This window comes from Peromyscus californicus, unplaced genomic scaffold (assembly GCF_007827085.1).
Source record: "Peromyscus californicus insignis strain IS unplaced genomic scaffold, ASM782708v3 Scaffold_14__1_contigs__length_90479793_seg_1, whole genome shotgun sequence".
Classification (NCBI taxonomy): Eukaryota; Metazoa; Chordata; class Mammalia; order Rodentia; family Cricetidae; genus Peromyscus; species Peromyscus californicus.
In genome coordinates, this window is record NW_026294435.1 from 5,285,896 (window position 1) to 5,357,984 (window position 72,089).

The 72,089-nt window shown below is 40.5% G+C and overlaps 3 protein-coding genes across 4 annotated transcripts in view; all 3 read right to left on the bottom strand.

Annotated features, from left to right (window-relative positions):
* The window catches only part of LOC128109284 (serpin B8), an 18,700-nt gene extending 18,194 nt beyond the window's left edge, over positions 1-506 (bottom strand). The window contains exon 1 of one of the 2 annotated variants that reach the window (XM_052736457.1): positions 272-506. The gene's annotated coding sequence lies outside the window, so the exon portion shown is untranslated. The remainder of the gene's footprint in view (positions 1-271) is intronic. The other variant, XM_052736458.1, reaches the window with a different exon arrangement.
* Positions 507-28,834: 28,328 nt separating this feature from the next.
* On the bottom strand, positions 28,835-47,028 carry Serpinb10 (serpin family B member 10). Its single transcript, XM_052736424.1, has 8 exons — positions 46,929-47,028; positions 42,973-43,147; positions 39,746-39,811; positions 39,181-39,318; positions 36,365-36,482; positions 34,360-34,502; positions 32,264-32,419; positions 28,835-29,247 (listed from the first exon to the last, which is right to left on the bottom strand). The coding sequence occupies exons 2-8, from the start codon at positions 43,138-43,140 to the stop codon at positions 28,843-28,845; spliced, it is 1,194 nt and encodes a 397-aa protein (XP_052592384.1). The 5' UTR covers positions 43,141-43,147; positions 46,929-47,028; the 3' UTR covers positions 28,835-28,842.
* A 3,422-nt stretch (positions 47,029-50,450) lies between these two features.
* Serpinb2 (serpin family B member 2) lies at positions 50,451-59,809 on the bottom strand. Its single transcript, XM_052736425.1, has 7 exons — positions 59,642-59,809; positions 56,123-56,242; positions 54,062-54,190; positions 53,492-53,609; positions 53,069-53,211; positions 52,290-52,454; positions 50,451-50,855 (listed from the first exon to the last, which is right to left on the bottom strand). Exons 1-7 carry the CDS (start codon positions 59,807-59,809, stop codon positions 50,451-50,453), a joined length of 1,248 nt encoding a protein of 415 aa, XP_052592385.1.
* Positions 59,810-72,089: the final 12,280 nt, after the last annotated feature.

Consider the following 72,089-nt stretch of genomic DNA (forward strand, 5'->3'; position numbering starts at 1 on the left):
TTTTCCATTCGCAGGTGAAAGAGCTCCAGCACGTCCTTCCAGCTATCGAAACCCAGGGCTTGGGGTAGCAACAGCGTCAGGGCCCGCAAACCCCTGGAAGCCAGCCTGACCGTGGGAAACACGCCCACCCGGAAGCAGGCTCGGGACCCGGGGCGCGCCTGCGCTCTGCGGGCCTCGGCTCCCCGCCTGGCGGCCCAGGCTTAGACCCACGTGACCCGCGCAGCTCCCCCCCCCCCCCCCCCCCCCCCCCCCCCCCCCCAGGCCTCCTTACCTGCTGGCTCTGGCGTCTTCTGCCAGCTCCGTGCTGTTACTTCTACTTTGGTGGGATCCGGCCTTCTCCCGCCTGGCTTCTCCCTCCCCGCTCTTCGGAGCAGTGTCTGCCCCGGGAACCTGGGGATCCCAGAGCCTCTCCACAGCTCCTACCCTGGAGATTTCCTGCTGCTGAGGCTGCTGCTTCTCTTCCTTCTTTGTGGACAATTCAAGTCCGCTTTGATCCTGGGCAAACCCCCGACGGGTGACTCAGAACATAATGCACAGGCCTGAACAGTCTGTGACTCACACTATCCAGAGTGGGACCTGGGAGGAGCTGGAGCCTGGCCAAGCAGCCTCCTACAGGGGTGGAGGGCAGTCTGCTGACATCTGTACCTGGGTTTGAGGACAGAACTAGGGTTTAGTGCCCCAGGACAGTGTGGAGGGCTTCACTCCCTTACAGGACTAGTTTGTTTTCCCAGGTCAATATGTGCTGCCTTTGTGTTTTTATGTGGATGCTAGAGCAGTTATGCAGTTGGAATTTAACTTTGAAAATTAACCAAAGGCAAAAACCAGGAATTGCAACTGCTGTCAGGGCGTCCACGACTGTTTTACTTAGCAAACCTAGCTTTTGGCTTGCAGCCTCAAAATTGATCACGTGATACTGATTGTTAATCCTGTATAAATGCCACAACACACACACACACACACACACACACACACACACACACACACACACACACACATTTTTTTAAAAGACTTTAAAACTAGGAATAAACATGTTTGTACTGCAAAACTTCATGTACTTTTTTTCTGGAGAGCAGAGTGATTATGTGTTTGTGTGTGTTTTGGTTTGATGTTTTGACAGTGATTTGAAGACTTGGTTTAATTTTGATTCATTACTAATTGGATTGTTGGCCATCCTAAAGAAAAGACATCTCAGGAAATGAGCTGATTAAAATATAATACAAGCTTTCTTTATTAAATCTTTACCCTCGATTTTTAACTTGTATGCTAGCTCATCTGTTTTGATATAAAATATTCAAAATTTTAACACTTTGAAGTGCACTGGACTTCTGTTTGCAAGACCCAGTATGGAGCTTAGAAAGCCACATTTCCAAGCCTCTGAGACTTGTCTTTTCTAGCCTTCAAAGCATGTGACATCATGTTAGAGTCCAAGGATCTGGGAATAATCCACCACGTAAGACCGAGCTCAAGTAAGCCAAGAATTTATTTAGAAAAACTGATATTAGGGAGGTGGAAGGGTTGGGGCTCCAGACCACATCCCCGAGGCAGGGGCAGCAGCCAGGTTTAAAGGGAAAACCACAAAGAGCTCCAGAGTCCCATAATGTAATATGGGGAGAAGTTGTTAGGGGCTTTCCACAGTGACACACGCAGTCTATTGGGAGTTCTGTGGTTTGGTGGTTCAACTGGCTCTGGGACGACCAATCAGAAGAGGGTGGAACACTTGTGGCTTACACCTGTGTGAGGAGTTTGGGGGCTGCAGCCTAGCCTCAGGAAATTGTGGGTAGCAGCTCAGGGCAGAAAGGTAGACTGGGACAAAATGGAGTTTCTGCTGCTAGGAAGATCTAACAAGGCATATAACAAAGAATAGTATCGTGTGAAGACAGGGTAAGTTACTCACAGGATGATCACTATAGTTTCTAAGAGCAGTTCATCTCTCATTCACGGAATGAGAGAGCCTTTATCTGCCCACGGATCAATTGTACTTTTTTACAAAGGTATTCGCTAGATATTCTTCTGGAAGGCACTTCCCAAGACAGAAAACTTCAGCATACTTAAAATGTTGGCCCTTAAAAAAACAAGAACTGAACAAGGGTAACAATAGACATGCCAAAGTAGATGGGGGCTTCAACCCTACACAAAGAACTACAGGCAACTAATGAGTACTGAGTGGGAGACATAGTCTTCTCTGGGGAAGAACACACCAACTGTTGTTCAATAACAAGTAGCCCTGAAAACATACAAATGAATAACATACAGACAGAGCAGGTTACTTACGTATTTAGGCTTATATATGTATACACATATGCACATGGTAGTGATAGCAATGAATGGAAAAAGAGATCACGAATCTGAAAGAGAGCAAGGAGGGATGTATAGGAGGGTTTGGATGGACAAAAGACAAGTAATGGGAAAATGTCTAATACCTGAAAAAATAAGTAATTTTTAAAAATTGTAAATATGTGGTTACTTTCCCTTTGAAACACCCTTAAGATGTACTTTGTGACACGCCACAGTTTCCACTGCCACTACAACAACGAACAAACGTGATGGAGAGGCAGGAAAGACGGAGCAGCCAAGTGTACATGTGCAGCAGAACTGGGGACATGGCAACTCTGACTGCTACGAGAGAAGGCAGCAATTTTATAGAGGAGCAGGTTGTTGCCCAGAGGGGTCGGCGAGAAGGTTTTTCTGTCGTTGTGTTTTGTTTCTTTGGGTGAGGGAAGGATGGTATGGAAGGGATGGGAAATGAGTGGGATGGAGACACATGATATGTAATCCCCTCCCCCCCAAAAAAACAGTAAAAAATTAGTTAGCATACAAAAAATAAACATTATTATGAGCTTTGGTGTTTACCAAAATAGATAGGTAGTAATTGGGCTGCTTATTACAACACATAATCACTCCTAATCATTGCTTTTGAATCACAGCGCTAACACCCAGTGTCAGTCATCTCTCGCAATGCTTTGCTGAGAGCACACCGGAAGCTGCTCCTCAACCTTATTCATCATAAAGCAGCGCTGCTCCCTCTATACACATGCAGAGGTCCCAAGCACCGAGCTGCAGTGCAGAAACATGTCTCTTGATTCTAAAGTCTTTGTGGCTGTCATGCTCTGCTTCTAGGGAGGAACCAGAAAGGCTAAATATGCATTAAACCAAGACACAGACAGTAAGGTTCAGAGTGACAGTCATTTTGGAAGAAATGCAATCCTTGCCAATGGGATAGATATATATATATATATCCTGCCACTACTATTTAAGGGGTTATTCATCTGGAATATCATAAAGGAACTTCAGCCCTTCTTGCCTTTAAACCTGAGTAGAACAGACGGTCCCAAAGCAGGTGGTTGTGCCAGGAAGGCCTTACCCTGGAGCATGCATATCTAAACTTAACTCTTTTCCCCTTTATACAGTTATGGCCAGCTATCCCTCCTCTCTTCCTGCAATATCTTTACCTCTTTTCTTTTCTCTTCTTTTCTTTGGTTGAATTTTGCAGTTGTTTTGTTTTGAGACAGGGTTTCATTCACCCTAGGTTGCCTCAAGCTTCCTATGTTGCTGAGGATGACCATGAACTTCCTATCCTCCTACATCTGCCCTTTGAGTGCTGAGTGCTAGGATTACAGACATCTGTCACATCATTGCATTTTATGCAGTGCTGTGGACAAAACCCAGAGCTTCCTACCTGCTAGGGTACCATCATTGAGTTGTATTTCCAGCCACGACTCCCTCACTCCTGTATCTTTTGTTGGCATTCACGCATGCCTAGCCTGCCCCTTGGGACCTGACAGAATGCCTCATCCCTGTAGGGATGTGCTGGCCAGTGCACAGGCAGTACTTTGGCCTGCTTGGGGTCCTGACAACGTCATATGCACATTGCTATGTGGTCTCTGTGCACAAGGGCTGACCCCCCTTTAAAAGGCCGGGGGGGGGGGGAGGCAGGGGCTGGCCTTCTCTCTCTCTTCCCATGCAGCCACATCTGCATCTCCTTCCCTTCCCCCTTTCTACCTCTTCCTCTCTCATCCTTTCTCATCCCTCCACTCTGGGTCCCTTCTCCCCTTCCCCCAGTAAAATCCTCTACATGAATGCTGTCTGCATGGTGAGTGTGTCTCACCCTCCGTGTGACCCACTCCAACCCGCCAAGGCTGGGGCCTGCTGTTTTTAAATTATAACATCTGTAATCTCCTCACTCCTTGGGAGTCTTATCTGAAACATACTCAGTGTTTCCCCTATTAAAACAAATAAGCACTTGGTTAAAAAAATGAAAATACTAAAAGAATAACCAGACTTCCTTCCTAGTACCTTGGACCACAACTCTAAATTTTCTTCCAGAGCAGTGTTACAGTGTTTACAGTCAAGTTTCTAAAAGTGGGAAAGTATTCATTGGCTGTTGCAGTTTCCCACCTTTGCTTCACAGTTTCTGAAGATTGACTTCCACACTAGTCTTCTGTGAAAGTGCCCCTGCTGAGGTCTCCAAGCTCTTCTACTGCTGTAGCCAAAGATATGGCCCTGGTCCCCTTCATTCTGCTTATCCCTTTGTTTGAGGCCTTCTCAGAATCTCCTCCTTTCTTGACTTTTTCTCCAGATTCCTTTTACATCATTGGAAGTGCACTTTTAATCATGATGATGTCATTTTTATATGAATGTGGCTGTATTCGTAAGTTCAAGTTTCAAGTTTTTGTTTATTTCGTTGTTGAGTGTCACTATTCCTGGGGAGATATGAACGACCCTGTCCTTGCTCCAGATAGGAAACTTAGGACAGACCAAAGCACAGACACACCGAAGACACCCTGTGAACCCACGAGTTTCATTGGAAACACTTACAGAAATATTGGTGTGCTGGCTAGTTTTATGTCGACAGGACACAAGCTACAGTCACTGGAGTGAAGAGAGCTTCAGGAAAACGCCTCCAGAAGGTAAGGCTGGAGTCAAGCCTGTGGGACACTTTCTGAAGTAGTGATTGAAGGGGGAGGGGTCAGCCCATGTTGGGTAGAGCCACCCTGGTAGTCTTAGTAGCCCTGTGTTCTGTATGAGAGCCAGCTGAGGAAGTCAGTGGGAGCAAGCCAGTAGGCAGCAGCCCTCCATGGCCTCTGCATCTGCTCCTACCTCCAGGTTCCATCCCTGCTTGAGTTCCTGTCCTGACTTCCTTTAGTGACGGACACCAATGTGGATGTGTAAGCCAATAAACCCTTTCCTTCCCAACTTATTTTTGGTCATAGTGTTTCATCACAGCAGTAGTAACCCTGTCAGGACAGTGGGTGACAGATTACTCACAGGAGCAGAGGTGAGCCAGACAGCTGCATCACCAAAGCTCCGCCAATGTGGTGACAGCTCATGAAAACTGGAAACCTGGAGCACATTGCTCAATTTTCAGGCAACTCAACAGGTTCCGAAGTGTCCTTTCCAGGCGGCTCAGTTTGTAGGAGCCTTTTCCAAACAGCTTACCTGGTCTCTGCTTCCAGGTCATTCTATTTGTCTGAGAGGTCTCCCAGAAGTCCTTATTGCTTATATACTTGGGGAGGGAGAAGTCTAGTGAAAAGGGTCAGTTTTAGGGGCTTCCTGAAGCTATTTTGAGGTGTGTGCTTCCTGAGCTTAATGAGCTTTCATGAAGGATGGAAAATCTCACCTCCTCATGGAACAACCTGTCACTTTACCTCATGCCAGCACCTTACAGTGTCTTTCCCATCTCCATATGTCAAAGCTGTATCAGATGATCAAATAGTACTTCCAGGGTCCACTCTTAGTATCACAGAGAACACACACAGGGATAGACCTAGAGCTGAGGGCAGTGACATCACATCCCTCAGCAGTGAACCCAGGTCTCGGTTGGACCTGAACTGAAGCCTGTGCATGTGTGTACACACATTGTAGGGTACGTCCTGTGAAACACGCACTGCTGTCAGCTGCTGCTCCTGGACCTTCCTCATTTCCCGAAGAAGGCCTTGTACATGACCATGGACAAATACATGACTTTCTTAGATGGTATTTTAGAGAAGTCATCCCTGACTGTTTCAAAGGTGTCTACTACCCCAAATCACAAAGGATATCCTCCAGGCCATAATTCTCAGAATTAGAGGTGGCTAAGCTGTGTCGTCCTGTGTGGGTCCTTTTGCTCATTTGTTTTAAAGGAAACATTTATCTTCATTTGTTGTTTTTCACAAGAAGACTGAACATTGACACTGTTCTTTGAGCACAAGCACATGGCATGTATTGTAATCGTTTCCTGCTCTCAAATAGGGATAGAGAGATAAAAGAGACAACTTCAGCAACACCACTGAGATGGAGGTCACCATGGCACCTTGGAAAAGGAGTGTCAAAATGGGACAGGGACAAAGGATAGTGAAAGAAAGCTTCCTAAGGGGAACATGGGTCATAGGAAAGGTATAGGTGGTGCTTATGAGAAATGAAGATAAAGAAATAAGTATGCACAATCTAAATTATGAAGAACTTCACACCCCATGCAATTGAGTTTGAACTTTTGAAATCTCCATGATCAGATTTGTGATATAGATCATACTTGGGATAGGTTATCGAGGGCCCTGGGGTAGAGAGACCTACGAGTACGTAAACACCTTTGCTGAGACACTAAAAGGGCAATAGAAAGGCCCACAGGTTTGGAGGGGAACCCAACTGTTCAGTTGCCCAGGATCATGTTCATTCAAGTTAAGATTGTTTGATTTATTTTATATTTTGTTAACTTATTTATTTTATATGTATGTATGCTTTGTCTGATGTATGTCTATGCATATGTGTTGCATGGTATTTGGGAGGCCAGAAAGGGCTGTCAGATATCCTGGGACTAGAGTTACAGATTATTGTGAGCCACCATGTAGGGGCTGGGAATTGAACCAGAGTCTTCTTGAAGAACAGCAGATGCTCTTAGTAAAAGTATTTTCTGCCAAGTCTGACAACCTGAGTTCAATCCCCAGAACCCACATTGTGGGAGGAAATAACTGACTCATGCAAGTTGTCCTCTGACTGCCATATATGCAATATGATAGGCAGAGATGGGGGGAGAGCGAGGGAGAGAGAGAGAGAGAGAGAGAGAGAGAGAGAGAGAGAGAGAGAGAGAGAGAGAGAGAGAGAGGTTTCAGAATATTTGCTCACATTGTGACACTCCAAGACTGTTAATAAAGTTAGCCTTAGCCTTGAATCCGGGGACAGAGTTGATGACTAGCTGGCCAGAATTAGCCATAGAGATTGTGGAGGACCCAGGATATGATAGAGAGGCACAGAAAGGACTGTAGGGAGGGTCTTAGAAAGATTCAAAGGACTTTTTGATCTATGAAGTGCAGAGAGAGGGTCAGCTGGTCGTTCCTCCACCGCTTTCTAGAGCTATCAGGTTTTACTCCAATATCTGACTCTTGAGTTTTTATTAATAATAGAACAATTTAGATAAACATTTCAGAGAGGGGGGCAAAAGTAAAATAAAACTGCTCTTAATTTAATGAATGTAATTGACGTCTGTTGATAACTTTATCCTAAGAGCTACTATTCTTCCCACGTTTGTATTCATGTTCACCCAGACAGATCACATTCTTCATGAAACATACATTAGCAAATTAAAATAACAAATACCATATGATGTCCACTTTCAGACTATAGTGCAATGCAACCAGAAATCAGTAAGGGGAAGATAAAGAGCAGTGAAATTCCTCCTCTGGATACAACACAGTCAATGTGATTGTCACCTTACAGAAGCTGTGACTACTCACATCAAGCCTGATAAAATAAGCCCTCTCACCTCCAAGGTATGTTGTCCCAAAAAATATATAGGAAAATGCATACTTCAGACAGAAATTTCTACTATGGGACTGTCTGTCATAAATGGTGTCATGTAGAACTATTGAGCACTAAACTGTAACTAGTGGGCTGAGGAACTAAACAGTTCATTTAAACTTATTTACATTTTAATTAAGTATACTGAAGTTGTAATCAACACATGCAGTCAGTGGCTATTTTTTTTTTTAATGTAGACATTGACCAACTCTGTAAAAAGTTCAAATATATCTACTCACTATATTCTGGGAAATTATGATACTAATGAACACCTACATTATGTCATATAAAAGAAGAAAAACTAGTGGAAATTGCCTGAATTGAAATGATTAATTTGTTGCACATTGCCATTTGAAATACCCCTATGGGTCCATATGTTTGGATCCTTTGGTGCTGCTTTGGAAGACTGTGGGACCTTCAGGAAGTGGACTTTGTCTACCCAGAGAATGTGGGCCACTAGGGGGCAAGCTTTGAAGGTGATAGCCAGGTCTTCTGTTCCTGACCCATGGAGACATGAACAAGCAGCCTTGTTCCACTGCTGTTATGCTTTCCCCGCCATGATAGACAGTACCCTTCAAAATGGCAGCCAAGATAAACCTGTTCTTAAAGCTGTGTCTTGTCAGATCACAAGAAAAATGACACTATCATGCAATGCACTATGGAACACCCTTTAATCTTTCTCTCAAACCCTTTATGGCTAAACATTTGATTCCTTTTTTCAGAATTTTTTTTTATACCATGGGATTTTATATTTCTCTTCTGTATAGTATTCGAGGGAAACAAAGTGTTATCATTATTCCTGTTTCAGAGAGCATGACTGAATTCTCAGTGTGGTTCATGCACCATTTAGCTAATCAACATAAATCATTTTTTTTTTCTGTCAACATTTAGTTCATGCTTGCCATTTTTTGTTTCTCTCTGCTTGTTTACCAATGATTTGGACCTTTTGAAATCCCAATTTCAGAAAATAATTTGAAAGCACACTGACTATCCACATTCTGATGACTCCATGTACCCTTCTGTGATTTTCTCAATTTGTTAATACATTTTAATACAGATATCTGTACTTTTACATTACTGTTCTATGAATACTGGCCTGTCAAACTAAATTGACAATTGTATCCATTGATAAAAATAAATTATAAAAGCATACTATCTTGTATATCTTACCATTTATTTGACCTCTATCTATTAACCTTCACTCAATATCCATTTGTTTAAAAATAATTATAAGTTGATATATATTAAAAGGAATATATAAATAATTATATTAATATCTCAAATATAAAAATAATTATTACAAATCAACAAGAAAACTGTACGCAAATCCCTTGAAAAACATGTAGCAGATATATGTGTATAAAACAGAGATTCACAGCAACATAAGATAAACACCAGAAAAACTGTCAATCCCACTAACAATATTCAGATGAATAATAGTAGCTAGAGTTGAGGATAGTAGATGGAAATAAACAATTCATTGTGCCCTGGGTATTGCATTGTAAAAAACAATTACCATGCTTATTAAAAATTCAAAGCTTCATTTCCCACTTCCTCTATCCTAAAATCCACCTTAAAACTGGCTGAGGTTCAGAGAATAAAATTTTGTACAATGTTCACCACAGGGTTCAGGGAACATAGAGGACAAGGAAGTGGAAAGATAAAAAAATCCAGAGGCAGTGAATGACTTCAAGGAAACAGGGTTTTCAGACAAGAGAGGGCAGTAGATATGCACTTGCAATGATTGTGACACCGTGACTTGCACATGCACAAGCTAAACAAAATCCTAGCATGGAGGGAGGAGGAGGCATGAAATCCCACTCCTAGCTGAGGAACTATGGGTATTTAAAAGCTGCTGTGAGATGTCTGTTTTCTTTAATGATGTGAGATCTGGTAGGTTGACCCCACCCCACAAATAGTACTCTGGCAACAGACACTGGATTTGATGTGGAACAATAAAAAGAAGAAAATTCAAACTTGGGTGGATAGTTTGCTGAGGGTGGGAGCTGGGGAAGGGGAGTGGGTACAGTCAAAATACATTGAGTGAAATTCTTAATGAATAATCATTTTTTTTCTGGAAAGAAGTTAACAAAAGCAGTGCCAAGGAAATACAATCAGCCAAAAGAAAACGAAATAGTTGCAATGCCTGGAAATCAATTAAAATATTTATGCATGTAAAAAAGTATGTAAACGGTACAAGTCACAAAATAATTAGCATTATCTACAAAGTGATGACTAAAAATATTGGTTCTGACCACTTCCTTGTTTGTGCTGATTCATATGCAACTATTCTAACTCTGTGTTCTTCCAGAAATAGCCTTCTGGACAGTATTTGCTACAAGTCCGATTTGGCAGAGGAGAGAACTGAACTGGGAGCTTCATGAGATCCTTAAAGGCCTACCTGAGTGGAAGCCCATTTGTTGTGACTGATTGCTCACATTCCTCCCACTCCCCACCACATTGCTTTCAATGATCCCTCGGTGAAAATCAAATGTGACTAACAGAGAGGAAGTCATAAGACTTTTCTCCAAAGAGACTGTTGGCAATTCTAAACAAGCCCTAAGTTCCCCTTTTGTTCATGTCAGCAAGAAGCAAATGGAAACCTCCATGAACTTCAATGAGCCTATTATGTTCAAACATGAAGGAGAACCCTTTGCAGTATGAAAACTTTTAATAGCATCATATTTAATATTGGCATCATCAAAATTTTAGAAGGGCCACATCCAAACCTTAACAACCACCCCATCTCCATTCTTAGAAGTCTCCCTGAGGTTTCCTGCAATTGATCATGAAGGAAACCAAAATCCTGTAAGTATTAATACAAATGGGAATGATTTTCCCAGCCCCAGACTAAATAAATTGGGTCATTAATGCTTGTTGTTGGTAGAAGTTTCCTTGCAGACATGGCTCTTAACCATAACTCTCATATCTTCCTATATATTGTGTGTTGAGAAATGTTTTTGGTAAATTGACACAATCTAAAGTCATTTTGGAAGAGAAAAGGCCAATTTATAAAATGCCCCCATCAGACTGGTCTGCAAGGCAAGCCTCTAGGACATTTTCTTAATTAGTGATTGATGTGGGAAGACTCAACCCATTACATGTGTGGTGCCATCTGTGAGCAGTGGGTGCTGAGTTATATGAGAAAGCAGGCTGAGAAAACCAGTAGGAACAAGCCAGGAAGCAGTTTGCCTACTCCATAGCTCCTCTGTAGCTTCTGCTTCAGTTCCTGGATCAAGGTTCCTTCCCTGCTTGAGCTCCTGTCTTGATATCCCTCAGTAACAGAATATTATTTGAGAGCTGTAAGCTGTAATAAACTATTCCCTCCTTGGTCGTGGTGTTTTAACACAGCAATAGAATCCCAAGCCAAGACACATGATGTTCCTAATATCAACACCTAGTTTCTCTCTCCTCCCCTGGAGATCTCACCAGCTTTGTAACTGGCTCTGAGCTACAGGATGCAGGAGAAGTGACACTTGAATAGATATAGTCTTTACAAAACAGAAGAGTTTCCAATTCAATGACTCATAATTCAGCTACCAAAGTATATGGAAGTCCAAACTGTCCTAGGAAATGTAGGCAGAAGTTTCTTTCCCACCAGCAACTCCCAAATACCTGGCAGCTGCTTCCCAAATAGTTGACTCAGAGGCTTAATATAAATTATAAATGCTCAGCCTGTAGCTCAGGCCTATTACTAACTAGCTCTTACACTTAAATTAACCCATAATTCTTATCTATGTTTAGCCACGTGGCTTGGTACCTTTTCTCAGTACAAATGTCTCATCTTGCTTCCTCTGCATCTGGATGGCAACTCCTTGACTTTACCCTCCTTCTTCCCAGAATTCTTAGTTTGGTCACCCTGCCTATACTTCCTGCCTGGCTACTGGCCAATCAGCATTTTATTAAACCAATTCGAGTGACAAATCTTTACAGTGTACACGAGGATTATCCCACAGCAAGGAAAGCCCACATAAGAAGGGTCCTAGTGAAATGGAAAGGCTTCTTTGCTCCTTATAGTAGAGCTGAAATGCCCCTGTCAGCCAGCACTTCAGCTTTCTTGGACCTCGCATCCCAGCTTCTAGCTAAACCACCCACATGAGTGAGCTTTGGGCCACCAAGAATGGCCAAGCAGTGGTATCATGCTCTAGTTTGTCCTCTTCCAATCCTAAGCCCTCTGACACTAGCAAATATACAAAGGTAAGTCCCTTGGGAAATGTAAAGGATTGTCTTAATCAGTAAATTCACAGCAGCATTGATTGCATGGAAATATCTTTAGACATCTGGGACATGTGGGCAATAGTGTTTTACTTCACCCCCATGAGGACCATTATCAATGCAAAGGAGATGCTCAGGGGTAAAGAAAACATGTTTTTGATTTGTCTCCACCCAGCTTTTTCAAAACCTTCAAAGCAAAAGTATGATTTACTTCTAGCAAAACATCCATGATGGTAAGCCTGAAACCACAAATTTTAAGAAAATATAGGCTTATAAATTAGGTTTACATTTCCACTGAAATTTTGTTCTGCATTTTAATAGTTATGGTTGATACTTTCGTTCATTGAATAAATAAATATACATGAAAAATTACATGTTTCTTCATTGACACCTGGAATTTATATGTCATTTTTTAATATTAATTCTGAAAAATTAATACTGTTTCTGGCATAATCCATTTTTAAACAAAGGGAATAGAAGGACCCATATCTAAATATTTATTTGTATATACAATCTATGAAGATTATTCATACGATTATTTCTTCAGAGTGGAATTAGAATGAAATATTAGTTTTTCTTATTTCACTATATCATATCCTTTTGACATAAAATTATACTCATTACTTTATAATTTGGAAACAATCCAGTATGACAAATTAAAGCACAAGATTAAACAAAAGAATCAAAGATTTTTATGATCTTGAAAACATAAAGCATTACCATAAAACATGATAAATCAAACCACAGAACAACGTATATAAAAAAACTTGCTATTAACTTCAATTCTCCCTCAAGGAAATGTATGCACATAGCTATGCACAAACCAGAGAATGTGTTCCTGAGAAACCACTGCCTCCTTCATACCCAGACTTCCTCCTTGTCCATGACTGCAACAATCTAAGGCACTTACTCTCAGAGGGTGTGCTAACTAATGTGGATTATCAGCTTTATTGGATTGACAACCACCTGTAGGTTTAGTAAAGCACACCTCTGAGTGTATCCAAGAGGGAATTTCCAGAGATGATTAATTAGGAGGGAAAAGTTTGTCATTATCCCAGATGAATTAAGAAGGGGAATAGGGAGGAAGCCAGGATGGGAAAAAGGTAGTTTAGTCTTATATTCACATTCTCTCTCCCTCCCTCCTTTCTGCCTACTATACTGTTTATTGTTTTACTCTACCATACTCTTCTCCTCACCACAATGGACCGAAATCTCTGAAGTCCTTCTGCCCCAAATATATCTCCCTTGCCTTTCCATGGTTTCTTGTAGGTGTTCGTCATAGAGATGAGAAACTAACACACAATTGCACATATTACCCCCAACATTATATATTCATTTCAAGGGGGCCATGCCCAAATATCACTTAATGAAGGGTTAAAAAGATAGATTTCTTTCTCACAGCACAGGAAGCCAGACATAAGACCCAGCATATTAACAAGAAAGATAGATTTGTTTCTCACAGCTCAGGGAGCCAGACATCAGAACCAGCATGTTAACAAGCTTGCTTCCTTCTTGAGACTTTGAGACTTGATCCTGGCTTCCTGTGGGTATGTGAAATCAATGGCATTTCATGACTGATAGAGGGATCACTCTAGCCTCAGAATGCTCCCTCACCTTCTTCTTTGTATGTCCCCTTACCTTAAAAGGGCATTTGTCATTGGATAAAGACTTCACACTAAATCCAGAGCAACCTCAAGCTCCTTAACTAGTGAAATCTGCAAACTCTCTTTCCAGATGCAGTGGCATTGTTCATGTGAACATGAGTTCTGGAGAACATATGCAGACCAGCAGACATGGACTAAGTGCACAACTAGTTCTTCTTCTAGACTACAAATCTCTAAAGGTCAGGGGCTCACATATCTCAATAGACCCCGCCATGCTGGTCATTTGACAGTAGACCTGGCTGCCAAAATGGAATCCAGGTCAGTAATACAACTAAACCATCCACTATAGAACGAGGCTACAGTGTCTTGATGCCAGGAGGAATAATCATAAGTGTTAGCATTCAGACCCATGGGGAACTGACCAACATGCAGACAGTACCTTGGTCCACTCCGGATCCTGACAACATGCGCTCATTGCTATGTGGTATCTTCATACATGTGCAACGCCCCCTCATAAAAGGGCAGGGGCCCACCTGGTTTCTCTCTCTTTCTCTCTCTCTCTCTCTCTCTCTCTCTCTCTCTCTCTCTCTCTCTCTCTCCTCACTAGGTCACATCTGCAACTCCTTTCTCCCTCTTTCCCATCTCTTTTTTTCCATCTCTTCTCCTTCCTCTTCTCTCCCTCACCACCACACCCCCCCCAATAAAACTCTCCATGTGAGTGCGGTGTGCATGGTGTATCTTTCTCCATGGCTCCCACCCGCCATGACTGCCACGTACCATTTTTAAAATACAACAATATGACATTGAGGGGAAAACAAGTCTTTAAATATAACTGCCATAGGCTGGGGAACTGGCTTAGTTGTTTAAGAACTTGCCTTGCATGTATAAGAACCTAAGTTTTGACCCCAGAACTGATATAAAAGCCAGTCACAGTGGCAAGTGTATGCAGGCACAGAGATAACTGGGTGAGAGGCAGAGACAGTCAGTCAGATCCCTGGCATACTTGGTAAATCCCTGGTCAGCCAATAAGAGACTGTATTTCAAACAAAAGGTAGAAGATATCTGATGGCATCTTGACCTCCATGTATATGCTGTACACCCCCCCCCCCACCACACACACAACACATACATGAGAGGGGGAGAAGGGAGGGATTTGAGGAAGAGAGAGACAGAGACAGAGACAGAGACACACAGAGAGATTGAGAGATAACTGTTCTAAATTTCGAACTCTATTTATTGAGAATCTTTGAAGTTAAAAGTCCACAGTCATTAATGCCCCCTCTCCCCATGACTACACAAGAAATTCTCCCTTTGGAAGGAGGGTCATTTCAGAAGAATCTGAATGAGAGAACAGTGGAGAAGTCAAGCCTAATAGTTTAAAAGCCTGCAACCACAACAGAGCAGATCTTGGAAATGGGTGAGTGAGTTCTTGTGGATAAGAACCTGTTATCTTTCTGTCTGCCATCTTTCATAAATATTAGAAAGTTGATACTTCACCAGATCATCTTGAACCTTGTGACATTTCAAGTGATTAATCTAAAAAGATTCACAGAAGTTAAAACACATTTGGTCAAAATATTTTATAAGGCTAACTGGAGAGATGGCTCAGCAGTTAAGAGCACTAGCTGTATATCTGAATATCCCTTCAATTTTTCCTTGATGTTTACTCCCTTGCTTTGACAGAGCAGTAACATCTAGACAGAAACCACATATTTTGATGTCTTGAACATCTGTGAATATATTTGTTGTAGTGTTCTTATTGCTGTGCATTTGGCTGGTCTATAATCTAGCTTTCGAGCTATTGGACCCTCAGCCCGAAGCGTTACTCCACTGCTTTCCATCCTTCAGTGCTGCCCCTTAAGTCTAAAGACATTCAGTTTCAAGCTCCATCCACCTTTCACCTTCCCCCACTCTCTGTAAGCTCAAGAGACCCTACCATTATCCATAATATCCTTCAATGTCACAAAGAATATGTCCTTCTGTGGGTCTGATTCACCACCCTCCTAAGACCTTGCAGAGCCCTTTCATCCTAGGGGTTTAACATGTCCTCTGACACTTATTTGCTAACTTCCCACAGGTTCATTCTGTTTTGCTTTTCTGTGTTTCATGTGTGTGACACTTGGATTGATTGTTCTATCTGGGACTTTCCAACTCTCTTAACATTATGTGCTTTTAAGAAACTGATCACTGCTGTAATCATCATCTGGCATCTTCCCCAGCCAGCTAAGCCCCACCCCAGCAGCAGCATACAGGTCAGAAACTTTAATCTTTCATCTGTCTATCAACTGCTATAGGAAGAAACACTAATAGGCCACCCCATGAAGTGGTTGATTGGTAGAATCAGTTAACTAAGCATTCTGTGGTGGGACTTTAGGTTGAGTGCCCCCTTTCGCACGCATTGTTTGACTCCTGACGTCTGGGTCCTGTGTTTTCTGTGACCAAGCACAGAGGATAGATCTCCCACCTGGTCTACAGCTCTACCTGTTCCCATCAAACTGCAGAAATCTCGTGTCTGTTTCATCTTAATCACAGCGCACACTTTCAGGCTCACTGCCCTTCCTAAAATGTTACTTACCATGTCATCAGTCTTCTACACCACAATAGGAAGATACTTCTGAGTCACACTTTTGTCATTAGACACAGCCTAGTCTCAAAAACAAACTCCCCAACGCCTGACCCAGCTTTCCAACATCAAAATACCAATTTCTCACAACTTTTGTTTTCCAAAACTGAGTTTTAATGTGAGGAGATGGGTGGTGAGAGAGAAGAAATGAAACTAATGCCCGTTTGCCTAACAACCAAATCCAAATATTATCAAAATGTCACCACCCTTTCTTAGCTTATGGGAAACAAGTCTTGAAATTGTTGACACAGTGATTTTAAGAATAACAAGATAGTTGTACAATCATGGGATTAACTTTATCAATTGGAAGATCTCAAACGTACTGTGAAATGCCAAATTCAGGAGACCAGGGCACACTATGAAAACCCTTAGCTCTCCTTGAAAAAACTGGGGGCAGGGATGCCATCTGTGGAGCTCCTGTTCCCCTAAGGAATTTGCAAGGCTCAGCTGCCTGCATGGTCACCTGTGGCTAAAAGGCCTGGAACTGCAACACCTGAGATTCAGACTGCCACCCAGGTTAGCCACCTCCTCCTGGGGTGACCGGTGGGTGTGTCCAATTCCTAGTGGTACTGAGTATCACTGACTGGCCACAGGCATTGGGGGACAAGGGACTCACCTTCCTCTGGTGGTTCCAGCCTAGAAGCCCAGCCAGAAGCATGTCCAGCTGCATTCCTAGCCTCTGTTGCAGGACCACTTTCATATTCAAACCTTCAGGGAACCAAGGGACCTAGAGAAGCTTTTCCTGAGGCTCCCACTTCCTGATACTCTTCTGCTTCTCTAGGCCACTTCCTGGTCACTCTGTAGACCAGGCTAACCTCAAACTCACAGAGATATGCCTGCTCTGCCTCCTAAGTGGTGTGTTTCTCTTTTATGCTTATTTTTAATCTACCTGGTACAGAATCTAGTACAGAGAAACAACACATTAATTATCACATTTATTTCAACTTTATTCCTTCTTATGGTGCTTTGGAAACAGTCATTTAATTTTAAGGAAATGATGTTTGTTTGTTTAAGATTTATTAATATGCATGTGGGCACACAAATGGATGTACACAGGTATGTCTCTATGAGTGTATTGACAAAAATCTTATGAACAGCCAATAGTTCAGTAGTAAAGGGTAGGGCCCTATGAGCTCCTCCCCTGTCCCTGAATGATTGCTGTTCAGGCCAGTCTTGTGGGGGTGGGGGAGTGCAGGGAACCACAGATGTTGTGAGCTAATGATTACAATGGCTGCATCAAGTCTAGACAATGGCATTTTTCAGTCTTTCACTCTGTCTTCTGGCTCTCACACTTCCCATCCCTTCCTCTGCAATGCTCCCCGAGCCTTAGAGAGGGTGCTATAAATATCCTGGTTAAGGCTGAGGTTACAAAAGTTTCTTCTTCATAGCCTCTTGGGTAACTGTGAGTCTCTGCATCCAGCACCATTCACACTGTAAGATCCTTCTATGAATAAGGCAGGGAACCTCTTTTGTCTCTGTGATTGATGCTTTGTCCGTTTATTTAAACACATGCTCCCCACCTGGGCCTGTGATCACTTGGTAGTCACTCAGGTTCATTGTACCAGCCATGAGTCTCTCCTCCACCAAGGCATGGAGTAGGACTAAAATCCATTAAGTGGGCAGTTGCCTATGTGAACAACAATCCGGCCCCATTTTCACAGGCGGACATTTCTTGTCCAGCACACTGCCTTTTCTTTCTTAGCCTTCACAGCCGCACAAGTCGAATGGTACCTTTCCTTCCCCAGCAACTGCTGAGAACCGGCCAGTGGTTTGAACACTGGACACAGGGAGTTTCCAGCTCATCTCTAGCCTCTTTCTCTATATCCTCTAACAGATGTGTGTTTTGTCTTCTGAAACATCTTCTAGCTCTGGTGAGCAACGGAGAAGATGGGTGTGAGCATATATTAATTTGGGGCCCCTTTGGACCTCCCTAGGCAGACCCTGTGGAGGTATCTCCCCCCCCCAGGAGTGGGAATTATGGTAAGTAACTCATTGCTTCTGGAAGCTGTCCATCCAACCATACAAGTAGCCCCTTTCAGGCGTTCTTTTGCATTTTTATTTGTTTTACAAGACAGCGGCTACTCTACAGCTTCCACATACTCCCTTTATCTTGAATGCTTCTTCTCCTCACCATCTGCCAACTCCAGCATCTTACCTCTCTCTCCCTCTGCCTTCTCCCTGCTTAAAGCACTCCACACATAGTACCCCCCCTTTCCTCCCTCTTACTATGTTTTACTCTACCCTTGTTTAAGGCAACCCCATCTCCTGCCTAGTCCCTTTCCTAGCTTCCTGTTTTCCCAAAGTACTCCACGTTAAACATCCAGAACTAAAGAGTCAGAATCAGGATTCATAGATGACAGAGACCACATGGCACTTGTATGGGCCTGGGAAACTTTACTCAGTATTATCATTTTATTCCAGTTCCATTCATTTCTCTGAAAATTTTATTTTATTTTTCTTTGCATCTGAATAAAATTCCCTCATGTGTATGTCCCATATTTGTGTTATCCATTCATCAGTTGATGGACTTTTAGGCTTCTTCCATGTCCTAGTTAATGCTAATAAATCAGCAACAAATATAGATATCTCTGTACTATGGTATAGAGGCCTTTGGGTGTTGGTTCAGAAGTGACATAGTTGGATCATATGATTTTTTGAGAAACCTCCATACAGATTTCCAAAGTGGCGTCACTAGTTTATACTCCCCAAAATAGGATTTCTCTTTCCCTGCGTCCACATGTGCATTTGTAGGTATTGGTATTCTTTTTAAAATGTTACATTAATTCTTTGAGAATTTCATACAATGTATTTTGATCACATTCATCTTTCTCTTCCAACTCCTCCCTGATCCTCTTCCACCTCCCTACCCATCCAACTTCATTCTCTCTCTCTCTCTCTCTCTCTCTCTCTCTCTCTCTCTCTCTCTCTCTCTCTCTCTCTCTCTCACCTGTCTTTCTCCACATCAAGTCCACATTGTATTGATCAACTACTCCTGGGCATGGGGTCTGTTCTGAAGTGTGGTCAGTATACCACATATCATACCATTGAAGACCCCCCACCCCCCAGCTCTGATCAAATGGCAAAAGCTCCTTAGCTACTGGCAGAATTCCATGTCTACCTTCCCTTCTCCATGCTAGTATTTTATCATGGCTTTATCTTACGTAGGTCTTATGCACGCTGTCACAATCACTGTGACTACTTCTCCACTCCAGTAGTGCATGCATAGCACTTTCCAGCACTATGAATACTAACCAGTAGAGATGAAGCTTTCAGTTGAGTGCCAGGAGATGTCTCCTTGTACTTTGACTCAAGTATGCATTGTTTTTAGCAGTAGGGTCTTACTAACAAGTTCTGTGGGAGACCAAGAGTACTGGCAATGTCTGTGGGTATCTCTTGGAACTTGTAATGTTCGGGGATGTCTATGGCAACTGATTGGCCAAAATTCCAAAAAAGGGCAAATAATTACTGGTATTGAGGTTTTATTTGGTAGTATTTGGTGTCTAGTTGAGGTATTTTCCCCTCCATTATAGAATAAATCAGTTTAAACTCTTTTTATATATGTATATATTTTGGAAAGCTTCTACAGAAATAGCTTTTTATATGGCTTTTTCAAAAGACCCTCCATCTGTTGCCCTATTGAATCCTTCTTGATTCATTTCTCCCCTTTATCCCTTCATAGCATTATATTTCATATATTCTTCCTTGAAAGATTCCTTCCTCCCCATGGCATTTTCCTAGTTACCTCACCTCTGTGGGTTTTCCAAATGGAACATACATACCTGAAGCTCAAAAGCTAAGATCCACATATGAGAGAAAATATGCAATATTCATATGTCTCTCTTTTCATTCTGTATTTATTTTATGTATTTAGTCATTCCAGTGTTGTGTGAGTATACACACAGTTGTTAATCCTCCCATTATTCAATGTATTTTGTTATCATTTATGGTTTTCTTAGCTACTGTTCTATGCTGCGAAGAGACACTATGAGGAGTTCAATGGTTACCATGGTCTTTGCCATCTAGCTTGCTTTGTGTTTGTTTTGTAAAAATGTTGGATTCTTAACTCAGAGTCAATGCTTCTTTGTGCCACCAGATGGCAACCTAAGCCCAGGTTGCTTCAGGTATTGGCATAGTTTGTTTCTCAAGATATTCCAGTTTGAGCCACACAGAAGAGGGGGAGCAGGAATTGTGGGAGCCAGAGGGGTCAAAAACATCTGGAGATCATGGCCCGTAAAATTAGGTAAAGAGGGATCATGGGGGCTCACAGAGACTGAAGTTGCAATCACAGTCCATGCATGGGTCTGTGCTAGGTCCTGTGCATATATGGTATGGTTTTCGGCTTTGTGTTTTAGGGGGATTCCTGACAGGGGGAGTGGGGTTGTCTCTAAATCTTTTGTCTACTCTTGGGACCCTTTCCTCCTACTGAGTTGCCTCGCCCAGCCTTGATGTGAGTTTTTGTGCTTGATCTTATTTTATCCTGTTGTGCAGTGTTCAGTTTATGTCCCTGGGAGGCCTGCTCTTTTCTAGGGGGACAGAGGGGATATAGATCTGTGGGAGAGGGGAGCCATGGAGTAAAGGGAAGCTGTGGTCAGGATGTATTCTATGTAAGAATAATAAATATAAATTTTTAAAATAAAAGGGGATTCTCAACCTGTGGGTCATTTGACTTTTGGGAAATCAAATGACCCTTTCACAGAGGTAGTCTAAGACCATCAGAAAACACATATTTTATTATTAGATTATTAATTCTTGTTATTTTTGTGGTAGTGGTTGTGTGTGTGTGTGTGTGTGTGTGTGTGTGTGTGTGTGTGATTCTCTTCTTTTGGTTTTGTTGGTGTAAGATTATTTCTTGTTTTCATGGGTATAGTTAACCATCTTGGGTTAGAGTTTTCCTTCTAATATCTTCTGTCAGGCTGTTTGTGGATAGATATTGTTTAAATTTGACTTTGTCATGGGATATCTTGTTTTCTCCATCTATGATAATGGAAAGTTTTACTGGGTACAGTAGTCTGGGCTGGCATCTGTGATTTCTTAGAATCTGCAAGACTTCTGTCCAGACCCTTCTGGCTTTTAGAGTCTTCATTGGCAAGGCAGGTGAAATTCTAATAGGTCTGCCTTTATATATTACTTGGTTCTTTTTCTTCTCAGCTTTTAATATTCCTTCTTTGTTCTGTATGTTTAGTGTTTTGAATATTATATGGTGGGGTGACTTTCTTTTCTGGTCCAATTTATTTGGTATTCTGAAAGCTTCTTTGCCACACCAACTCCAATGTCGTCCATGTGACATGAACAATTATGTCAATAATAGCAGACGGGAGATACGTGTCCCAAGGGACTAAGCTCCCTGGAGGTCCCTGGCAGAGTGCTTGTGTTATGCTTCCTTCTCAAAGAAGATGTACTTCACAGATCATGAGCTCCCTGGGCTATGGGTTCTGTATAACTGCTTTTCTGATAATGTTCTAATTAATCTATGAAGCACAGCCAAAATTAATGAATGCTTGGGTTGTGAACTATGGAGGAAAGGGGAAGCTGGACACAGATTTTAATCAGATATAGCAGAATGAGCTATTTCTTAAAGACCCCAAGCCGCTAGATAAAGGAAGTATAAAGGTTCAGGCACTTCTAGGGAATGAACACTCACCCACTAGGAATCCTTTAGGAATCCCAACTAAAGTGATTTATGACAGAAAACGTTATCTCATAGGAGGCAGATGGTGGGCCCCTCCATTGAGGAAGTTCAGCATGGGAAACTTAAGGACTACAACAGAACCCCTTCCCCATACAGGCGAAAAAGTACGAGTCCATATTCCAGCAGCTAAAAAGGTTTTATATTAAAAGAGTTACATAGTAAAAGAACTAAAGAAAGACTTAGAGAGGGTCTACAGCATCCAAATGGCTAAGTGGGTCATGAGAACCAGAAAAGTAGAAATGTATAATAAATTAGATAAGATGAAGGACACAGCCGCAACCGCGAAGAAACCTACACAAGTCTAGGGACTGTATTAAGTTTAGAAATCACAGACTGCTCTTTGGGTCATAAAGTTCTTGTGGGTGAAGGGATATGTCTAGCGCTGATTAATAATTGTGTGCTTGTTGTTTTTTAAAGATGATGTAATTGAATTATTGACAAGCTCTTCTTGTTCCTTGTATGACTTGATAGTTTTCTTTTCTGTATATAAACTACTGATTTGCAGAAGTAAAATTGCAGCAGATTCAAACCACTTCTGAGTGTGTTGTCTGTCTGTCATTTGCTGAATCCTTGCCTTCCTGACCACCCAAGTCCTGGTTCTCCTACGGTCATGGTACTCCCGATGGGCCAGTCCGTGGCACTTCTTGTATATCTATAGGCATGTCTTCTTCTTCTTCTTCTTCTTCTTCTTCTTCTTCTTCTTCTTCTTCTTCTTCTTCTTCTTCTTCTTCTTCCTTTTTTTTTGTTTTTTTTGAGACAGAGTTTCTCTTTGTAGCTTTGTGCCTTTCCTGGATCTCGCTCTGTAGACCAGGCTGGCCTCAAACTCACAAAGATCCGCCTGCCTCTGCCTCCCAAGTGCTGGGATTAAAGGCATGCAACACCACCCCCTGGCATGTCTTCTTAAGGTTAGAAAATTTTTCTTCAATGATTTTGCTAAAAAATATTTTCTGGGGCTTTGATCTGGTATCCTTCTATTCCTGGTATTCTTAGATTTGGTCTTTTCATAGTGTCCCAGATTTCCTGGATGTTTTGTGTCAGGAATTTTTTAAGTTTACCATTTTTGTTGACTGATATATCAGTTTCTTCTATCATACCTTCAATGCCTGAGATTCTCTCTTCCATCTCTTGTATTCTGTTGGTAATCCTTGCAAGTGTAGTTTATGTTTATTTACCTAGATTTTCCATCTCCAGGATTCCCTCAGTTTGTGTTTTCCTTATTGCTTTCATTTCCATTTTCAGATCTTGGACAGTTTTATTCATTTCCTTCACCTGTTTGTTTTTTCTTGGCTTTCTTTAAGGGATCTATTCATTTCCTCCAATTGATAATTTGTATTTTCTTTAAATGATTTATTTATTTCCTCCCAATTTTGTTTGTGTTTCCTGGGTTTCTTTAAGGAATTTCTTCAAGAACATCTATCACCTTCATAAAGTTGGTTTTAAGGTCATTTTCTAGTGCTTCACCTGTGATAGAAAATTCAGGGGTTGCTGTAGTAGGATAGCTGGTCTCTGGTGGTGCTGTGTTGCCCTGGCTCTTGTTGATTGTGTTCTTACACTGGCATCTCTACATCTAACTGTGGGATGAATACAGGTCTAGGTGCTGATCTCTGATTTTTTCTTTGTTGTATGGGTGTTTTGTTTCTTCATTTGTGTTTCCTCTCTGGGCTTCTGGGCTTTGTGGTCTGTATTTCTGGAAGCCAGTGTGACCTCTATTCCAGCAGGAAGCCTCTGTTCTTCTTCCTGGAGTGGCCTGCAACTGTTCTTCTGCTTGGCATGTCTTGCACCTGAGCAGCAGTTATCTGACTATGTAGGGGCTGGTGTGGTAGCAAGGGGAGTGGTGGTGACAGATGGAGGGGAAGGGGTGTCAGTAATTTGGTCTTTTGGATCTGAAAGGAGGGTATGAGAGTGTTCAAGGGCAGGCAGGTCTCTTTGCACACTGTCTTTTAACAGTGTCTCTTTTCCTAGGAACTAACCACCTAAAGGAAACACAAGACTCTCCTTCAGCATTAAAAAATGGCTTTCATTAACTAAAGAGCAGGTTTACTTGATAGTTGAGTGCTGTGGGATAATGCTTTTGTACACTGGTTTAATAAAGCACTGATTGGCCAGTAGCCAGGCAGGAAGTATAGACAGAATAAGCAGACAAGGAGAATTCTGGGAAGAGGAAGGCTGAGTCAGGAGATGCCAGCCTACCATCCAGGGAGCAGCATGTAATGGCACACAGGTAAAGCCATGGAACATGGGCTGAGTTTTAGTGTAAGAGCTAATCAGTAGTTAGCTTGAGCTAATGGTCAAGCAGTTTTAATTAATATAAGCCTCTGTGTGTTAACTTGGGTCTGAGCAGCTGTAGACCAGGTGGGACACAGGAAAACTTCAGCTACAAATGGTACCCAAACATGGGGCAAGAATTTCCACCCAAAACCTGAGAAAGCTTAAAAAAGGGTTCTAAAATGGAGCCAAGAGCAGCTTCCTAGTTGTGTCTTTCAGGAAAGCTGTGATATAGAGACACTGCAGCCTGTGGACTTGAGTGCAGTATGGTGGATTCCTGCCACTGTACACAGTGGCATCTGCGAGCCATGCAGCACACTGTGTGGTGGATTTAACTTTTACTAGTACAAAAAGAAAAAGAGAAAAAAAAGAAGAGGTTTTGGGGCTACACGCTGCTGGATGGAAGCATAGACCCACTGCCTCCCAGAGTTGGTGGAGAGCATGGTTTCTCCATAGCTGGTGGCAAACATAGTTTGCCATGTTGGAAAGCTGAGATGGGTGGAGCCAGCAGCCAAAGCTGCCATTTCAGTCCTAGTAATCCTGCAGTTTAAAGCAATAGATTCACAATAAGACAGATTCAGATGGGGAAAACCCTGAACAGTTTACAATGTGTGTAAAAATATATGTAGGCTTGGAAGAGAGAGGAAAAGGAATATAAACAATTATATAAAGAAATAGAAAGTTTTAAAAGTTAAAGTCTTTAAAAAGACAGTAAAGGTAATATAAAAAATAAACCATGTAAAGATGGAAATCACACAGAGTCTGGATTATATTGTCTTTGGGATTTTTAACTGCAGAGAGACATTTGATTGTAAAAGCTGCTGAATTAAACATATATATATATATATATATATATATATATATATCTCAAAGATATCTTGATTTTAAAATTTATGTCTAAGGATATTTGCTTTGGAAAAGAGGTTCTGCTTTTGTTTCTACAGAATATGAGAACCTATAGATTGCTTCCAGGCTAATAGGGATGAATCAACCAAGACCCCCTGAAAGGTTTCCAGTGACAACCATGGCCCAGATGATCCAACATCCAAAACAGCTTCAAGGTAACTGGCTCAGAGAACACAGCATTGCAGATTACTCCAGTCAGGACTTGACCAAAATACTTAATTTCCTCAAGATCCCCATAAGATTGCCAGCACCCTCATCCAGCAGGAAGTAGTTTGAGAAGCTATGCCCAAATTCCCAAATATTGTTTATGAATGTCTATTTTTATTAAAGCAGGTTGATTTTAAATGCAATCTCATTCTAAAAAAGAAAAGGGGATAATATAGATATGATATAATAAAGGAGTAGATTATTGAACCTGCTTTTAAAGAACAATAGCTTGTTTGAGATGTTTTACATTGCTATGGATTTTAGTTTATTGATACAAATTTGAAGTTAATTTTGTTATACTGTATATATATATATTTCTACTCTTGTTGGAGGTATTATGTTTATGTAACTCATTTAAATTGTAATGGATAATTAAGAAATACAGATTAATAGTTAATCGTCTATGATAATCAAACTTATATTCATGTTAGTTTAGTTTTCTAGGTATATATAAATATAATTCAATTAGGTAGGTACTCTTCAAACACTTCAAAGACCTACAGAATATGGGGTTTAAAATGTTTTAAAAACTTAGACTTTCTGGACAGTGAGACAAGTCTGCTCCTGGCAGGACCAATTTACTTCAGAGAGGATGATGGGCATTGAAGACACTCCATATGGAGTTTATTGTCTTCTTGGCAAAAATAGCCATGCGGGCAAGAAACTGCTCTTGCCTGGACTGTTGATAGTATGTTATATAAACTGGACAAGCAGTACCCATAGGAAGATGACCACTGAACTTTGCAAAGTGAAATGATTCTGCAGGTTCCTGCTTCAAAGAGGAGACTGCTAGATATTCTACAGGACACAGAAAAAAGTGACTGAGAGACTAGGTCTATGGGCTGAAGATGGATGCCCCAACATTGCAGAGGAACTTTGGATGACTATCCAGGCAGGCAGCTGTCTCTGTCATTTCCAGAATTTTGGAAGTTGCTTCAATGCACTTCCTGCTTACCTAGGTAATATTATATCCTTCTGGGGTCTTTGATGTAGTAGAAGACTATATAGTTATAATTTTCCTTGGTTATGATAAAAGATAAATTAGATATGAAACTTTAGACTCACAAATATAGGATAGATAGAATATTTTCTTTAATTTTACCAAATACAAATATACTAGATATTGTAACTCTAATTCTTGCTTGATAACTGTTTTGTTACATGTAATTTTACTATGTTAAAGCTAAAATCTTCCTTTTTGATTAGACAAAAAAGGGAAAGTGCTGTGGAATGTCGTTCTGTATGCTGTGAATATGTGTTGCTCTGATTGGTTGCTTAATAAAGCCATTTGGCTTATGGCAAGGTAGCTTAGAGGCAGGCAGGAAATCCAGGCAGAGAGAGGGGAAGGAGAAAGACAGAGCAGAGCAGATGCTCCCAGACACTGCCAGAAGAAGCAAGATGTAAAATACTGATAAGCCGCAGCCACATGGCAACTTATAGATTAATAGAAATGCATTAATTTAAGATATAAGAGCTAGCTAGGAAGAAGCTTGCCATGGTCATAGTTTGAAAATAATATAAGCCTCTGCGTATTTACTTGGGGGATGCAAGTGGGAGAGATTTGTCCCGACTGCCGACCAGCCGGGACACAGGAAATCTTCCAACTACATATGGCTATTCCTTACAATATGTTGTAGTCTTTGGAGAGATGTTATATCTTGCCAATGGAATGGCCTAGACCCAGCAATTCACTGAAACTGAGATTATGATTTCTCCTCAGAGTGTTGAAAAACTGGTGTGGATACCTGAAAGACTGACCCGACCTGGGGAAGGTGGACAAGTAAGTTCCAAAGTGTCTGAAGAGGCTTCACCTGAAGAAAAGGGAGAGAAGAGGGTGACAGAGTCCTCAGACCAGTAGGAACAGAGTCTCCCTACTAACAGTGATTCAGGTGAAGAAACTAGTGACTGAGGGAAAAGAGTTGCTGAATCTCAAGGGAAGCACGTGACTGCTGTTTCTCACTATAATGTCTCTGTTGAGTGCATCTGTTCCTGCTGTCACATATTGGACTTGTGTCTCTGGTCCTCCTGTGTTTCACTTTGTCAAATGGGAAGAGAACAACATCCCTGTTGACGCTAATGGTTCTCAGGCTCTAGGTCTCCCTACAGCTGATCATGTTGTTCCCCAGGCAAAGGTGGTCACATAACAATTTGAGTATCAATGTTCAGGCCTTGTATGGTGAAATATAAACTATTCAATGTTCAAAGCTAAATGAATTACCCTCCTCCAACCCTATGCAAAACCTAGCAATGATATTTGGTCATTGTTTTTGTCTCTAATTTGACTCCTAAACTGTGGTCCACGGGAATAACTGTGAGAATTTTGTTATTAGTATATTGAGAAGCATTATAGCCTTGAGATTGATTTTCTACTCCATGTCTGCTTTGAAAAATGACTTGTATACCCTGAAATTGAAAAGTAAAAAGTGAGAATTGCAGGGAATCATGGAGTTGGCCTGGTCTAGCTACCTTGAAAAGAATGCACCCTAGGTGCTTCAGGTTAGAGTCCATGACTCCTGGGGCACTGTGTGACTTTCAGTTACTGAGAAACAGGGCACTCCCTCAGGCAGTGATGCGTTCAGGCTGGCCTGTGTTTCTGAGTTCCCTACAAGTCAGCAAAGCATATAGAAGCTTGAGGAGACAATTTGTTGTGGTGATATTTTGTCCCCCAGTATATTGTGCACCCTAATAAACTTATCTGGGGTCAGAGAACAGAATAGCCACTAGATAGACGTAGAAGCCAGGCATGGTTGCACACACCTTTAATCCCAGCAAGTGATGGCAGGAAACACAAAGGTATATAAGGCATGAGAACCAGGAACTAGGGGCTTTTTAGGCTTTTTAAGCTTTTAAGCTTTTAGCAGCAGTTCAGCTGAGTTCCATTCAGATGAGGATTCAGAGGCTTCCACTTTGAGGAAACAAGATCAGCTGAGGAATTGGCAAAGTGAGGTTGGATGTGGCTTGTTCTGTTTCTCTGATTTTTCAGCATTCACCCCAACATCTGGCTTCTGGGTGTTTTTATTAATAAGATCTTTTAAGATTCATGCTACAATTTGTCTTAGACATGAATCTGGTATTCCCTATATAACCTGCAAGCACCTTTGTACCCAGGCAACTGCACCTGTATTGATCCTGGCAACCATTATTGTATTCTATTTCTGATAAAGGTATAAAAGTCTGATTGATTGCAATAAACTTGTCTCAGTCTCAGTCTTACTGAGATCCCTCCAACCCAGCCTGAGTTTTCATTCCTGCCAACCATATTAGGAGACCCTGGTTTGGTACATAAGTGCTGGCATTCATCAATAGCATTTCTGCAACATGAATAAAAGTCACACTAAGACAAATGTTGTGTATGGCAAAACAAACTGAATGCTATTCTCTATCTAGACATGACAGAATCACCAGAACACATTCCTTCAAGGTTCATTTATTACTATTAGAGTGTGAAATATCTATAGACTATGGGCTGATTTTGTGATGACTGCTTTTCCATCTCATGATATTGGTTTCTGTTTGTTTATATCATACTATCAGATGTTTATACTAAATGAGAGGTGCAGAGTTTAGGGAGAGCAGAATCTTCCATAAAAGAGGATGCTATTGGTTTTGTTGTGCCTGATGAAGAAAAGGAATGGATGATCTGCATTGAATTCAATGGAAGGTGTCTTAATTCGAAAATCAACCTCACTTCCAGTGCCAGCTGCCGCCTCTGTGCCTTCCTCATTTATTTCCACAAAGGTCTTGTGGAAAACATTGGACAAAAATAGGTTTCTCTCTGAAGACATGTTCGAGAAATCAGCTTTGCTCTGGTTAAAAGCATCGGTCATCCCCATACTGCTCAGGGCTGACTTCAGATCATAACTCTCTTCCAGTTTGAACTTGGGGAGGTAGAGCTGCACTTCGAAGGTGTCCATCATGTCTGCACTGGTCCACTCATTCAGTTTCTCATAAGTGATGGCTCTTTCCAGCTGCAAGATTGGAACCCAAGAAGAGTCAGTAAATCAGAAAGAGAAAAAGGCCATAGAGGAGATTACTTGCTCTTTCTACTCAGGGAAGCAAAACACACATTTGGAAATCCACTGGTTAAGTGATGAAAACTTGCTGTTGACCTACAGAGTCTCCATTTTATAGATAACAGCTCTCAGGAAATAGAAGAATTAGACTTAATTTTGAAAGGAAAATACTTCTAACATAGTATGTAAGATGTCAATTATACTAAAATATCCCAATCTAATCAAGCATTTGGATTGTTCATACACAAAGCATATACTGTAGTGTAAGTTGTTTGTTAGGACATGAATGAGTCTTTATTTTCAACTTGATTGGATTAGAAGCCATTAACAGATAAGTTAAGCATGGTTCTGATTGTATCCGTGAAAGCATTTATACAGAGAGCTAGATAATGAGGACTCTCATGTAATAAACATGTTAATCTATGGATAAATTCAAACTCTGAATAATCTATTGAGATGTGACAGAATTGGAGAAGGTGGTGCCTGATGGACAATGCATGTCCTTGATGGCTCTGTCTTGCTCTGGCCCCTTCTGCCTAGAACTTCCTGCACACCATGATGTGAACTACTCTGCCATAACCTCTTTGTCAAGATGGACTGAAATCAAGAGCAAAATCAATCTTTTCTCCCCTAAGATGTTTCTGTTAGGAGTTCACAAGCAGTACCAGCAACAATAAACTGACTGACACAGGGCACAACTTCTCATTTTCCTAACATGGGAAACAGCTTGTTGAAAACAAAAGCTCAGATAAAATAAAATGTCTATATTTTATAATCATAACATTATAAGCTATGTCAAGAAAGAATGAAAAGGGGGGGAACCCTCCAAATCTTGTGAGTACATCTTTATAGTGAGTGTATGATACCTTTACTCCTCTTTATAATTTAAAAGTTCTAAGAATAATGTATGAATGTGTACATACATCTAATTGTATATGTAAATAGATTTCACTTTTATTGATAAGTTTGTTTCAAACCATATACTTTTGCTCATTTGGGAGTTTTGTAGACCCAAGCATTGGATGTAAGTGACATATTTGTGAAGGGTACACATTGATATATGACAATATCTTCACCTCTGACCCTGAATTCCTAAGAAGTAGCTCATTATGACTGCAATGGTAATCAGTCTACACAGGCCTTATTGTTACCATCCTTCACAGTTTCACACATTTTCAAAAGCAATGTAAAAATATTGTCTTTATACTAGCAGAGCCATGGAAACCTACCAACATGAAGAGCATGATATAAATGAAAAATTAGACTCTAGGCAAAGAAAGACAGGCTATCTATTGTAAGAGAGGCTAATGTTCCATTTCTGCGTCTATTTGCTTAGACACATGATACGGTCAGGCTTAATAGGGTGAACAGCCGAAACGGAGATGGTAAGGGTGAGGATTTTTCTCCCAAAGACTTTTATTTGATAAAAATAAAAGTTTTTAAAAAATTGTGGAACACACTATACTTAAGAATATATGTACTCATGTATAAATACAAGTGATTAAAAAGATTAATTTTGGGGCTAGAGAGATGATGAAATGGTTAAGAGTACTAGCTAGCCGGGCGGTGGTGGCGCACGCCTTTAATCCCAGCACTCGGGAGGCAGAGCCAGGCGGATCTCTGTGAGTTCGAGGCCAGCCTGGTCTCCAAAGCGAGTTCCAGGAAAGGCGCAAAGCTACACAGAGAAACCCTGTCTCGAAAAACCAAAAAAAAAAAAAAAAAAAAGCTGCTCTTCCAGAGGACTCAGATTTTTATCCCAGCACCTCCATGATGGCTTACAGCTATCTATGTATCAGTTCCATGACATCCAATATGCTCTCCTGGTCGCCATAGTCACTGCACACACATAGTACATAGATATACAAGCAAGCAAAGCACCCATATACACAAAATATTAAAATAAAATGAAAATTAAAAAGATTCATTTGGGGCTGGGATGCAGTTCTAGCCTAAAAAGCCTGCTTAGCACACAGAGGCCCTGGGTTTGATCTGAGGCACCACAAATGAAGTTAATCCTCACCAAGAGTTTCTGTGTACATCACTCTGAAGTGGGTCTGCAAATGGCTTCCATGCAAAGAAGTAGTCCTGTCGTCCCCCCGCCCCCACCGCCTTGCACAAGGATTATTAAGCAGGAAAGCCCTTTATGCAGATTCCAGGTTCCCACATGCTGTTTCTTCTGCAGGTAAACACCTGGTTTCCACAAGCAGTGGCCATCCAGGATACTCTTGCACCCCAACCAAGTCATTCAGGCACTATTTCTGCTTTCTCCCTCTGCCATCTGGAGTCCCTCAGCCAGTTACAAGCCATGTCCTGCTTAACAATGAAATATCAGGGTTCCAAAAGTCAGACCAAACTGTAAACACTCTATCCTACTAACTTCCATCTGCTGATATGCCAAATAATACAGTATAAGGAAATTGTCATCAATCTATGATGAAATTAGATGAAATTTTAAGATGACGTGGCTAATTTATTTTATCTAAGGTAATTCTACTCTATTCTTATGTTATGCCTTAGTCTTAAAATTGAAATACCTTTTAAAAACAGAAATACATGGTTAATAACATCTTGGTTTGTTTAATAAAATAAAAAAATAGCAATTCTAGATAAAAATTAATCTTGAATTAGGTAGTTTCTACTAGCCTAAGAAGATCCAAGGCAACCTAATGTATGATCCAAACTTGTGATAAGAGCCTTCATATCTGTGTACATGTGACTATGTATATGCCCATCTTGTGCTAGAAATGTCTATAGTTATACAACTTATTAAAAACAGTAATATTAACTTTATAGAATTTTGTAGAGTATGAGTACTGTTTGAAGAGAAAGCAGCCAGGGTTAAAGTGTGTTAGTTGATTGCCTTCCTATGCAGAAATTTAAGAGCAAGGAGGCCAAGTCCACATGCTTTTCCCTTTAAAGCCCAGGGAAAAGCACAGAATCCATTTTATGTCAGACAGACTGATATATCTACCTGTTTCAGGCCATTCACATCTTCCGGCAGCAGCAGAAGCAGGCTGAGGTCACGGTTCTGATAGTGGAGTTGAAGGCCTATGGTTTCCAGCTCCTCAATGTGGAAGACTTGAAGATTCTTTTTCAATGACATCATTTGCACTGGTTTGCTCATAGTCTGTAAAAACAAACAACAAAGTCACAAAAAAGAGGTTTCATCAGCGTCTTCATCCTGTCAACATCAGTTTCCCTTTGTCTTAGACGTTAGTAAGACTGGTGACCTTACAGCAAACACAGAAGTTTTCCTGATGTAGCTTCTGGAAAATTCTACTAACAATATCAATGATAGTAAGCAAGGGCGCTCCTGTCTGTATCATCTACTGAACAACCTGTTTATGCCATAATAGGTAAATTCTACCAAATGCTTAGAAGCAGAAACCCATGAAAACCATATAAATGCTAATGATCCAGAAATTAAGGGCAATTTTACATACAAACATTTGAGAGCCCTAGAAAGTATTTTCAGTATCATAAAAACTGAAATGCATTTTTAAAAAAAATCCGAAAAACTAGCAATAGACTAGGAAAAAATATTTGTAAAGTGTTATCAGACAAGGGACTTCTGTTAAAATGTGTACAAGTACCTACAAAGACCAGAAGAGGGCATCAGATCCCCTAGAGCTCTAGTTACAGACAGGAGTTTCCTCGAGTGAGTGCTAGGAATAAAACCTTGGTCCTCTGGAAGAGCACTGAGAGTTCCTAACTGATAAGTCGGGTCTCCAGCCCCATGTGAAGTATCTTTAAACAAAATCAACTGCAAACGAAACCACAAGGAACTTTCTGCAATCCAGTGTTACAGACATATTATTTACCATTGAATGTGGAGCAGAGGCCATTCAGGAGGCCTCCAGCACACGCTGAGGAGGCCTTGTAGTCAGGCCATTGATTGAGATACAGTGATGGTTTCCAGGGTACACACAAGGGCTCCAACTAGTGTCCTCTTCAGATCTCACTGTTAAAATCAGCAACTAAGGCATTCTATGTCAGCTGGCTTTGAGGTACTAAGAGGTTCTCTCTCTAGGAATTTAAAATGGGGCTTCTCAGCCTATTCTCCAGGATACAAGAGATGCTGAAAGTAGCTATGTTTGGCCACTGTGGATTAGAAACAGAAAAAATCTAGAATTCGGCCAGTGAGAAAAATGATGGAAGAAATTCAGTGGGGGAAAAGAAGTGAGGAGAAAAAAAAATTCCTGACAATATTTTGATTCAGCCACATTCTAGCCTGCTGCAGTTTGGGTCTTAAGTGTATCACAAAGGCCATGTGTGGAAGTCTTGGAAGTCTTGGTTGCTGGCTGCTGATGCTGCAGGGGTGCTGTGATCTAGGAGCTGGGGCTTAGTAAGGAGGACAGATCACAGGACTATTGGGACCCTAGTCTGTCTGTCTCTCTCTCTTTCTCTCTCTCCCCCTCCCACTCTCTCTCTCTTCCTTCCCCTCCTTCTAACTGCTTACTCCTCCCCTGCCATAAAGTGAGTAACTGCTTCATGATTGACTTTCTGCGTCAATGTTTGCTGGGACAGGTGAACATGGACTAGAACTCTGAAATCAGGGGCTACCATCTTTCCTTCTTTCTAGTTATATTTTTGTCATGGTGATGGCAAACTGACAGTCTTCAGAATCTCTCAGATCTATCTCTAACTTTGTATCATCCCCACCCCACATACATACACACACATCCTCTTTACTATAATGGACTTAATAGAAACAATAGACCTTATAGTGGGATAATCTTTGATTCTGAAAGTTTAACTCAGACACACCTCCATTTCCTTAACAACCTCTATTTCTCAACTGAGAAATAAATATAAAACCCACCCTACCCAGCTCCCACGTGCTTAGTAGCATGAAGTGATAAATTATGCAAATCAACTGTGTTCAGAGAAAAGCAGTGCAGCAGGACGGTTTAGTAGATGGGAACAAAAAAGCTTCCAGCCCAGTCTTTCCTTCTCTAGTAAGAGCCAGGACACAGGAAGATACCATTAGGAAACAAAGCAGATTTAATATAGAATCTGTTTTAACACGGTCATGTGACGATTCGGTGTCTTTTAGCCAGCTCTTACTTTGTTTATTCGGAAAGGCCTTTCAGTGGTGTTCTGCGCTGAGAACTGATGCTCCCAGACCCCTTTAAAATAAAGGGCATTCACCAGAACCATCTTGGTCTTGGAGTCTACTGAGTCATCAGGGAGGAGATTTGGAATTTTACCTGTAAGAACAGACAGATTTCAAAATGGCTAGTGGAATATGTATATTTTAATTAGATAATCAGATTTCCATTTTTTTCTGGAAACAAAGTTTTCTTTTAAAAGTCTGTTTTCAGGTATTTCAGAAATAGAACAATTTAGTAGTACACTTTTTCTCAAAAGCCATGAGGAGGGAGAGAAATGCTTGAAAAATAATGTACTAACTTCTCCAATAATCATCATTTCACAGCCACAGTAAACAAATACATAGCAGTTTCCACAGTCTTTGAGGACTATTGTAACTTAGTTTTTCCTAAAATGCTAATTCATGAATCAAAGCAAGAAAATGAAATGTGGTGTTAATTACATAGAAGGAAGACACGAAGTTATTGTTTGCAGATAATATGGTTAACAAAGAAAATGAACTGAAAAACAAATGAAAATTTGTTATGAATGTTGACTTACACTACTTTACAGGCAATATATTTTTCTCCTAGCAATAGATAATAGGAAAGATATAGTTGCATCTTGGTGCTATATCACATCTATAAAATTGTTGATGATAAACATTGGTTTAGTTAGATGGTTAGTTTATTTGTTTGTATGTTTGACAAAACATCTTTCTAAGTAGCCAAAGGCTAGTATGGAGCACTCAACAGGTAGCCTAAGCAGGCCACAAATGCATAATCTTTCTGATTCTATCTCAGTGGGATGAGATTATAAATATGTGCCACCCAGCTTACTAAATTAGTATTAGACCACAGAACCTGGTGTCTGCCAAGGATCCAAAACAGAAAGTTAGCTTCAGTGAAATGCTCTTAACAAGCTGGATTCAAAATCATCAGTTTCTCCTTTCCCCTGGGCCAGAAATCAGACCATCATCTCAAGCACACTTAGCTGTGATTTCTTTGTAGTTCCTTTTATTCTGAACAGTCCATCGTTTTTTTGAAAACTTTGACACCTTTGAAAGATTTGCCCTTTGTTGTGCAGAATGCCCTCAAATTCTCAATTTGAGTTTATCTGATTGCTCTTTGAGATAATATTAAGAATATAAATTTTTGTGATGAGATCATTGTATGTTTAATTTTCCACCCCTCCAAAATGTTTACGTTCTGAGCCCCAGGACTTGATATTATGTGTCTTTACTTGGAAAGGGAATTTCTGCAGATCAAGTTAAGATCATGTCATACTGAGTTAAAGTAATCCTCAGGCCAATGACTCATGCCTTCCAAGAAGGACATTTAAACACAGACATTAAATAAGAAACAATGAGAGCATGCGGGAACACAAAAGAGACTCAAGTAAGTCTAGGTGCAACAAAGACAAAGACAAGAATGATACAGCCTCACTAAAGAACTGTTCTGCATTGCCAGCAAACACCTCAAGCCAAGAGAAACACACACATCCCCTCCCTCGCCAAGTACAGCTCTGGAGACACATGGATTTTGACTTTTGGCCTCCAGTGCTGTAGCAGGATAATTTTTTTTGTACCCCAAACACTAACAATAATCTTAATTTGCAAGACAAAGATGATCATGCACCAGTAAAATGTTGCTCTATTTTTGTTATTGATTAATAACCATTTTTCTTTAAAATCACAAGTGCAATAGTCATTCCTATTTTCCATTTTCCATTTCTTTCCTTTTATCCTGTACTCCTCTTTGGAATCAGTAAACTATAATTCTTTTTCCAGTCCACTTGGAAAAGTGGAGGTTTGACTTCTATATTTTAGAGAACTTACAGGTGCAAAAAGAAATGAAAGTTCTAAGTATTTCGCATGTGTCCCACAGTTCTACTAAAGAAATACATAGGGATATGGCACAATTTCATACAAATAAGATGAAGACTAGAGCAAGCCCTGACTGTGCTCTGGATGACAGCTTACCTCCCGTCTGGCCTTCCACCCAAGAGTTGATCTCTGCTCGGATCTGGCCAGAAGCTCCGACAAAGTTAACAGACTGCGGTTCTGCACCAAAGTATGTTTGCATGTCCTTCAAATATTTCTGAAAGATATAGATAAAATCTGCTTCTGTACAACTTGTCCAAAAGTGAGCAATCAAAGCTGTGTACACTATTTAAAACAAAAATCAATTGAGAACAACTGCTCCCACTCTACACCTCCTATCTCTATTTCATCATTCCTGGTATCTGTTAAAATAAAAATGTAATCCTCTTCAAACCACCATACAGAATGCCAGGTATAGAAGGAAAAGCTGCCTACCCATCGTTCTGGGTTGGCACTCCCTTCTGGACTATTTTTAGATACCATTTATTTTATTTTTGATATTATAATTGCATTATTTACCCCTTTCTTATCCTCCCTCCAAGTCTTCCCATATACCTCTCCTTGATCTCTTTCAAATTCATGGCCTCTGTTTTTCACTAATTGTTGTTACATACATGTAGGTATATGTATATGCATATATATTCCTGAATACACAAACACAACCTGCTCAGTCTATAGAATGCTACTTTGCATGTATGTTTTTTGTTGTCTTTTATTCGGGCCTGGAACTGAGAGTAGAATGAAAAGAGAAGACTATAAATCACAGAAGTTACCCAGTAGCCAGATGGTATTGAGAGTTGGGCGTGGCTTTCTGTGTAAGGCATGGGAACACAGGAGACCAGTGGGTCTGCACGTTGACTGCTTGTGGTCTCCAAACCCGCAGGAACTTACAGCAACCTGAAGAAAACTACATTCTTCCGGGCAATGTGAAATGAGGCCAAAGGCCTCGCCAGTCATTTTGAGGGGGTGGGCAAGGCCTTGTTGTGATGATATTATTTTCCCCAAAATATTGTGCAGCCTAATAAACTTATCTGGGGTCAGAGAACAGAACAGCCACTAGATATAGAGGCCAGAAAATGGTGGCACACACACCTTTAATCCTAGCATTCCAAAGGCAGAGATCTGCCTGGATCTCTGTGAGTTCAAGGCCACACTGGAAACAGCCAGGCATGGTGACTTATGCCTTTAATCCTAGGAAGTGATGGCAGGAAGCAGAAAGGTATATAAGGCATGAGGACCAGGAACTAGAGCCTGGTTAAGCTTTTAGGCTTTTGAGCAGCAGTTCAGCTGAGACCCATTCGGATGAGGACACAGAGGCTTCCAGTTTGAGGAAACAGGATCAGCTGAGGAATTGGCAAGGCGAGGTGGCTGTGGCTTGTTCTGCTTCTCTGATCTTTTAGCGTTCACCCCAATACCTGGCTCCAGGTTTGTTTTTATTAATAAGACCTTCTAAGATTCCTGCTACACCTTGTCTCTGGCGTTTTGATACTCCACCCCAGGCACTGATCACAGCTAGCTGTAACTCAGGTTGCAGCTGCTGCAGCACCCACCATGGGAACATAACTGGCTGTAACTCAGGCTGCAGCTGCTGCAGCACCCACCATGGGAACATAACTGGCTGTAACTCAGGCTGCAGCTGCTGCAGCACCCACGATGAGAACATAACTGGCTGTAACTCAGGCTGCAGCTGCTGCAGCACCCACCACGGGAACCTAACTGGCTGTAACTCAGGCTGCAGCTGCTGCAGCACCCACCACGGGAACCTAACTGGCTGTAACTCAAGCTGCAGCTGCTGCAGCACCCACCATGGGAACCTAACTGGCTGTAACTCAGGCTGCAGCTGCTGCAGCACCCACCACGGGAACCTAACTGGCTTTCCCTGGGGAGGTGCGGTGTTGAGGCCTTCAGTTTGCCTACTTGGACAACTTGTAAGAATTCATCCTGTCCCCAAGACATGGCTTAAAGGTTGTGAGGACCGCATCGGTATTATAATCCAGCAAAAATAAAACATAAATATGAGGCACTACACCCTGTTGATTCACCTGTAGACTCATAAAAAGGTATGCAGATACCCGTATCCCTTTTGTTTTGAGTACAGTGCTACTAAGCTCAACTTTTTATGGGTAATGAGTCAAGCAGGATTCCAAAAGCCTGCCAATAATGAGACTGTCGTTAAGGCTCTATCTAGATGGTTTTGTGGATTCTGGATTGATAAAGCCCAAGGCCCTAAGTCTTGAAGAACTCACTGATGTGGCAACCATCACGTGCTTGAAACCACACAGGATAACTGCTTCTCATCTGTCCTGTCCAGCCGCTTGCTCTTTGCCCTTCCATGCTTGAGTCTGCTACTCTTTAATCTTTTTCAAATGGTGTGATGCACAAACTTAACAGAGAAAATGACTGACTGGACTCTGAGGAGCACTTGAGTCTTAATGGGACAGGGTCACCATGGTTACTACTGGTGGGATTTTAACCATCAGCAAAAGAAGGAACTTGGCATCATTTCAAGTTCCATTTTGACAAAATCTCTAAAATCCTGTTGTGGGTACTTCCCTTTCCTCTCCTCTCAAGGTCATCTTTGTTCCCAGGGACAGCCTCTAGTCACAGTCCTACACACCACTTTTGGCTCCTTCAGTCCTACCCTGCTATTACATGACTCAATGTTTTCCTGTGAAACAAATGTTAGCTCAAGGAGCCCATGCCTATGTGTTCATGAGCCATTCCTGTGTCAGACCCAATACTGTTTTTTTTTTTTTCAGAACTTGGCATTCACAATTGTTGTAAAATAATTGATTATCAGGAAATACTATCCACATTAAGATTTTCTCTGGGGCCCCTAGAGAAATGTGTATTTTATGCTGGTTCTTGATCGCCTTTTCTTTTTCCATTAATCAACAAAAGACATTTACACTTACGTTATGAAATGGATATGTTTTCTCACCATATATCCTATTGGCTGTTTTAAGTAAGTAGGAATTTCCAGGCTTGAGGATTTCTGCAGCAAGGGTCTGGAAATCGGAATATATTTCTTCAACCTTGCCTGAGTTAAGTTCCTTTATAAGAAAGGGGATTAGAAAAAAAGTGTTGAACAAAAGTCAAATAATATATGACTAATCTATAGTTCAGTGAAATTATTTGGTGTATTGCAAGCATAAAATGAACGCAATTTACTTAAAATAGATAAAAATGTTTTCTTTGATGTTACAAGTATAAAACCTTAATGAAGGTACCTTTCCTTCACAGGTAGCTTATAAAGACAGACAAGAACAACTTCAAAAATCAAACAAAACTTTCAAAGGGATAAAAAGGAAGATAAGAAAAGAAGGAAACAGGACTACTACAAAACAAAGACACTCTGGATTCTGAAAAATATCCCAATATATTTAATCCAAGACAGGGACTGGTTAAACTGACCACAAAATACATATATTAGAAGTAATCCCTCCACAACTGTCAAATGGGTACTAAATATATACTTACGATTTTTCTCTTCTTTTCGCTATCGGGGCCAGATTTGAAGTTCCGGCCTCTGTCTAATTGAAGTACCTACAATTTCAATAAAAAAGCAAGTGAATACACTTTGCAGAGAAGTACCCATATGAAATAACATATCTGTAAATATGAATTAGTAATTCTTATGACCACAGAACATAAATAACTGAACAAAGAGGTTCCAGTTGAACTATATAAATTAAATAGAGTGACTCAAGAGCTCTTTGAAAGAAATTTTTTTTAAAAATCTATTTTAAGTTTCTAGTGGCAGGGTGTGGTGGTGCACACCTTTAATCCTAGCCCTTGAGAGGCAGAGACAGGAGGATCTCTGTAAGTTCCAGGCCAGCTTGGTCTACAAAGTGAATTCCAGAACAGCCAGGGCTACACAGAGAAACCCTGTCTGGAAAAACGAAATAAAAAACAAATGAGTTACTCATGACTTCATTGTCATACATGTCAGGATATTTGTAACAATGCTGAAAATATCCTGAAGTAAAAGTCTCTTGTTTTCCATATATTTTCCAAAGAGAGATAAGTGTCAGAGTACAATTCCACTAAAGTTAACACCTGCATGTAGAGAGAAAATATATTTTTACAGTGGGATATAATTCATGCATAAAGGAAGGAAGTCCTGGAGTTTTGTGGCAACAAAGGTAGAACCAGGATCCCATATATGGAAACTTATGAAGTTTATTTCATAGAAATTAACAAACAGTATGAAATATGATTTTTTGTCTCTAATTCATCTAATTAGGTTCCTGGCACAAAATTGTCACAACCTTTATTATTTCCCAAGTGACTTGAACAACGTTAGGACAGAATGGAACAACGTTTGTGCCTCATGCATTCGCTTCCTCTTGGCCTCTTTTCACCTGCTCCCATCTAACATCCAAGCCTTGGATACCAGTTTCTCTTCCTCAAGATGGATAATAGACACTCAAACTGTGACCTTCCTCCATTTGACAATGCCATCAAGACATCCTCTGACATTTCCTGTTTGATAGATGCTCTTAGGAAAACAAAACAAACAAACAAGAAAGATCACTTGCTCCATACCTAGAGAATGAATATAGCATAAGGGAACCAAGGAAACAGGACAGCCAGTCTGGCTGGGTTTCCTCAGTGTCAGTCTGTTAGCCTCAGAATGCACTCCTGCCCAGTATCCTTCTACATGACTGTCATCATTCAAAAACACAATCAAGTGTCCCCCCAAACCCCAGAAGACAGGGTTCAGAAAGCAGGTGAGGATCTGCAGATCTCCAGAGGTTTGTGCCCTGGGAAAGGTCATGGAAGCTGTCAGCCTTTGTCCTCCATACGTTACCTCACCCTTTCTTCATCTTCATCCTTTGTAGTATTCTTTATAATGAGCCAATAAATAAGCGTTTTTCTGAGGTCTGTGAGCCACACTAGCAAATTAACTGAGATTAATGAAGGTGTTGTGGGAACTTTGGTTTATAGCTGGCTGTTCAGTCAGAAGCATAGCCCAGAGCTCTGACTGAATCTGAAACAGAGAAGAAACCTTGGAGACCAAGCCTCCATCTGTGGGATCTAATGATACTTGTGGGTACAATGTACCAGAATTTAGTGAATTTGAGTACACACTATGTAGAACACCTCTAACATCCAGTGTCAGAGTGGTATATGCTGTAAAAACTATATTAGAATAAAGTAGGTTTGAGTTTGTTTTGTCTCTATATCCTCAGTGGAAATAGGGAGAAATATGGAGGGAGGTCGATCAGGTACCAAAGTACAGACAGACCACAGTAATAAGGTTGACTACTCTGCCCCATAGCAAGGTGAAGACAGTTCACAATGATCTATTCTATACTGTAAGAACGATTAGAAGACAGGCCTTCAGAGCTTCCTAAAACAGAAATGCAAATGTTGAAGGAGAGGAAAACATGATCATTATGTACTGTATAAAAGTATTACCACGCTGTATCCCAGAATAAGTGTATAAATTAAACAGGAAAAATGAAAAGACACAGTGTTCAATTGATACCATCATTTAGATAACTTAATCAAAACTACTATTGCTCCAATTATCTGGAAAATTCAGGGATTTGGGTTCTTTTTCTAGTTAATTGCTTTATTTCTCATTAACACAACTCAATATATACAGACATAACCTTCACGTTCACCCCAGCATTTCACTGGAAAGCTGGCAGGAAGGATGCTCTTCTCCTGTTTCCCCTCAGCTATGCCACAGTGTACCAGGAGATGATGGACTGGAGTAAGGACCACCTGCCCTAGGATAGCAAGTGCATGAGACTCGCTGCAACCAAAGCTATTAAGAGTTACATTATGCACAAACATTACCCAGGGATATATTCATGTGAAATGAACTCAAAATGGAATCTACCCAAAAACAAATCTGTAGGTGAGCCTTGTCAACCAATTAAAAATCGTTTAGTTGTATTCACATGTATGTACATGTGGCTTTTTGACATATATTTTACTATATATGTATAGTATACAATGATGTATTTTTATCTTATAAAATATGATCTTCATATTTAAGTACTATCTCTGAGCTCTTTAGATTTAGACAAGCACCTGGGTTTTAAACAAAGATGTGACCAAACAAAGCATGAAAACAGAATTATTTTGTTATTGTTTTGTTTAAGATAGGGTCTTACTTTACAGTCTGGGCTGACATACACTTCACTATGTTCTGCAGGCTGGTCTATTACTTATAGCTCTCCTCCTGCCTCAATCTCAAGTGCTGAGATTATAGGAGTGAGCCACTTCATACAGCTAGACTTCCTTAATTTTCACTATCAGAGTGATGCTGAATAGTTCTATTACTTAAAGTTTGAATATTAGTTTTAAAGAGAAGTTTGTCATCAAAATGAAACTGTTTGGTTCTAAACTAAAATGTATGACCTCATCGTTTATTTTCCTGGAGGATACAAGTTCTTAAAGAATTTTCCAAAGAACAACTTTCCTTTTGGTGAGACACAATGTTACCATGTTGCTCTGACTAGCCTGGAACTTGCTATTTAGATCAGGCTTGCCTTGAACTCACAGAGATCTGCCTGCTGAGATTAAGGTTGTGTGTCACCACACTTGGCCCCAAACAATAAATTCAAATGGATTTCTTTCATTGGACATAATTTTCTAAATGTTTTGAGAGATACTGTTGTAAAATGAGGACCCAACTGAAATTTTTTAAAAATCATTTAGCATTGAGACTGTGGAGTTTTCCTACTCACCTGGGACATCTGGACTGCAGTGGTACCTTTGGTACCCAAATACACCATAGCCAAGGAAGTTGAGATGCCCCAAGGAGAAAAGAACATATTTTTACCCTCAGCAGATTCAGCTAGCTTTTTGCTAAACTCCAAGGCAAACTGGTTGATGGATACTGCTAGAGAAGCCATTGGGTATCTATAAAAAGCATAAGAAAGAGAACATACAAATATTAAATCTTTTCCATTTAATTTATTTTTTGTAAAAGCATCTGTCCAAACAGGGATACAACTATCTTTAAGAACTGAGTTGATTTTAACAAAATTCTATCCATTCACCGCTTCTGTCTTATATATTCTAACACTTAAAAACACAGAATGTAAGAGGCTTACCTTAAAGGGTTGAGCTAATGTGCCCCAGAACAACTGGATTATAACCAGTTGCCAGCTGAGTGCCATGGCACAGTTTTTCCATTTTCTTTACGTTTATTACTTTTATGCCTCTGTGTGGTCTTCCCAAGCTCCTTGGGAATAATATTTTCTTCATATATTGCCTTGTATACCCAACAACATGTAGTTCAGCACTTTGCCCCAAATAGTTATGTATAGGTACTTTTCTATTATTTACATATAGTCTTTACTGTTTGGGATACACTGAGTATTATTTACTTTAATTTGATACTATGCATAATTAAGTTGGAATTCCTTAAATAGAAATTAAGAGTACTTTCCCTTTTTTCTTATTCATTTTTCTTTAACAAGAGAACTTAAAATTTTCCAATTTTTATATTATTACATTACATTACATTACATTACATATATTACATTCATCTTCTAAATTTCACTTCTAATTGCCCTGGAATTTTTATTTAAAATGCCTTTTAAAACTGAGTATCTATTAAATATATATTTTTTAACCTACCATTATTCTATAGTCAAATAATATTCAAATTAATTAAATGATTGATACCAAATGCCTATACCTGGGACCTTCTGTGAGTACCTGTGCTGTGTAGAGTTGAGTCTTGTCCCAACATCAGATTTCTACTGAGAAATCTACAACAAAGGCTTTGGGAAAGTCAGGATATCTCTCTGTGGTCAAAAACTGGAATCAAAGACAAGCGTGTGTGGATTTGGGTTACAGCGTGACCTCATGTGATTTTTTTTAAGTGATTTTTTTGAAATCCCTTCCACACATAAAGTTACACCTGAACAAACAGCTTCCCAGACTCAGGGTCACACCCAAGGTGTGGTTTCTACCCACTATGAAGTCTCAGGATAGGCCTCGGTAAATACTCTGAAGAAATAAAACCCCTTCCTGTGGTTACTTTACACTCTCACAAATCCTTGGACATTTGCCAGTATCCCTTCCCACACAAATATCACCTTAGAAATAACTATTTCCTTAAAGATCATATTCACTCAGGTCACATTTTGACTACACAATTTATATTTTTAAAACTCATTAAGTATATTCACAATAAAAATGGTTCTGTTGCAAATCACATAAACCTGCAAGGGCAGAGAGCAAGCAACATCACAGGGCCTGGGAATTTTATATCTCAGTATGCAGATTATGCTTAATATAGAACTTATTTGTTGTGGGATATTATTTTCAAGTGTGTTAAATTTGTTTATGCTGTGGAACATTTGTTTTAATGATGTAAAGATGTGTTACATTCTTTTATGTTGCATTTGTTTAACTCTATGAAGCTGTTTACTTTGCCTGTCTAAAACACCTGATTGGTCTAGTGAAGAGCTGATTGTCCAATAGCTGGGCAAGAAAGAGAAATAGGCCAGGCTGGCAGGCAGAGAGAATAAGTAAGAGGGGAAATCTGAGAGAAGAGGATTGAGGAATGAGGAAAGGAGGAGAAGAGGAGGACTCCAGGGGCCAGCCACCCATCTACACAGCCAGCCACGGAGTAAGAGTAAAAGTAAGTTATACACAAGTAGATAAAAACCCAGAGGCAAAAGGTAGATGGGATAATTTAAGTTAAGAAAAGCTGGCCAGAAACAAGCCAAGCTAAGGCCGAATATTTATACGTAATAATAAACCTCTGTGTGATTTATTTGGGAGCTGGGTGGTGGGCCCCTCAAAGAGCCAAAGAATAAAAACAACAACAACAACACTATTCATGCACAATAACTTCCTGAACATCGTACTTTTCTCTAATAAGAGAGATAGTGTAAAAAGTTAATATTCACTTATCTTCACTTTCACCGGTGACGTATTGAGTACAGCAGGACACACAGTGAGAAGACTCTCTGACAACTCACATCTTTAAAAACCAGCTGTAAGGAATCATTAATCCAGTCACCTAACCCAGCAGTCAAAAATAATTCCTGGAGGGTACAGAATCTTAAGATGAGTTTTTATTGAAAATAATTTAGATATAAGTATTGAACAATCAGAAGCTTAGTCTCTTTCTCTCTGACTGTCTGTCTCTGTCTATCTGTCTGTCTGTATCTCTCCCTTCCTCTCTCTCTCTCTTTGTGTGTGTGTGTGTGTGTGTGTGTGTGTGTGTGTGTGTGTGTGTGTGTGTACAGAAGCATTTGTGGGTACATATACATGTAGAGCCACAGGACAAGCTTCATGTTGTTTCTCAGGAGATGCCCACCATGTTTTTTCAGACAGGGTTATCACCAGCTTGAGATTTACCAAGTAGGTAGACTGACTGATTAGCAAGCCTCAAGGATCTACCTATCACCAACCCCCATTATAAATGGGAATTACCATGCCTGACTTTTTTCCTAAGTTCTGGGGATCAACCTCAGGTCCTCATGCTTGTGAGGCAAGTATTTTATTGATTTAACTATCTGCCCATCCCCCTACTGTATCATTTACAAAATGAATTGCTCTTTTGAAATTTTGAGAAGTTACAAACTGAATATATATATGATATATAAAAATATATCATATTAACTATACACATGGAAGAGAACATTAAGAAACTAAGGAAAAGATCATTAAAATCCATCAAAACACAATTATAAGCAAACATGCTTCTTGCATAAGAGCTTGGAGAGAACCTTAGAGCCACCCTAGTCCAATACTCCCATTTAATCTCCTAAGAAACTCAGGACCAGAGAAGTTAAATGAACTGACTAATGATGTATATCTAACGGAACAGTGAAAAGTGCAACCCTATTCTCTCTGCTATAAATACAAGTCTTGTGGTCAATGCAGCTAATGGTCTGTAGAATTTTGATGGTAAGAGCAAGACTGAGTGATATAGGATCCACAGGGAGCAAAAGAAGCATAAAAGAAGGATGAGGAAGAAACAGAGGATGCAACAGCAGGAATGCACTTGTTTTTGTCCCATGAAAGAATACCCAAGATCTCTTGCTTTACTGATGACAATGCTGAATCTTTATGAAACTCCACATAACAGAAAACAACATCTTCATTGCCTCCCAGGACTTCTTTGTTTCCCAGAGCCCTCTTCTGAGGAGTTATTATATTGGAGTGGTTCTGAAGAGTAAGGTGTGCTCAGGGGCTCAGATGTTCCACAGCAGTGAAAGAAGCTAAGGGCACATGGAAGGCAGATAGGTGGGAGAATGAGTTATGTAGATGGCATGAACAAACCATTAGTTCCATTTATCAAGGTTCACACTGTCCAGCCACCCCATTAGAAAGGCTACAAAGACTGGGATTCAATTATTCTAAGAATGCTCTATTTCCCTTTGTGAAGTCAGCATATACAACTCAGTAGTTGGCAAATTGAGACATGACTGGAGGAAAGAAATCCACTCATGTTTCTCACAATTCCAAGCGGAACAGCTGAAGCTTCCTTGAAATTGTCTTCCTCTTAGTCAATCAAACTTCAAACTGGTTCAAAGTTAAGTAGCTGACTTGTACAGAAAAATGCTGAGGAAATAGAACCTCATCTATTATCCTGAGTTTTGGAGTCTTGGTAATTTGCTAAGCACTGCAATAAGAAAAACATAAGCATTTTTAACCAAAGAAATATTTACAATACCTTATTTCCCTCTCCGGGAGCAGATTTGGCAAATTGTTCCTTTAGTACGAGACTGTGGCTGAAGAGTGAGGTAACTTTTAACTGAAAAAACTTAAAAAAACCTTGCAGCCCCTCCTTCTTCTGAGCCCCACCCTGGGCTCCCTTTCACAAGCCAGCACACTCTTCCTTTCAGCCTTATCTTGGGCAAAAGTTCAAATAAGTCAGAGCAGCAGACAACAGAGTTCTTTTCTGAATTATTAATGACACACATTTTCCACATGGGACTGCATGTAGAGACATGAATTCTGACAAACTGTAACTCACACATTCCAAGCTAAATCCCTTCTATAGGTGGCTAACTGACAGCAATCAACATGGTCTCCACTGGTATGTCTCTTTTTAAAAATGAATAGTTTCAAGTGGAATAATAATGGACCACAAATTGGAAACCATTATTCCTGCGTCATTTGGTGCTGGTCTGTGAAGGTTTCTCTTGAAGTGTTCTGTGAGAAGCACACAAGCCTGTTTCTGTTCTTGTTTGGAATGCTAGAACAGAACCCAGAGTGAGATTTGGATCAGGGTCAATTCTGCTACCAAGAGGAGCAAGACTTCGGTTAATGCTTTGGATACTGTTGTTATGTGGGACATTGCTCATCATTTTCTGCTTTTCTTTTTTCCCCCAGGAGCCTTCATATGGTGACTCTTTTTATAGCACAGGAAAAAGCAGTAGAGCACCAGTGCCATTTTCAGGAGTCTGGAGGAATGATGATAAGAGTGAAGAGAAGTATGAGAACACCAAGAAAAAAAAAAAAGAAGTCCATAGGGGCCTTGCCACGCACTGGTATGACCTTGCTATTTCTGCTTTTCATTCATGTATATATCTCTTCTGATAAACTGAAGACCAGGACAGAGCCCACTGTGGAGAGTTGATCTGGATTGCACAGTAAATAATATTTGTGGTAGGAAAATTTGATGCCGTGTCCTGGGCCTGTGAAGAGCAGATACTATTATCCATATCCAGCTCTATTCTTAGCTAAATGCATTGTACAGAGGCTCCAGATAGACAGACCGCTGGCTTTGACTGATAGCACGTCAGCAGGGTAACTTGGACTACATTGCTGCTTAGCTGAAAGACTTGTTCTAATTGTTTACACTGCTTGCATTAAACACATTTATATCTAGATTCTCCTGGATGAACCGAGTTGTTTCATCCTTGTAAAAGTCATGAGGCAAAGTTGTCCTCATTTTCCTCCCTGGACTTCCTCTGTGTTTCTTTCCCACTTAATTAAAATCCTTATTTTTAAAATGTACTGTCTCTATCAATAGAATCATCTTGTATATGATTTGTTTCCTATTAGGGCAGAATAAAAAACAAAACAAAAAACTAGTAGTGGAACCTGGTGGTACAGGCCTATAATGCTAGCTATTCAGGGAGCCAAAACAGAAGGATCACAAGTTCAGGGCCAGCCTGGGCAACTTAGTAAGGCCCTGTCTCAAAATACGTAGACTGGGTTGAAGCTCAGTGACAGAACACTTTCCGAGCATGTGTGAGGTAACAGGCTCAATCGCTTGTACCACAAAGACAGAGGAAGAGTAAGTGTTCACCAACAGTACATTAATTGTCTTCGAAAAGTTCTGGTTCCTTTAAAGGACACATCGGAGGACTCTGACATAAACTGCTCTGAATTGCCATGTCTTTGTTGCTATGAGAAAGGGGCTCTGATCCATTTTTCTACAACCAGGCTGTGGTGGTTTGAATGAGACCGGCCCTGTACGCTCATATATTCACACACTTAGTCCCCAGATGATGAGCTGTTGGGGGAGAATTAGGAGGTATGGCCTTGTTGGAGGAGGTGTGGGACTGGGGGTGGGCTTTGAGGCCCAGGGTCTCTCTTCCTTTCTGCCTGTGGATCAGGATGTAAAGCTCTTGGCTGCCACTCAAGCACAATGCCTGACTTCATGCCACTATGCTCCCTCCATGATAACAATGGACTATGTCTCTGAAACTGTAAGGCAGCCCCCAGTAAAAGTTTTCCTTTATAAGAGTTTCCCTGGTCATGTTGTCTCTTCATGGCAATAGGACAGTGACTAAGACATCATCTGTCTTAGTTAGGGTTTCTAGTGCTGTGATAAAACAAAATGAACAAAAGCAGCTTGGAGAAGAAAGGGTTTATTTCAGCTTACAGTTCCATGTCACAGTCCAGAGTAGGAACTCCAGCAGGACAGGAACCTGAAGTCATGGAGGAGGACTGCTTCCTGGCTTGCTTGGTCTGCCTTCTTATAGAAGTCAGCACCACCTGCTCAGGGTGGCACCATCCTCAATGGTATAGGCACTTCTGCTTCAATCACTAATCAAGGAAACACCCTACAGACCTGCCTATAGGCAAGCTGATGGAAGCATTTTCTCAAATCAGGTTCCTCTTTCCAGATAACTCTACCTCGTGCCAAGTTAATAGAAAAAATCCCAGCTGTCCACCATCCCACTCACCCTCAGTACAGGCTCTTTGTGCAAGACCAGTAGGTATGCTCTTTGCTCCTTTTTGCTGTCTGTTATTCTATGTTTCCAGTGATACATGTGGTTAGCTCCTGGGAATTGAAGTGCTAGAGCTTGGCTATGGAATGTCTCCAAAAGTCCCATGCATTAAAGGTTTGGTCCACTGACTGATGCTATTAGAAGGTAGTGGAAACATTTAAGAGGCAGAGCCTGATGTAGAGTCAAGATCTCTGGTCATATGTTCTCTAAAGGCCTAGGGCTACTAATCTCTTTTCCTCCTCTGTATCACATCCTTGAAGTGAACAACACTGTTCCCCACACGTTCTACCACAGTCTACTGTTTTACCACAGGCACGAAAGCAACCATCCTACCAACCTTGGACTGAAACTTCTAAAATAAATCTTTCAACTTTATTATCTCAGGCATTTTGTTACAGTAATGGAAAGAAGACTAACAAACAAGGACTGATAAGTAATGTGCTCTACATAACTAGTAGAGAACAATAAATACCTGTGAGTAAGTAAGCTGCTTACTTATTACATATTCCTAATTACAAATGAGTTGCAGACACACACATATGACATACAAGGATAGAAATATAAGTGCTTTTGTTTGGATAGTTATTAGGGGAGAGCATGTAAGGACTCCCATTTTTGCTTCATTATTAGATCAAATGGTTGCTTTCCTTCAAATAGAAAATTGTCTGATCACCTGTCTTCAGTGTTAGTTTCTTTAGACAGAGGACAATAATTTGTAAAACTACCATTATATAAATAATAAATAACACTGTAAAAACTACAGCTATACAGACAAAGCAATAATGAGGATGAACAAATAGACATTATCTGGTTTTAGGAAACAAAGTAATTAATAGACTTATATGGAAGCATCATTGACAGTAGCGCAGTTATTTTTGAGTTTATACTTAGTGTACAGCAGAAGTACAGAAATGTGTAACAGAGTCTTTAAACTTTTGGCACTTGCAGAAATAATTCTGAGACTTATAGTTTATGCTACAAAATACAATTTATAAATAAGGTCTTCCCTTTTAAGGTGAGGAGAATCTACCACAAAATAACATCACGTTAGTACCTTTGTCAATGATAAAGAAAATAAAGGGATGATCTGCCACAAACTGTGGGCCTCCGTGACCAGTTCTCCCTGTCATAACTGCCCCAGTGCCACCAGTAGCTACAGTGCCCTCCTCGTTGACGTCCACTGTGGCTTGATGGAACACCTCAGAAAGAAAAAGGTCATTCCTCTGGGACATCCCTGAGAAGTTGGCCTTGTTCTTATTGAAGGCATCCTCCATGCCCATGCTTCTCAGAATGGATTTGAGTTCATAATGTTGTTCTAGTTTGAACTGAGGAATGTAGACTGCAACATCATCTTCAGCCATTGTGTCTTTACTGATCCACTTGTTGAATTTATCAAAGTTTATTTCACTTTCCAGCTGCGAAGCATAAAGAACAAATAAAAAAGTGAATTTGAGAAAGAAGGAAAGGTAATTCAAAGTCTAATGATAAACATCGATTGCCAAGTGGCTGGAAAGATGGCTCAGTGGTTAGAAGCAATGGTTACTCTTCCAGGGGACCCAGGATTGACTCCAAGCACCCACATGGTAGCTCACAACCTTAAGTAGTTCCAGTCCCAGGGGATTCAATGCTTTTTTCTGGCCTTCATGGACATTGCATACATGTGATATACAGACATTCATGCCGTCAAAATAGCCATAAGCATAAAAATGATAATAAATAACATTTAAAAAATCAGTTGCAAAGCTGAGTATGTGGTGCATGGCTTCAATTATTGCACCCTGGAGGCAGAAGTAGGTGGATCTCTGTGAGTTCAAGACCATTCTGGACTACAGAAGTGAATTCCTGGCCAGCCTGCACTACATAGTGAGACCCTACCTCAAAATACATATTCATATTATTGCCAATTACTGCTCTATCAGAGGTGGGGCTTCATGAGCCCCTCTCTATACATACGCTTATTTTGGTTGTCTTGATCTTTTGCAGGGTTTGTGTTATGATTCTGTGAATTCATGTGTGCAATGGCCCTGCTATCCAAAAAGTGCTGATGGCTACTACCGGAGGGAGAGTTGGTTTTCTTCATGGATAGGGCTCCTAACAGGTTGCCCGTGTTCCAGGGGATAGTCTTATATCCACACACATTCTGTCAGTACATAGTGGACTCAGTGAGGTTCAAGTGCTGAGAGGGTTTGGAAGGAGTCGAAGGGCAGAGGGTAAGTACTGAATCTTATCAAGGCAATGACATCCATGTATGAGATTCTCAAGCAATTAGTAAAACATAAAAAGAATCCAAAAGAAAATGAGTCCTCAACCCCACACAAAGAACGACAGGCAACTAAAAAATCCTGAGAGTGACAGACGTGGTCTTCTTCATGGAAGAACACACCGATTGGTCATCTAATACCAAATGGTTGGCCCTGAAAACATACATACAAGTAACACTATACAGGCTGAGCAGGCTGTATTTAAGACTACATATTTATATACATGTGTATGTAAACATGTGAAATAATTAATGAAAAACAGGCCATGAGTTTGAAAGAAAGCAAGGAAGGGTATAAGGGAGGTTTGATGGGAGGAAAGAGAAGGGAGAGATGTTGTAATTATAATCTCAATAAAAAAACATAATAAAATAAGCAACTAAATGACTTTACTATGTTTAAAATTTAATGGACAGGACAAGTTTTGTAAGATGGTAGCAAACACAATGTAAGTTTAAGATTTTGAAGTTTTGTGAAATAGCACATGTTTTATCAACAAATTACACACTATTTTCAAGGCATAGATGCTCATTTTGAGTAAAGGATAATATGCTGCCAGATTTTAAAACAGTTGAAAATGAAATGCATTACCAACTCCAAGCCAGTGGACGCATCTTCAATCTCATCAGGAAGCATCAGGAACATACTGATATCTCCAGTATAAGGAAGCTCTAGAATCTGAGTCTTTAGGTCCTTTATGTATCCAATGTTCAGCTTTTCACGTAGGTACATCATCTGAACAGGTATGCTCTCATGCTGATATTGTTAAAAAGTAAAATATGAAAGTCAATTCTCAGATGTTTAAGAGGTTTACAGCAAGACTAAAAGACTAACTGTTTATGCCTCAGTGCTAAGGAGATGTGTTTTCCTCAATCAACAAAGCAAATTATTTGGATATTTTTAGAGAAGGTCCTCAAACTTAACGGGTTTATTTTTAACTTTATAACCAATATTTAGCAAGATATATAATAATAGTTATAATCATCATCATCATAATTAGTAATGCCTAAAATGAAAAAGGAAGTTAGATAAATTCTTCTGAATATCCACAATAGCCTTTTGAACTAGATATTATTCTAGCTTTAAAGATCAAAAACAGAACAAATGGATGATAAATGAAGTCATTGTGTAAGTGTCTAGGCAAGTGTAATTATGAAGCATAATCATAAATTATAAAGCCATGGTCTTCACTTCAATCCAGATCTCTTAGGAATTATCCAATGATACTCAGTAGTTTGAAAGAACCAATGCCCAGCATTCATAATCTGTAACTAGCAAGTTGTAGGAAAATCAATGAACAGTTTCTAAGTTTTCTGTATCCTTTGCTGAAGCTCTAAAATAATGCTAGAAAAATGCATTTTGTTTCATACCAAGTTCACCCGGAAAGGATAAAGCTGGTTGAGTTTTTTCTGAAATGGAGTTTTCCACTTTCCTTTGAAGTAGACAGCGTTCACCAGTACCATCTTGGTGTCTTCATCGACAGAGCCTTCGGGTAGCAGGTTTGGAATTTCACCTGCAGAGAACACAATTCATGCTTAGGTTTTATAATAAAAAATATAAAAGAAACTGTATAAATACTGCATATAAAGTATAAATTTTTACAATATTTGGAGGAGTTTTTTTATATTGTTTTCCAAAGTTTTTCCGTAGTCTGAGACTTATTCAACTCAGAAGGAGGTGAAGGAGAGTTGATTGGACACATTTTAAGGAAACGAGGGTGAAATTCAAGGATGATTTCAAAGAAACATCAAAGTTTTCTATGTGGGAAAAAAAGAGAAGAAAAAAAAGTCTACCTTTGGTTTGCATCTTGACCCAGGAGTTGATTTTTACTCTAGCTTCCTTGGCACACTTCAGGAAGTCGACTGCCTCGGGCTCTGCAGAGTAGTATCTCTTACAGAGTTGTATGTATTCCTTTAAAATAACAAAACACCAAATGTTACAGACAGCGCATGTTGTGTAAGGGAGGTGTGATGACTTACAGGCTCCAACAAAGACAGGGAGACATGGAGGGGGTGGGAGGTGAAATGACCGGGGAGCGCGGAGACCCGACAATGCCCAGCCCTACATTCCCACACCAACTCTCTCTGCCCTCTGCCTTAAAGACGCTGAATAAGAGCAGAAGTATGCCTGGGGGACTAGAGGAGAACAGCTGTTATATCGTTGGGGATAGCAGTCACATCACTGTCACAATGTGTTGATCTCCGCGTGGAACACCTTCAACAGAAAGGCAGAGACTAACAGAGGCCAGCCTGAAAAACCCGCTGGCAGTTCTGATTCTGCTCCTTGGAATTGTGGAGCAGTGGTTTGAAACTGACCTCACTGCTGGTGTTGGAACAGCCCTTCTAGTTACAAGCTTCACTTACTTCCTTGAATCTAGCAGACTTCTCCCCAAACAGCTTATTGGCACTTTCCAATAAATAGTCTCCTGAGCATGTGTTGATTGCAGAGCTGAGAGACTTGAAGGATGAATGGATTTTCTCTCTTGCTTGTATCTGAAAAGAGATGATTTTTTTCGTTTATAACACAGTGCTAGTAACTAAAGAATCCCGAGGCAATAACATTTTCTCACCACAACAATAAAATACTGTACCCATACATGTTTTTCTAATCTATTAGAGGAAAAAAATTATGAGAATATTGTTCAAAAAGATTGAAGTGACAGCTCCCCCTTTGATCCCAGGAGAGGCAGGGGTATACTAAGTTCAAGGCTCACCTTGGCAACACAGCAAGTTCAAGTCAAGCTTGTTTCAATGCCCCATGGGGGCGAAAAAGCAGGAACGTGTATAGCAATGTGGCGCAGGAAGGCTATAAAAGTACATTTTAATTATTGTAGACTTCTACTATGTCTATAGATTGTATTCATTAGAAATAAGGAACCCCACAGCCTGGAAGAAAGACAGTTTCCTTTGATGTTTGTGAACTCTGGTGTTTCTAAGGAAATTTCATTATTTTGCAAAGTGAATATACTCAGAGGATCTAAAGCATAGTATTAGGAGTATAATGAGTGAGACTGTACTGTTTTTGAAGTTTGTGATAAAATATATTTAAATGGACTTATCTCTCCCCAAACACACACATAGTGACTGCAAATGCGGTCAGTGTGTTTCTTTGATTGTGGTAATTCTTTCACAATTTATAGATATATTACCTCATGCACTTTGCATATGTGTAATTTTACTTGTCAGTTGTGAAGTTCTCAATGAAACTCTAGTGAAATGCTACCAAAATTTATATACCCTTAATAAGTTCTCATTTTACAAGGTAACCTCTGTAAAAGAAGATCAGAGCTTTAAAAATTCACAAAATAAATGAGAGATCAAATGCTAAGCTTGGAGGCCGTAAATGGTATGACAGACAGACTTAGTCACAATAGCAACTGAGCTAGAGTACAAGATAGAGATCTCTGGTATTTCAGAAAACATTACATAGGTTTTCTCTACCTTCTCTATCCCACAGAACACCAAGTTATGGGTGGGTGAGCCACCAGTGTACCAGGAAAGAGGATTCAGGAGGCATGTCCCCATAATTTAGTCATGGGCATGACCATGTAAATTGGTTACCAATAGATTACACTTTCACAGTTTTTCTAATGTAGCTAGGCAGCTGATTTTAAGGGGATAGCATATGGGACAAAGGTATTACTTTGTATAATAGATAATAGATAGATGGATGAATAGATTTACTACCTATAATAGAGACAGATGGATGGACAGGTAATAAGTTGATAATAGATGATAGAGTGATAGAAACAGAGAGTGAGAGCAAGAGAAAGATGATAGATAGATAGATAGATAGATAGATAGATAGATAGATAGATAGATAGACAGATAGATATGACAGGTAGGTAGATATAGGCAGATAGATGATAGGTATATAGTAGGTAGATGCATATGGATAATAGGTAGATAATAAGTAATAGATAGCTAGACAGATGATAGATTATTGACAGGTAGATGATAGATTATAAGCACATGGTATATTCATTCAATTCTCATGCAGTAACCAGGTGTATGCTTCACCACATCTTAATTATTATCTTTTCTTTGTGAAATTTCCATCCATACCTATGGAAATATTCAAAAATTCTTGTAACATAGCAAAGAACACTTTCAGAATAAATAATCTATTATCTATAAATACTCTGACGTATAAACAATATTATATATATTATGTACATATATCAGAAGAACGTGATAGGATTGAAGGACAACCATTGCTGAAACTTTGCCAAGCCTGGATGCTGTCCTGGCTCTGCTCCTCATTATTGGATGCCCTTAGGATATTTATCACAGCACTAAGTCTGGGTGTTCTTCCTATGGATGAGAGAACTCCGCTACATTGCTTCTCCGTTGAAATGATGACTTTGAGTCAAGAAGCTGCTAGAGATAGAATACAAAAGAGATATGAAGAACCAACCCAGGTACCTGTAAAACAGCATCAGGATAATTTTTCCTTTGTATCTGCTGTGTGAAATCACAGCTATTGACGTTCTCTGGGGTTCCGGTGGTGATGTCATAGCCACCAACTTCGTTGAAGTGTAGCACCTGCAGTCAGAATCAGGAGGAGTGATGACATGGTCATGCAAAGTTACTTCACTTCAAGCCATTGGCTCAGGTGCCTCTAGATCAGTGTTTCTGTGGGTTGCAACCTTTTGGGGGTCGAACGACCCTTTCACGGGGGTTACTTGAGACTCTCAGAAAACACAGATATTTGCATTATGATTCATAACTAGGAAAATTATAGTTTTGAAAAAGCAAAGAAAATAACTTCTTTGTTGGGGGGTCACCATAGCATGAGGAACTGTATTAAAGGGCCGAGGCATTAGGAAGGTTGAGAACCACTGCTCTGGAGGCTACTATGTCTGGCTCTCCATCTTCATATGTGGCAAATAAGCACAGGCATTCTTTCTGTGTCATAAACATCCATGAAGTACTTGATGCTAACTCCTACACTGGACATTTTAGAAATCAATATTATTATGAGATGATTTATAAAATCTACCCTGAATTATCTAAATTCCATCCAGCCCACAAACTTTCTTGAATAACACCAATATTTTAATACTGTATTTTTATTTTTAATATTTTAAAGAAAGTAATAGAACTAACTCATTTTCTCTTCTCTGAAGTAGCCTTTCCTAATAAATACATTTTAAGCTGAGAAAAGTTAGAAGCCATGGTGAGCTTTAACATGAATATCAGTAACCTAATAGTGAAAAGGATCACCCCAGATAAGATATTCACACACACTATATGCAAAGAGAGAGAAATTAATACCCATGTCAGGGGGCAATTTACAAGTATTTGATACACTGTGAGTATGTAGTTTCGTAAAGCCCAGTGAAGGCAGTAGGTAAAGACTGGCTTCTGTAAAGTCGTCTCAGGTCCCTTCTCCACAAGCTGCCACCAGCCCAGCTTACTGTTCCAGACTCAGACTCATAGGGCCCCTACCTCTAATGTCTTTGGGAATCTCTGACCCTGAACACTTCCCCTTGAGGCCTTTGGTGAAGAGGAAACCAACTTGTAAATTGGCCCATAACTGGAGCTCTGTAAGGAAGTAGGCAACTATATCTAGCTACTTGGTGAATTTCCAGACTAGAAAGAAAGGTGTAGGTATTTGGGGACCTTTCTCTGCTTGCCAGGTCATATGCCATGGGCCCTGCCCCCCCCCCCCCCCCCCCCCCCCCCCCCCCCCCCCCCCCCCCCCCCCGAAAGAAGAAATATTTCCTGTACAGATTTTCTGGTTTTCCTTCCTTCAAAAGCAATTGACCCTTAAGCAGGGGTTCTCCTGGAGAGGAAGAGAGGCCCCCTGAATCCCAGAAAACCTCACTGGGAGTGGTGTCTCTTTAAAATTGGAATGTGAGGTGACTCTGGCCCATGCAGAGGTCCAAATAGGCAGCCTGGCTGGGACAGGACCACAGGCTCATACTAAACAGCATGGCAGGCGTCTCTTGTCTGCACAGTGACTTCCTGCAGTTCTGGCTCTCTAGGGGTTTGCCCACTCTATTCTGTTTCCTCCTTCTGTTATAACAATATTGCATTGTCCAGCTTACCATTTCTTAACTGATGTCCTAGTTTTCTTATCTGTAAAATGAATATGATAATCATTGCATCCATGTGACAGGATGCTGAGTGATGTAAGTTCCTGAGAGGTTTTCAGAAAGGTCATTTAGGAACTATAGTCAGAATTAATAAGAATTACCTATTACTCTAATTACTTTTTCTGGATGCCTCACACATTCTCTCATCTTCACTGCTACCTTGTAAGTTATAGACGGATCTTCTCATTTTATAGATGAGAGAATGAGACTCAGAGGATTGTAATGCCTTTATACACAGCTGAGGGCAACGACAACATTTACCACATAAAAGTCTTCCATTGTTTAATCTAGGAGAGAGTCAGGAAACACCATGCTGTTGTTACAGCCTATGCTTCTTCCCTAAGAAACCAATCAAGTTAGAACTTGAATTTTAAATTCTCTTCATGCAAGAGAGTTATAAGAAAATTGCATGGTCCCACCTGCTGAAAGAGCCTTCTTGATTCAGGAGACCTGTCTGTCTAGAGGGACCACTAGGAGAGCTTTTCATTTAGTATCAAAATCGTTTTAACCCAGAGCACTTCCTCTGAGACCTCTACTCCAGCTGTATCGCACCTCCTGGCCCTTTACGTTTAAAAGTTGAGAGCACTAACGCTTTCTACGGTTTTGTAACACGCGGTTTGCTAGGGTTTTCAAGGCGAAGACAATAGAGAGGAAGAAGTGTGACACAACCTCTGTCATCACGGTTGAACAATTGAGTTTTGTTGTAAGACGTGATGTTTAAACTGACACCGGCACAGAGACGAATCTATCCACCTCCAGACCTGCTGCCTCATGCCGTCTCTGCGAAACTGTGTACTTGAAAAGAGGCTCACCTGAGAGGGTCACTATGTTCCTGAGAAGAACGTATTTATGCTCAGACACAGTTCTCATGGGAAAGCAGGAAAGAGCCAGTGGCAATTTGGTGTGACTGAAAGCACAATGTACGCTTGTACTCAAAGCATCCATTCTTAATATTTGCATGCATATGGATGCAATGAAATTTTAATTGTATGATTTCCACATTCAGGTCTCTGAACTAGCAAGTAACAGGATCATGAGAAATTGTAACACTTTGTATGAATCTTTAGGTGTACTGCAGTATATAGTTTAAATAGTTCTAAAGTCTGGAGAAGGGTCCCCTGTGTGAATCTGTCCATTCATCAAGGAAAGAAGACAAAACTTTGACACATAAATCCCTGGCAGTGATGCTTCACATGCTTTCCACATTGATTTTGAAGACTGGCTATCTATAATGCCCAGCCCCACTGTGTAGACACAGCTTCATAGTGGACAATGTGGGGAAGCCCATTAAAGACATATCTATGTATGTATGTCTGTGAGCATGCTCACCAAAGCCACAGTGCTTTTTCCTTCTTTGTGACCCTGGCTTAGACCATCAGGAGACATTCTTTATAAGAAAGGGAACAAACCCCACCCACAGTGGCCATATTAAGAGGGAGCCTCAGCTGGAAGTTAGGAGACCATGGTGCTCTTGGGAACAGGTTGCCAGTGTTCTCATCTGTATAATGATATTTGGCTTGAAACCAAGTGAAGGGGAGCACACAAAACACCTGCTTTGCAAAGTCTGAGCACGATCTGCATTAAATGAAGATTCTGACAGCTGCTATTTTCATCCTTGTAGAAATGCTGACATCCTTCTGCTATCTGCAGCAGAGGAGTTTCCTGATTCGGACATTTTATAGGTTTAAACTTACAGAGCCTGCGTCGCGATGACTGTTGATGACAATCATGCCACCATCCCTGCTTTCTCAGAGTCAAGGTGACCTGAGCACAAAACAAGAACAAGCCTACAGTTCAGTTCAGAAAACACTGGATTCTGATGTGAGGTTTAAAGCAAACTTACATTAGCCATCTGCTGCTCAGTGTCGCCCCTGGCGCCGAGGAACACTATGGCCAAGGTGGATGAAATGCTCCATGGAGAGAAAAAGATGTTCTGGGCAGAGTTTGTTTTCTCTATATACTGGAGGGTGCTGAGGGCAAACATGGTGTTTGCTGTGGAAAGTTCTTCCATTGTTTCTCTCTAGAAGGAAGGTGAGGAGAGAAAAAGCTCTGAATGACTGTTTGGCCTCATGAGTGAAATCAGTAGAGGAACATAGGCTGTGTCCTGCCTATGGCTCCCTTCCTGTCCTCCCTCCATGGGACAAAATGAGAGAAGGTGACAATACCTGAGAGTCACAAGCCCTGTGCAGCTCACAGTGCCCAGGTATAACATTCCCTGTCACCATTTTGAAATCTGAATCATTTTAAACAAGAAACCCAAACTCTCTGTTTTCCCCAGACTCTGTGGACTATGTGGCCAATCCTGAAGATATGATGAACAATTTTATAATAAGGAATGACACTTTGTGATATTCATATAATGATAAGAGTAGCAATAACAGTAACGTTCAATTTAATTCTTACTCTCTACCCGCAGCAGACTGAAGACACCAAACTGTACTAAACACTTTACTTGTGTAATCATGTAATCCTCCCTGAAATCCTGTGAGGAGATCTGCTAGTCCTGTACAAAAGAAAAAAATGGTACTGCACAAAAGCCAGTTGACCATGCCGTTCAAAAACAAAGAGTGGGAAAGGACACTGAAGCCGGGAACGTGACCTCCAGGGTCACTCTCAACCTCCATGTTTCACCATTATTCATGTCACACATACCCACACCACATACAAATATGTGCATATGCAGAATACAATACACATATCCAAATGGGTGCCACGTGTACACAGCCTTTAGTTCAGGTGAGACAATCTTTCAACTTCTCCATTTAGATGTGTCTAGGCTTGTTTGAGGGTTGCTATCTTCATCCAGATCCTACCACCCCCACCATATGCTCACCTCACATGCCTCAGCCTTGTTCTGAAAGGATTTCTTGTGGACTGGGGAATTCACTTTAGCACTCACTTCTCCTGTGACACAAACCCAGGTTCCCACAGGAATCCAGGGATAATCCAACATGTTGGAATCACACAACACGCTTAACTTATAGCTATCTAAAAAAGGACAGGAATGCCTTCCATGACTTAAGGCTCTGTGTGCAGCTGGATGTTTGGACACACCCAAGGGTGTGTGTGTGGGAAGAGATGTTGGGCAGTCACCATCTTCCTACTTCTCTCTTGTTCTTTCATCATAATCTCAAATAACCTATAATTATCAAAATACATAAATACAACAATGACAGCACTCATATCTCTGTAAACCTTCTGGGACAAAGGCTTTCCAGAACGGGGGAGCAGTGGAGAGACCCCTGGATTAAACAAGTCCATAGCTACTGTCTTGACTGTCTACAGAAGTGTTGTGGAAGTGGGAAGAATTTGCTCCAAAATTTGTCTTTTCTAACTTAATGCAATTGCATTTTGTAACGACAAAATAATAAACTGAATTGCATTCCTTTAACTTATTACTGTTGGGACAGGGGGCACATGAATGTGAGCATAGGTTCACAGGTCATGGGGCTGTGTGGGGGTCAGAGGGCAACTTTATGGAGCCAGTCTTCTTCCACTTCTGCATGGGTTCTGGGGATCAACTCAGGTCACCAGGCTATGTGTCTCACTGGACCTTTTGTTAAATTTTGTAGTGACCCTCAGAGGTGGGTAATACTGGCTGTCGCACAGAGGGCATTCTCTAAAGCTCCTGGAGGCTAAGCAACTGCTGTGAGGTCCCACAGCTCACTGTGATGCTGCAGGGTACAGGCTGGGATCTGCCACAGAAAGCCCCTGACTTCCAGGTGGTTGAATGTCTGACAGGCTGATGCATGGCTTCACTATGGCTGTCAGAGTTACGGAAGTTCTATATTGAGAAATGTTAGAAAGAGGAAATAAAAAGAGGAAAGTAGCAAGTCCGCATTCCTCCTAGAAAGCTTATTAACTTAAAAGAGAACAGTATTACTTTCCTTCTTGTCTTATCATGGATGCCAGATTAAGGTAGGTAGTTCAGAAAATAACTTCTGCTCCAGTGACTTAATTAATTAGACTCCATGCATAGATTTCCTTAATAAATTATTTGAAAATTATGAATAAAATCTCTCTCTGACTCTGTGTGACAATTCAAATAATAGATCCAGCCTGGAGAGTACGTATTGATCGCTCCTGCTCCTCAGTCTGTGCCACATTCTAGAAGTCAGTCAGTCACTTAGGCATTAACAGGATGCAAGAGTCAAGGCCGATCACCAGCAAAGGCAGTTAATACTAAATTAGGACTCTGGGTAATTTGACAGAGAACCAGACGTTACTAAGCAGAGTAAAATTGTCACAGATCTATTTACTTCTTTAAGAACTCGTCTCCACCTAAGGACCCAGGGGTGCAGTGACCTGTGTTCAGATACCCAGTTCAACCAAAAAAGAAAAACTTGAACTAAGCAAACTGAATTATTTTGTATTAGAGAGGATGACCTTGAACTCAGCAGGTAGCCAAGAACGATCTTGAACTTCTGATCCTCCTTTGTCTGACTGCCACGTGCTGAGATTACACACATATGCAACCAAGCCTGATTTATACAGTCTTAGGGATTGAACCCAGGGCTTCATGCTTGCTAGGAAAGCACTCTGCCATCTGAGCAGCATCCCTTGTCCTGGAGTTCTATTTCCTAATGATGTGCTGTTAACTACATTTACATAAAAATAATAGTTGATACGTTTAGTGCAGTTACCTAATTACATCTGCTACATTTTGTTTAGTGGAAATAATCACATACATTATCTCCTTTGGGATTTCTGCTATAGTAATGAAAATGTGAAGATGTAGATATTTCAGGACTAATTCAGTTCAGAGTCTATGGTTTTCCTACAAATTCTTCAAATAATATTTGAAAGCTTCAAACTAGTATACATATCCACATAGTATGCCCTGGCTCTCAGACAAGCCCAGATCTTATGTTTGAATGGGATGCTCCCCAACAAAATGAAACTGAGGTCATGGCATGATGTTAGTACCACAACCTCTCCAAACTGGCACACATGTGATGAGCTTCCTAACAGTATAATAAGCCATAGAACTCCATATGTTTTCAAATATGACACTATTGTTAACATTAGTAAGAACGAATGGAAATTATCTGCTGGGCTGGGCTCTCTCCTCTTTCTGTTGGTTCCTGTAATACAAGTTGGCAAATGCTCGAGTGAAACTTGGCAGAAGTGATGAATTTGGGAGGTGCTACAGCCTCGCCACCCGCCACACTCCGTCTCTACGACAGGTCTGTATGTTAAGGTGGATTTTGCTACAGTATTTCAAATATTTTTATATATAATCACATAATGAAAATGCTTTTAAATTGATTTCAAAAGTCAATGAAAACTAAGATAAAACAATGGTAGCAAGAAAACATCCAATCAAAAATAAAACAAGTTTCCCAGAAGCTGGGAACAGCATTTTAGTTGATAGTTTTCATAATTATCTGCTCACTAGAGATTAAATTGCTACCTCAGTAAGGCCGTCAGCTAATTTATTTCATATTTATCTTTCACAAAATTGACTCATTACTGAACTAAGTTAAATAAATATATCATGATCCTGGATTGTCCTGATCCAAATTGCTACTTAATTTTTATGGTTTCAGGTTGTTAATTTTAGGTGAAAATTGAATGTCATTTATTTATATCTAATGTAATGATTATTTCAGTTGCTTGAATATAAATATTTTAATATTTGTAGTTTTTATGTCTAATTTTATATCAAAACAATAGCAATTATAAAACATACATATTGTAACCTGTTCAAAAATACTAAAATTGAAAGTACAATAAACGTACATTTCAATTTCAGTTATATTAGTGATACATAGGCATTTACTGTCTTCTGAGATTCAAAGTTAAGCAGTCATAAATTTAATTTGAGTCTTAACTCAAAATATCTTTACTTAAACAAGTTAAAAAGAAAACATATTCCATTTTTTACTCACCCTCTACACAGGCCAATATATTAAAATATTACTATGAAGGAAGAAAGAAAAGGAAAGGCTGGACTCATTAGAGATGGCCAGGGATTACTGAAGCACTCTATTACCTCCTTATCCAGTGAGCAGCTGACAGCAGGAAATGCTCCTTGGAAAGCTGGCACAGTGCAGACGAGGTAATGACTGGTTTTATAGGGCTGTGCCCCTCCCACACAGCTTTTTTTTAGTGTTTTAATTTGTGTTCTTTGTATGATTCAACATTTTACTCATAAATACATCACTAGAAAAGAAATGCTTGTTTGTAGTGTTCAGTTTAAGAACCAACTTGAGAGTGTGACATCATTCAGAAATTCAAGAATTTAGCAATTTCTAATTTAAATCTATTAGCAGCAATCAGCACCATTCACACTTGGGTCTTTCTCATTTCTCACAGGTACTCAATGATAGTATTAAATTTCATGATACCCAATCCGCCTTTGCACAGCCACTATCTGTAGGGGTCTTTGCAATAAAAGATGTGATCTTTTCTTTCCTTTGGGTTGAGGGAGAATCTAAAGACCTTCCACACATAAGAAGAAAGAGAGAAACACACTTTCATCGTCTAATAATTCTCTATTTTAAACTCTGATTTTCTCAGGAATAATAACCTAAATAATTCTGGGCTCAACTCTAACTTACTGTCTCAGGACACACCCAAAGAGCTTTTCATATGCCCTTGATTACACCGTAGATCTTACCCTACTTTAAACAATAGCAATCCACTGCTTATGCTAACTTACAATTGACAGAAATTCATACATGCTAACTGGAAATTATAATCTTGAACACTCATTTGGGGAAATCATCAACATTTTAAGTACACCAAAAATGTTAAGAACAAAAAAGATAAAAATTACACATAACTAAATGCAATCATGAATCTAAAAATGTTCATATCATTAGAAGGTATTAGAAAGAGTTTAAAAAGCATTTTCCAGATCACTTCTCATCTCTTCATTGTACATTTTTATAAAACAGCAGAAACACAAGGACATGGAAAGTTGTCCTGATTCTTCTTAGGACTTGGAGGACTCTATGACTTTCCCTTGATTTGGAATGAAGATCTCAAATGTCAGGGAGACTGAGACCAGAGATGGAGACAGTGTGAGCACCTCTATACACCTGTGTCCACAGAGCCAGACTTGACCCTTACCTTTTCAGTCTGTGGTCGCAGAAGAGGAGAGTGACTTAAACCCTGATTGTTAGAGGAAGAAGTTCTTCCGTATCTGCCTGGAAGTCAAGAACAGCATCATTTTTTATCTGATGGAAGACCTGAGGTCACGTAAGAAAAATAACTACATCCCTTCCATCACAGATGAACTTAAAGTAAACCAAAGGGACACTTGGGCTGATTTGGGCTGATGGACGACAGGCTGGGTCATCCCTTATGTCCTGCTCTTTCTCCCTGTAAATACTCAGGTGATGCTCCGGCCTGATGGGCTCATTCCCCTTTTGTCTTAGTCCCACAGATTGCACCCTACAGTTAAGTGTCTTTCCAACCATCCTCCATCCACACACATCAGCAGCTGTTCCCTGCACATATCGGGTGTGCGTATACTTTGCCCACACTTTGTCTCACTCAATTTTCATGTTATGCTGTTTCTCACCTTACTTATTTCACTCAAGATATCCTCCTGAAGAGAGATATCACACTTCTCCCCACTGGTCCAGTTCTGTGACTTTTGTACCTTACAGCTTCATGAAACCCATTCTGACTCCCATAAGCCTCAATGGACTCCTTCTTGTTAGAAATGTGCCATTTAGAATTGAGCCTATTGTATAATAGTTAGCTTTATTCTAGCTGCTTCCTCAAATGTAGGCTTCTATCCCTCAGGGTAATTTGATTATTCTACAACAGCAAGAACAATATGAACCATAAAGTAGCTTCTTGCTAAATCATTTTTTGGTGAGTTGAGTAAACACTAAATTTCTCTAGAGAGGCCCTATAGTGGGGTGCTAAGGGTGGGGATTCTGAAAGATTTAGAAAGATCTGGCTTAAGTTCCCCTTTCTCCGCTTTCTAGTTGTATAATCTTGTACCTATTTCTAACCTTTTGTAAGCATTAGTAACACCACACAGCTGGGAGGGATAATCACTTAGACAAAAAGCAATCCTCTTCTGCAATCATTCCCTTCATTTTATTTGTATATTATTAAGATACTCCTCGATCTCAAGGGATAAACTCAGTTCTGAACTTTGAGTTCTGTGAGAATTTTGTAGGGGTATGTTTTCTGAAAAAAAAAAAAGTTCCAGATGAGAAGGGAAGATGCGACAGAAATGTTCACACTGTACACACCAGCCCTGCAATGTCAGTCACTGTACACACCAGCCATGTCAGTCACTGTACACACCAACCATATCAGTCACTGTACACACCAACCATGTTGGTCACTGTACACATCAACCCTGCCATGTCAGTCACTGTACACACCAGCCATGTCAGTCACTGTACACACCAGCCATGTCAGTCACTGTACACACCAGCCATGTCAGTCACTGTACACATCAACCCTGCCATGTTGGTCACTGTACACTCCAACCCTGCCATGTCAGTCACTGTACACACCAACCATGTCAGTCACTGTACACACCAGCCATGTCAGTCACTGTACACACCAACCATGTCAGTCACTGTACACACCAACCATGTCAGTCACTGTACACACCAGCCATGTCAGTCACTGTACACACCAGCCATGTCAGTCACTGTACACACCAGCCATGTCAGTCACTGTACATACCAACCCTGCCATGCTGGTCACTGTACACTCCAACCCTGCCATGTCAGTCACTGTATACACCAGCCATGTCAGTCACTGTACACACCAGCCATGTCAGTCACTGTAAATACCAGTCATGTCTGTCACTGTACACACCAGCCCTACCATGTCAGTCACTGTATACACCAGCCATGTCAGTCACTGTACACACCAGCCATGTCAGTCACTGTACACACCAACCCTGCCATGTCAGTCACTGTACACACCAGCCATGTCAGTCACTGTACACACCAGCCATGTCAGTCACTGTACATACCAACCCTGCCATGTTGGTCACTGTACACTCCAACCCTGCCATGTCAGTCACGGTACACACCAACCATGTCAGTCACTGTACATACCAACCATGTCAGTCACTGTACACACCAGCCATGTCAGTCACTGTACACACCAACCATGTCAGTCACTGTACACACCAACCCTGCCATGTCAGTCACTGTACACACCAACCATGTCAGTCACTGTACACACCAGCCATGTCAGTCACTGTACACACCAGCCATGTCAGTCACTGTAAATACCAGCCATGTCTGTCAGTGTACACACCAACCATGTCAGTCACTGTACACACCAACCCTGCCATGTCAGTCACTGTACACACCAGCCATGTCAGTCACTGTACACACCAACCCTGCCATGTCGGTCACTGTACACACCAACCCTGCCATTCAGTATCTTTGATTGTGTGACTATGTGATGCCAGAAGAAGCTGCAGCCATGTCATATCCAGAGAGCAAGGCTGATTTTTTTCCAGCTGTTAAACCATACCCCTAATACCAGAGCTCCTCCAAGCCAGTGTCCTAAACCACTTAACCTCCAGTTTCTGTTCTTATTGTCATATGAGATTAAAAAATATGCACATATGTTAAGTAGTGTTATACAAACACACACACACACACACACACACACACACACACACACACACACACACACGCACATATGGCTTTGATGAAGAATAGATGAGACAATGCTTGCCCAGTATTTGCTATACTGTCGCTTGTAAAGTAAGGGCTCCATTGCATGAACATGAGCCAACATAACAGTGTGGCTGATAATGAGGTTTACAAGTCACCTTCTCATCTAGATTAGTACAATCTTATAAATTTGGTTATTATACTAAAGCTTTCACGTAATATACAATTAGAAGAATGTAAAAGGCAATATAGAAACAGAAATTAAGTGCACTGGTACCAATACTGACCTAAGCAAGAGTAGATGGGATAAATTATGTATGCCTTGAAAAAAAAGTTGAGTGAAAGAAAAGAGAACAACACGAAACAAAAACCCATAGGGTAGAAAGGGAGAGACGCTAAAATTACAGAAATAGGTAGCAAAAGCACTGCTTAGCTTCCTGCAATCTGCCTGAAGAGGAATTGCTCCGGTAGGACAGGGAGAGGGACTATAGAGGAAACGATCTTACAGAGGACCCTTGAACTCAAGCCAGAACTAAGGCCCATCTAAAGGCAGCCTACCCTGAATTCTGGAAGATTGGCAGGACGAGTAAAAGGCATTTCACAAAGGAAAACCTGTAGATCCATCGGTAAGGGAATCAAAGGACAGGAGACCCAAGACACAGCAGTGGTGGTGGCTAGTGTGTCCTGGTGGAAAAGGCCACCCGCACAGAGCCCCTTTCCACCGCTAAATAAGGGAGACAAGAAGCTGTAACCTAAAATCACACACACCAGTCTAGAACAGATTATTCTTATGAAGCTGAAAATGGTGAAACAGGGGTCTAGGAAAAGGTGTATGTAATAATCAAAAGTAGAGTAAAAAGATATAAAGTCATATACATAGTAGGACCTCAACTTTAAATAAAACATGCACAAAAACATGACTTGAGGGAACTGTGTCAAAACATAAGTGAATATCTCACTCTCGATAGTTATCATTTTTTATACTTAAAAGTATTTCCATGTCCTCCCTCATACATAGACATTACTTTTATTTGTGGAACTGTTTTCTTGGTAGTTTGTTCTTTTGTTTTTGTTTTTAAGTTGTTGAGAGCTTTTTGTTTCTTTGTTTTCTGTGGCAATGGGAAGAGAATTTAGGATCTCATGCATGTCAGGAATGTTCTCTACAATTGAACTCTGTCTCAGTCCCACGGCACTCTTTAAGATCAGAAATACATTATCAAAGAGTCTATTTTTAGTGCCTTCTCTATTAGCAATATCCAAACAATTACGGGTAAAGAAAAAATAATTTTAGGGCCAAGTTCTAATACTTTAATGTGAAGGTTTACATATACTATGCTGCCTACTCCCAGTTGATGGAACAAACTAGCTAGTGTCTCTCTCCCCTGGTGGATGGAAATGACCTTGATGTCCTCAGCCATGAGATTCAAGGTCCTAGTAGGTGTTCTCTAATTGTCTGCTCAATGGTTTATGGTAAGTGCGTGGCAACAGCAACACATTTGCATTCTCTCTGCTCTGAATGAACAGTCATGGATACTTTCATAATTACCTAAATTATTTTCTGATAGGTGGGGAATATACAAATTGGAAATATTCATTATCTCTACATTAACAGAAAGAAATACCATTGAAATGACCTTTCAGTTGTCAGTCAGAAAAGAAATATGTAAAATTCCACATGATGATCTTATTTTACTGATCACTTTCAATAAGATACACTGAAACACTATTAATTTATAACCTGGATTAACTACCTATAGTGTTTCTATGAAATGATTTATTCTGAAGCTTTAGCTGGCAGTTGCTGTGACAGGGAGTCAGTAAAAACAGTTGCCTCTATAGTGTAAATTTGAGGGTTATCTTGACTAAAACATTCTCCACTTGACATTTTTAAAATATCTTTAACAGCAAAAATACCTACTTTTACTGTTAGCAATAAAACACAGCGCATTAGTAGCTCAGGAAGAAATGTGCCAGGTGTCTAAGTTCCTGCATAGAGGGTAGGTGAGAGGAGAGCAGGAAAGGAGTTTCGGGGTGTGTGAAGAAGATAAGTATGGGACTGAGAAGGCTTTGAGTGAGGGTGGCCCAGACCAGAGAAAGGAAGTCTTCTAAATCTAAAACAACAGCAGCAAACCTTGTAGATTTTAAGATAAGCCCTGGGCGAGCCTGCGTGTGAGAATGTTTGCATAAGAAACAGTTTTGTCAGGGAGTGGTATACCTCTGGTCCAGTATTTATCTTGTTACCATGTAAAAACCCAAACACAGATGCCTTGCTTGGGAAGCTGTTGAAACAAAGATCCAGTATTCGATGATTCAGCCACATGAGAAAACCAATAAAGGCCCAAAGACTTGTCATGCTGAAAGCATGCACGGGACACTTTCAGAACAGCCTCAGAACCTACTGTAACTCACTTGTCACATAATAGATGAAACTGGATGCTTACAATCAAGTATTTCCTTAGCGGTCTGGATGATACAATGTTAGACTCATATAGGCTAACTGCATTCATCATTCAACCTATCTTATGCTCATGGATAATTTATGCGCAAACGTTAATTATAAATTATATTTAAATCATAATTTAGTTTCTGTTCCTCTTGCATAACTGTACTCTGCTGCACTCATTTTTTTTTTTTTTGGTTTTTTCGAGACAGGGTTTCTCTGTGTAGCTTTGCGCCTTTCCTGGATCTCGCGCTGTAGACCAGGCTGGCCTCGAACTCACAGAGATCCGCCTGCCTCTGCCTCCCGAGTGCTGGGATTAAAGGCGTGCGCCACCACCGCCCGGCAGCTGCACTCATTTTTGTTTGCCCAAAGAAAGAAATACATTTTTATGTTAAATTTCATAAAATACGTTTAGAAGATGAACTACCAGCAAATAATCAGTGTTTCCACAACTTGACATCAATTCCTTCTGTTTTATTCTGTCATAGATCTCTGTATATTTTTTTAAGTTTAGATAAAATATCAGACCAATCAATAGTGCTAACTTGTACTAAAGTACAAAGATGATGTACACATGGAATGGGGATTCCACCCTCTGTAACATAATGGGGGCAAATTCCTTGATTTTAAATGAGTTGCAGAACAGTCTGCATATTGCCTCAGGGCTGGAATTTTCATCTCCTTCCTGAAGGGACTAGTAGTGCTCAGTATGCCCCAAGACCAAGTTCTTAGCACAAAGGAGATTTATTTGCCCCAGAGAGACAAAGGGCAGGAAGTAAAAGACAAAGACAGTGGGTAGAGGACAAGGAAAAGGGGAAGGGGACAAGGGAGAGGGGAAAGAGACATTTGTCCCAAAAGCTGGCACAAAAGACTGCCTCTGGATAGATAGGAGACAGTTAAGGCTCACAGGCAAATGGCAGCTTATAAACGTTAAAAGGGGAGGACCCTGTGTTAAGATGAAGTGTTTAATTTTAATTGGGCATGGTAATTAGGTGAGCCAAAGGAGAAGGAGGCTTTTGATTGCTGGACTTCACTACTTTGATAGTTGGACTTTGATAGTCATACTCAGGAGGAGGAAATTGCCATATATGGAATGGACCTTGGTGGCTAGCTTTAGGAGAGTAATCTAACAGTTTTTAGCAAGGCAGAGGGAAGAGGGGAGAAGGGCAAGGCCTGACAGAGCCATGTTTGCCATGCTCAGGCTGGCTAGCATCCCTTTACTTCTAATCCTAACATTTTTATTTAGACTTGGATAAAAGTGAGGAGGAGAAAAAAGAAATTATTCCTGGTCATCAGTCATAAGCACTGAGAACAGAGGCAGGAAGATGATTGATGTGTATGAGAAGAAAGAATAGGGGCACCGAAGACTCCAGAAGTCTCTCCAGTCTTGACCTCTCCCCTCATCTTGAGAATTCAAACTCTAGCCTCTTCATAGACATCTCTACTTGACCATCCTACAGCTTTCTCAGGTTTACCTGTTTAAAAAAAAAAAAATGGTCTCCAAACGGAGTGGCACTAATGGGAGGTGTGGCTTTGTTGGAGTAGGTGTGGTCTTGTTGGAGGAAGCATGTCACTGTGGGGGTGAGCTATGAGGTCTTCTATGCTCAAGCTACACTCAGTGAGACAGACCACTTCCTGTTGCCTGCATATCAAGACATAAGACTCTCAGCTCCTTCTCCAGCATCATATGTGCCTTCATGCCACCATGTCCCACCATGATGATAATGGACTGAACCTTTGAACTGTAAGCTACCCAATTAAATGTTTTCCTTTATAAGAGTTGCTGTGGTCATGATGTCTCTTCACAGCAATAGAAGCTGTAACTAAGACACCTGTCTAAACGAAAACATTAAGTCCTTTTATCCCAGACCTATTTCTCCTCATTTACTTTTGCTTTGTCTAGCAGTCACCAAGATAAGTTCAAAGCCACACCCTTTACTTGTTTTAAATCTGTCCCTCTCTCCCTCCCACCCCTTCTTTCCATGTGTTTTGAAATAGGGTCCCTCATGCAGTCAAGGCTAGCCTTGAGTTTCTTATGTAGCCAAGGATAACCTTGAACTTCTGATTCTCCTCCTGAGTGTTGATATAACAGGCTTGTGCTACCATGCCCAGATCAATCCACTTTTTGAGTTCTACTATTTTTAATTTCAAATAATTTTGAGTCAGTTCTCTGTCTCTCTGTCTCTGTCTCTCTGTCTCTCTGTCTCTGTCTCTGTCTCTCTCTCTCTGTCTCT

Bases quoted from the DNA above. Each gene is read 5' to 3' on its own strand.
- Serpinb10 (XM_052736424.1), bottom strand. From the start codon at position 43,140: ATGGCTTCTCTAGCAGTATCCATCAACCAGTTTGCCTTGGAGTTTAGC. The intron at 39,319-39,745 runs GTAAGTATATAT...TTTCTTATAAAG, and splicing joins GCGAAAAGAAGAGAAAAATC to GAACTTAACTCAGGCAAGGT. The intron at 29,248-32,263 runs GTAGATATATCA...CCAATCTTGCAG, and splicing joins ATGTGAATGGCCTGAAACAG to CTGGAAAGAGCCATCACTTA.
- Serpinb2 (XM_052736425.1), bottom strand. From the start codon at position 59,809: ATGGAAGAACTTTCCACAGCAAACACCATGTTTGCCCTCAGCACCCTC. The intron at 56,243-59,641 runs GTAAGTTTGCTT...TTCTGACTGCAG, and splicing joins CTGAGCAGCAGATGGCTAAT to GTGCTACACTTCAACGAAGT. The intron at 53,212-53,491 runs GTAGACTTTTTT...TGTTCTCTGCAG, and splicing joins GGTCAAGATGCAAACCAAAG to GTGAAATTCCAAACCTGCTA.